Source organism: Photinus pyralis, unplaced genomic scaffold (assembly GCF_008802855.1).
Source record: "Photinus pyralis isolate 1611_PpyrPB1 unplaced genomic scaffold, Ppyr1.3 Ppyr1.4_LG4, whole genome shotgun sequence".
In the NCBI taxonomy this organism is placed as follows: domain Eukaryota; kingdom Metazoa; phylum Arthropoda; class Insecta; order Coleoptera; family Lampyridae; genus Photinus; species Photinus pyralis.
In genome coordinates, this window is record NW_022170511.1 from 49,242,803 (window position 1) to 49,314,891 (window position 72,089).

The following is a 72,089-nucleotide window of genomic DNA, read 5'->3' on the forward strand; positions in this document are numbered from 1 at the left end:
AACCGACAGTACTGGCTTGATGCTGCGTGGCAATGATTTAAATTTTAATCGCCCTTCTACCGGGGGTTTTAAAACTAATGGTCAACTTTAATAACATCCAACCAAGTTGATTTTTCGAAATGAAACATGCTTTATTTTTTTGCCCTTTCAAATGTCCACAAAAATCCTACATCAATGAATTATTAAGTTCCCTGTACCTATCCTGATGATAGTGAAGTAGAGAAAGAGAAAGTCATGCCTGCCAGCGAGATGCCGTGGTTGGGAGGGGCGGTCAAATATGTCAAATTTTAATCAAACTGCCGATTTTCCGACTATATTTACCTCTGGCCTCTTTATTTTGTATATGACGCAAAAAAATGGATGAGACTTTTTTGTACAACTGATCAAGGCACATCTTTTTTTATATTTAACATTTTTCGCTATGAGGCTTACTTTCTGAGAAAATTTAGAAAAATTATAAAATGAATAGTTTACTGTTCAATCTGTTAAAAATTTCATTTTGCCTATAGGCAAAATAACGTTTTTTGGCAGATAACCTGCACGTTAAGTTCGACGTTTCTGATACATAATACATGGCTGAATGTTGAAATACGCTTGCACAGACACCGAAATTTGTCCGACAAGTTGCTTACCTTTTTGCCACCCTACTAACAAAACCTCTACGAGATTTGAGTGGTGAGATCCCAAGCACTCGTTTGGACGAACTGATGAACGGGTTACGGGCGGAATACAACAACCCCGCAACCCAAGGTTAATACTCTCTCTACTAACCTTGCCCGCAACCCGTCTAATTTTTGTATGAGGACTGAGGAGACATACTTTATACTGTATTAATTATAAGGTGCTATGGCGCTATGTTTGAAGATAAGCACGCACACAGGAAAAATATAAAACGACACCAAAGTAGGAATATGTGAATAAAAATAAACCGAGAAATAAACCAAACGATTCCAAGCTTGAATTTTTGACATTAACGGTAATGACAGTTCGACAGTTTAGTTGACCTTGGCCACACAAACTACCAAACTTACAAAATCGTCACGCGTTTTATTTTTTAGCGTAGGTACCTAATACTGACTTGTGTTTTAACCAATCACAGTGAAGATCAAATTCTCCCTATGCTTTCTACTATACTGTATTCATTTTAAGAAGGTAGCGGTAAAAAGCATAGGGAAGCTTTGACCTTCACTGTGATTGGTTAAAACACGAGTCAGTATTACAATGAAACATAAAACGACTGGTGAATTTTGCAAGTTGGTAGTTTATGTTGCCAACTAAACTGCCGAAGTGTCATTAGTTGTTATTGTGAAAAATTTATTTCTGTTCGCAGTGCTGAATATTTCTATTTTACAATAATTTGGTGCCGTTTTATATTTTTCCTGTGTGTGTTTATCTTCAAACACAGCGCCATCTACTACCTTCTTATAATGAATGCAGTATAGGTACCTTTTTAAAATGAATAGAGTATAAGTACAATTTTGAAACGGGCTTGTGTCTCCTAGATAATTCTTAAACACGTTCAAAACATTTTTACTCTCAATGCACTTAAGTAACTGAGTAATGTTAAAATAAAGCCAGTTTTTTTTGGGAAAACTGTGCCCTTCTATACGACTGTATTCTCCAATCTGAAAGACTGGCCATTAGATAAATGATTAAATAATAGTCTGATGGAGTAAATTACTGCCTTTCATTTATTAGGATCATCCCAAAACAGCGAAATCGGAAATCCTAACTCAGTTTAATATTCACGTCTCGTACTGTAATAATTACGGATCTCGAAACACACAAGCGAGTCGGGTGCACTTCATGCATATTCATTAAGCAGTAATTAATCATTAAAACTGGTTGAACTAACACCCTCTAGCTAGGATGTATCTCCCTCTCTACGACTCTTTGCTACGACTAAACGACACATTGTACAAGTTCCACTTGTCATTCAATGCACATTGTAATGTATACCTACAAACATTTTTTTTAATAACGTACTCCAGCTTTTCACGTGCTCACTTGCTTTATTCTTTCTATTTGTATTTTGTATAAAAATATATGTAACAAATTTACAAAGTTTTCACTCAAAGCGTACATCAAAGAATTTGTTTATTTTAATTTGTGACTCCTTTAGTTAGGCAACACAAGTAACATCAAAGGATAGAAGTGAAACAGAAACTCAGGGGAATAAATATGCCTCTGAATAATAGCGAGAGCGTATCATACATACAGGGTGGTGCCTACCGCGACACAGCAAGGGAGTTCAATGGTAATTTCTTTATAGTCAGTTACTAGCTCCCCTAATTATTTTAGAGTCTAAATACGTTTTTTTAGGGAAAAGAACACTGCATAAATGTTCATACTATTACCATTGTATACAGGGTGGTGCCTCGCGCGACGTAGCATATGGATTTCAATAATTTCTTTTTAGTCAATACTAGCTCCCCAAATTATTTTAGAGCAAATAGGTTTTTTTTAGAAAAAAAAATACTGAATCCGTTCATACTATTACTTATAATTTTACGTTTTTCAAGACCGTAGAAATCGGGCTTCATTTTATAATAAACTAGCTGACCCGACGGACGTTGTCCTCTTTCCTAGCTATGCATACCTAATCAATTTGAACTGGAATAAATAATAACAATTATTTCAAGAAATTCGCTGTGCCTAGCGCAGGTACTACCCGCCCCACCTGCGCATGCGCGGTTCTGCCCACTTATGTCTAAGAATACGTGTACCAGATCCAATCGGTTCAACCGTTTAGCCGGAAAAGAGATTTTGACAAACTTGGCCCAAAATCTCTCCATCTCTCCCCAAAATAATAAAAAATAAACGCACTCAGTTCTACGTTACTTTTGGTGATTCAGAGCTAGCAACGTACCTTTTTTTTGCTGCGCCAAATGCTGTAATTTGAAAACAATTGTTTTATCTGGATATGAGTAAAAATTGTATAGAATCTGGCCCATTTCCGGAAACCAAGGGAATGTAGTGGCTCTGGTGGCGGTACCAATGGCGTCAATTTCCCTTGGCCACTGGCGCAATATAATTCGGGGGCTTCAGTTTTAAACTTAAAAGCCTTGCAATGTGGACACACAAAGTTCATTGGGCTAATAGCAACGATTTACTGTAAACTGTAATCGATTTACGTTGTAATTAAATGCAGCTCGATAGGGATTAAAGGGTACATTTCTGCGTTGTTCATATCGATTTCGTTAACTTCGTTTCGCGCTTCGCTTTGCTCGTCAGTTTGACTTACTCGTACCTATATACCGGGTGGTGCACGCGGTAAGGAGGAACATAGGGATTTAACATGGGAAATTAGTTTTATGCAATATCCTACCCTCCTGTACATTTTACAGAAAAAACTGTAGAGTTTAAAGTTGTTCAGAATTAAAAGGTGCATATAACACTGTTTTTACATGTTTTATATTAAGCTTTTGGTATACCGGCAAATTTAAAAATAAATTTCAACATTTCTGTTATTAGTATAGCAATTCATAAAACAACAAAAGTCAAGGCTATTGCTACTAATAACAGAAATGTTGACATTTATTTTTAAATTCCTACTTACCGTGCACCACCCGATATGTTTGACTTGTAGGATTACGAATTCTGCGACCTAAGTTGGTACCTACCATGTTGGTACGTCTAATTAGTAGCATCTTGAGAAAACTAAAATTCAACTGAAAATAGAAATTAACTCCCTAGTGTTTCTGTATAGCTATGTATACCACGTGTTTAGTCTATCAACACTTACCAAAAATGAATATTGGGTAGGTATATCAAACTTTTAATATAAAGGCGTGATTGCGGTGAAATTACATCGACATTTCTAAAAAAACTCACTGAAATCTGGATAAACTTTCCGATCGAATTGACAGCACACAAATTAATTTTTTGACGGATATATGCCGATCGATGTAGAGTGCTCGTTGCAAAGAAAGTCGTCTAGAAATGACTTCCGTGAGGGTTTTGGTGTCACAAGCTGAAATTCACATAAAATGAAAGGTCATCATATACTGAATCTAAATGTCAAGGCCGTCCAAAATCGGTCCATGCATTAGGGCACAAAACGCGAAAAACGAGTTATTTCGAGAAATTCGCTATGCCTAGAGCAGGTACATACCACCCGCCCCACCTGCGCATGCGCGATTCTGCCCTTTTATGTCTGTTTATGTCGGGGCTTCAGTTTTAAACTTAAAAGCCTTATCAGCACTTCGTCACATTCTTTTGAACGAGTAAAGTGTCCCATTCTCAAGTTAGTTATTAATTAACTTTTTTTTTCACAGTATTGTCTTTTTGTGTGTGTGTGCCCTCTCTTTGTCACCCGTCCATCGAAATTGTAAACATTTAAACTGAAGTTGTGTTATGGGTTAAGTGGAAGAACACCTGGTGGCGATGTTGCCCCTAGGTGAACTTCGCCCTTTAGATTATTAGTGTTTGTTACACTAAGGTAAAAGTAAATAGGAGAGAATTAAATTGTTATGAACGTTCAGATTTGTAAAATCGGTTCCTAATGAATAATGATATGTACGGTCATTGACAAAAGTAATGATTGCCTAATATGTAACTATGCAGTATAATCAACTAAATTACCTATCACTTCGGACTCCGTCTATTTCTTCAAGGAGGAGATGCATTAATAATGTTGGTTCGCATTTCCAAGTTGCACAATATATTTAAATATTGGTTGCGTATGCTGCAGGATTTATTTATTCGGCGATCATTACTTTTATTAATGAGTCCATACCCAGGAGGCCCATATAAGCCGCAATCTGAGCTCGTAACTATCACTTTCACGTGTTTTTTTAAATAATATTACAAATATTATATTGTCTCAAGCCTAACACAGTAACACATTGATAAAAGAATCCAAAATACGCGAACGCCATTGATGCACCACATAGGTGTTAGTCACTAAATATGAGCACACGTGGTGTACCGTTGCGAGTACCCAAACAATCAAGGAAAACGCGCCATTGTAAAAGCATTTGCATCCTCCGATGTCAGTATTTATAATTAGTAATTACTTCACTTGTTTACCATCGCACTGATCGTTTAAAATTTAAATGAGCACTTATTTCCACAGAGCAGGAAATGGCACAGAATGTTGATAAGGAAGAGCAGAATTTGCAAAACGGACGGACGGACAAAACGCAAACAATAGTACATTTTTTTTAATTATTAAAAAATGCGCTAAAAATATGTGGAGAGGGACGGAGATTTATGCTTGTCCACATCGCAAAAAGGTCTGGAACCGGGTTTCAAAGCTTGCGGCGTTTCCCCGTCGCGAACACCATCGATGAACGTCTGCACCGCCAGTTGCTCTATAAAGCTTTTTGGAACCGTAGGATACCTACGCCAACCTTGTCAACTGAGCTACATTGGCTTCGAGTTCTTGCAAAGTTTCGCCCAATTTAAAAACACACTCCCACGTCTGACACCAGTGTAAATTTAATTACGTGCTTTATTTATTTACAATTAATAAACAATAAATTTATAACAATCTTAAAATATTATTTATCAGTCACATACACACAATTTGTAAAAGCGTGAATTATTTATTACTTCGGCATCGAAATTAGAACTAAAATGAAACGTAATTCATTTGCTTATATATTTCTCGGAAAGATCACCATCACATCCGCTTTCGTTCCTTATCTCCGATGACTAGTCGTTCATGGCGCCTCGTTCTCTATCGAGATTTCTGGAATATTTACAACAATATGAAGTAACTAAAGAAGGGACCAAAGTGTTGAAATAACAGGTTAAACCAAGAAATATTAAAGAACGTTAACAAAGGTTGCAGTATGACTTTTGTTTATAGTATAGAGAAGATTGACGAATCGATGATATTTCTAAATGCCATTATGTACGACTGCTTGATATAATGCGGTGATTACAGTCGCAATTAGTGGCCATAATTTGCAATATTATGGCCTAGTCCTAGTACATAATGATAAAGTAAATCGGCCGCGTGTCAATGTGACAGTCGTACTTAGGTGTCAATCCAAGGTAAAATCAAGTATTTTAGAAATACTTGACAAATGCTTGACAACTGTTGTCAAAGATATATAGATTTTATCGTTTATAGAATTTCATGAAATTTTCATTTTTAAGGGTTGTTGCAGTCGTACATAAAGCTTTGTATGGACGCGATGTCCATAAATAGGCTTTATGTCCGATTGTATATAATAATCAATACTTTATATCTTTTTGCGGCCATAAAGTGGCTCTTTATGGACGGCGGCCATAAACAAATGTCACGTGGTCGGTTGTCAAAATAATTTATTTAAACATAACAAAATAAATATAAATGCGAAACATCTGAAGAAACACCTACTTCGGGGAGTGCTTATTCGAGAAGAAATTGTTAATATTAATCACGCAATCCACATTGTTCTTTATAATGAGTTGTCCACTCATTTGATGTCTTTCTTCGATTTCTTTATGATGAGATGAAGGACCCGCTCCGCCTAGGATTTTCGTCGCAACGTTGACTTTTGTCATTTCCGACTCTTCGACGTAGCCTTCCTCGACACTAGCCGAGCCCCATCTTCCATAGCGCATGATGTCAGTCATACTTCCACCTGCATTTGCCAGAAGACTTGCAGAAGTTCTTCGAAAAGAATGGCTCGTGTAGGAAGAAGCATTTGTTAAATTCAAGAATTTGGCCACCACACTCGGAACACCACCAACTTTGTGAAACCCTACAGGTAGAACCGTGCACTTTCCTTTCTGATAATTGATAAAAAATCTGTTGTGTGACGTTAACTAGCATGGAGTATTTACTCCATAAGCTTGATGCTTTATACGACGCGAGATCAGTAGTAAAGTAAGCCAGAATTATATCTTCAACGGTTTTTTTTACATTTCTCTTTACGCACCATTTCTTGTATGCATTGTAAGCTTCTTCATATACCGTTCTCGATTTGCAGGGAAAAGAGTTTCCTTCGCTGCGGATGCAATTTGCGATATTTCTTCCATTTTTGCACAACTACAAAAATTTTCACAAACGGCCAAATTTTTAAACAAACTGTTGTTACCCTAGCAACAAGAACAGCAACCTTTGATTCCATCACCATTTTCAACGTTTCATATATTTCAGAAAATACTAGATACTAAGTTTCGAAATATATTTGACATCTCTTGTCAATGATATATGGATTTTACATCGATTATTAAATTTTCTTCTCTCTTGTTGCAATCGTACATAAACCTTGTACAGTGTGTCCCAGATCGCGTGGGATTGCATGGGTAACTTTGTTATTATTAAAGATAGAGAATTGGTTAATAATAATAATAATAATAATAATGCTTTATTGCCCAAACAGAATAAATCCAATAACAGGACAAAATTAAATTAAATTCAAGTAGAGAGTGATAACTTAATAATATAATTTACACAAAAAAAATACTTAAATAATTTAAATCAAAATGAACACATATAGAGTAAGTAGATATCATAACCTGTGATTTACAATATAAAAAATATACGACCTTTAATTTGTAATTAACTGAATAATAGATTTAAGTTTCATACAAAAAATATCACTTGTATTCGAAATTAAATTGTAGTCTTTACACATGGTGTATATCGGAGATTTCTCTAAAATATTGGTTTTCGCCAACGGTATGTAAAATGTAAAAACATGCCTTGACGACAGTCTAGGTACGGAAAAACTTAAACACTGTAACAGCTCACTGCAGTCCGTTTCGTTTTGTATTAATTTATACAAAAAAGTGATGCCTATACGCTTTCTCCGAATTGCAAGTGGTAATAAGTCGAACCTTTGTAACATAATTTCTTGGGGATATCCTTGATCTGGGTAACGCCCATTACACCGAAACATTAAATATTTTACAAAACGCCTTTGTACTTGTTCAATTTCATCTATATATTTTTGATAGCCGCTATTCCATATTACAGACCCGTATTCCAGTTTAGACCTCACTAAGGACGTATATAGTGCCTTTATTGTTGACAATTTAATGAAATCCGTACTAGATCTACTAATGAATCCCAGCGTTTTTAAGGATCTCTTCACCATATCATGTATGTGATGCGTGAAAGTTAACATACTATCAAATAAAATGCCTAAATCCTTTATCATTACGTGTCTAATTAGTGCAGTGTCTCCAATAGTGTATTCCTGCATTATTGGTTTTACTTTTCGGGAAAAAGAAATATACCTGCATTTAGAAACGTTCAAGTGTAATTTATTTTCTCTACACCAAACATGAATTTTATCTAAGTCACTCTGAAGTATAGCACCATCAGATTCATTTGTTATTTTTCTAAAAATTTTCAGATCATCAGCAAATAGTAATTTTCTGGAACTTATTATTTTCGGCAAATCGTTGATAAATATCAAAAATAGAAAGGGACCTAAGTTTGACCCTTGTGGCACACCAGAGGTCGGAATAATGTATTTTGATGTGTGTCCTGCATAAACTACGAATTGTCGTCGATCCGTTAAGTAAGATTCGATGAGAACTGCCACAGTATGAGAAAATCCATATTCCATTAATTTATTGAGAATAATATAATGATCTATTTGATCAAACGCTTTTTGAAAATCCTTATATATTACGTCGACTTGTCCTTGTTCGTCCATAATTTCCGAACAATATTGGGTAAAGCAGGCAAGATTAGTGATGCCGAACAAAACCATGCTGATGTTCAAATATTTGCAATTTAAATTGCTTAAACAATTTTTCATACAACACAATTTCAAAAACTTTCGAGAAATTACAAAGAATACATATTTAATTGATTAATTAATTAATATTGGTCTATAATTTTCAATTTCTGACGGCGATCCAGATTTTAAAACAGGACAAACCCTTGCCGTTTTCCATATTGTTGGAAAAATGCCTTGCTTTAGGGATAAGTTAAATAAAATTATCAAAGGATATGAAAATATATCGGAACATTCCTTGACTAAATAGGCGGGAATTTGGTCCGTTCCTGATGTAGGTTTGTTCTTCAACTTTCGGATAGCTGCTTCTATGTCTTCTACTGTTATTGAATCAATATTAATACAATAATTGTAGCATAGAGGAATATAATGATGTGTTGAAGGAACTGAGTTCTTGTAAACAAGAGAAAAATGCGTTGCGAAAGCATCGACTATCGTTTGAGAGGTCTCATAAGTTTGATTATTTAACGTTACCCTTCCGGGAATACGTGACATATCCTTTTTATTACGCAAATATGTCCAAAAGTATTTTGGGTCTGAAGATAAAGCGTCTTCGGTTGAAGCCATATGCTCTCTATGCAAAACTTCTAATTGAGTTTTAATTGTTGACCTTACACGTTTAAATTCTTCATAATAACGAATATTACCAGTTTGTTTAAATTGTTTATGTAACTTGAGTTTAATTTTGATATTTCTAATAAGATCTACGGTAAACCACGAAGGAAATTTCTTCTTTTTATGATTATATACAGGTACATGCTGATCGAATACTGATTTCAGTAGTTCATATAACTTCAGACAAGCGGTATCTACATCAGAGATTGTTGTTAAAATATTCCAATTTATATTAAGAATATCGTTATATAGATTGTTAAAATTTGCTTTTTTAAAGTTATATATTTTAGTTTTGTGTTCCACTTTAAAGTTGCTTACGCGTGGGGTGTTTAGTTTTACACTAAAGTCAATAGCGGGATGATGTGGATCTTCATTTATAAGAATATTAGTACTACAAACTTTGAAAATAATGTTGCTCAAAACTAAATCCAATATCCTACCATTCAAATTAACTACTTCACTTAATTGCGTGCAATTTATATATTGCAATAATTGTAAGAGGTGATTGCACTTTATGTCCAAATAGCAATTTTCACTTACAAAATTAGGAAGATTAAAGTCGCCTAAAACAATAAGCTTATTACCACAGAGTTGATTTAAAAAAGAAAGAGATTCCAAAAAATTGTAATATTCCATGCTGGATAAATGAGGAGGTATGTACAAATTAATAACATAGACAAAGATGTTCCTATACGAAACTTTACAACCAACTATTTCTATACGTTGAAATGCATCCGTCAAAAACGATAGATCTAAGCGAACAGAGTCCACACAATAGTCGTTGTTAACTGCAATTAGCACACCACCGCCTCTTGAAACGTTTAGCACGTTATAGTTTCTGTCACACCGAAAGACAGTAAAGTTACCGGGAAACAACTCACTGCTATTTATGTTTTCGTTCAACCAAGTCTCACTCAACATACAACTTCATACGGGCACGTAGTAGCTTCCCAAAAAAGTTTATGAATTTTAGTATTAAGACCGCGAACATTTTGATAATAAAAGTTCAGGTCAACCGAAACATTTAGTTTTTTGAGTTCTTGATACTTACAATTTTCGGCACTCCTATAAGACGTATTTGATGGTAAGGTCCTTTTCTCCATTTTGCTGCCTTTCCAAAAGTGTAGCTCTCAAATCATTAAGGTACTTACGTTGGGCCGGGGTCTGATCTGAAGAAATACGAATGTCCCTATTTCGAGCGAGAATCTTTGGTTTATTTTTTAATAAGTTTTTTGCATCAAGTTCAGTTTGAAAAATTATTTTGATTGGTCGATTTTTAGGTTGGTTTGGCTTTCCTAAACGGAAAACATTTATAGCAGAAAAATCCACAATGGACAATGGACAATGTTTTGCAGTTTTGGATGCTTATTTAAAATGTCTTTATGGAAATTCAAAATGTCGCATAGGTTCGACGTAAATTCAAAAAAACTAAAATTGGTCATTTCCTTGAATGTCTTATATCATCGAAAGTATAAGAGATAAAAAAAAGTTATATAAAAGTGACTGTCTTTGATACGCTTAATTTAGAATTGATGTCAAAAAAAAATTCAAGATGGCCACTTTTGAGGAACATTTACCAACTTCCTAAAGTTAAATGGGCGCCATATTGGATTTTTAGATTACTTGATAGATTTTTTAATTCTCTTTTCAACGAGCCATCATAACATAAGATTGAAAATAAGATACCAGTTATATCAACGGTTTTTGTATTTTAATCAAGTAGGCTGTGATGAATTAAAGAAAACAAAACAAAATCTATTCGAGCCAACAAAACAATGGAAATAATTACATCATATGTTTAAAAAATCAGGGGCGCACTCATGAGAGGGGGGTTTGGGCATTACAACTCCCTCTAAAATTTTATATAAGTAGGACTTTATAACATCACTTATTGATTATCTTATTATCCATACTTACATACCTACAAATGGTGGTATAACTACAAACTATCCCCTCGAAAAAATGTCATGCCATTATCTAGTTAAAAACACATTTCAAGACACTTTGCTTTATTTTACCATTGATGCATTGTCCCAGGTCACATTTTGTAGGTCAGTAGGTGGTTTATCCGCAAGAATATCAAAACTAACAGTTTTACCAGTCCGAGTATATGGACAGAAGAATCTTTTTCTAACTGTGGAGTGTTCAAATCGACATAATGAACACTATACTCGTCACAGGAAAACCTACATGATGTAGTTTCACGCCGAAATCAAGTAATATTTTTTTAAATTAATGTATTTTATGGCATAATGGGAAGTCATGTAATTGGACCGGTTAGCTTCGTTGGATCTTTAACTGCTCACCATGATTTACAAATTCTCCAATAAACTTCCTTAAAGGAGTTTTCCCGACAACGTATGTTTCGAAGAAAGGGTTGGTATATGCTACCTACCAACAAGCTGGCTGCTCAGGTCACAATTCACGAATTATGTACAGTACATTAAATTATAAAAGTAAGTACTTAATTAAAAAATAAAAGTAAAGTGGAAGTAGCTACCACTACAATAATAATAATAATAATCAATGGCAACACGTTGCCTAAACTAAACTGTCTTGAAGTGTGTTTCACTAATAATGGCCAGTATTTTAAACATCTGGTGTAATTATTTTCATTGTTTTGTTGCCTCGAATAGATTTTGTTTTGTTTTTTTTTATTCGTCACAGACTACTTGATTAAAATACAAGAACCGTTAATATAATTGGTATCTTATTTTCAATCTTATGTTATGATAGCTCGTTGAAAAGAGAATTAAAAAATCTATCAAGTAATCTAAAAATCCAATATGGCGCCCATTTAACTTTAGGAAGTTGGTAAATGTTCCTCAAAAGTGGCCATCTTAAATTTTTTTTTGACTTCAATTCTAAATTAAGCGTATCAAAGACAGTCACTTTTATATAAAACTTTTTTTTATATCTCTTATACTTTCGATCATATAAGACATTCAAGGAAATGACCAATTTTAGTTTTTTTGAATTTACGTCGTACCTATGCGACATTTTGAATTTCCATAAGGGAATTTTAAATAAGCATCCAACACTGCAAAACATTGCCCATTTAACCAATTCTCTATCTTTAATAATAACAAAGTTACCCATGCAATCCCACGCGATCTGGGACACACTGTATACCGCGTACATAAACCGTCTTTATGGACTCGCCATCTTTATTTAAATGACTCGTCCATAAAGACCCAGTTTATTGTACTTGATATATAAATAGCTATTGTGGGGCTCGCCTTGTTTATTTGTCGCTCGGCTAAAAAAACGGCTCGTCGATAAAGACCTAGTTTATGTACTTGATATAAGTATAAATAGCTATTATAAACCATTTTCGAAACTTATCGGCAACAACTTCCAAGCCAGATATTAATGCATTGCAAATCCATCAGAGGAAGCATGGATAGTGGAAAAAACGAATATTACTATATTTGAAGAAATAGGTTTGTTTTATGATAGAGGAAGTAAAAATTTGGCGCGGATTGGGCAGGTTAGAGGAGGATCTGAAAAAGTGTTAGTATGGTGGAATGGTACTTTTTGGAGGAAATCCAGTAACATGGCATTCGTAACAGCAATCTTGTGTGACTTTATCAACGGCAGAAGTTGAGTATCTAAAATAGCTCCGGCAACTTTAGCGCTGGAGGCGGTTTATTTAAGAGGCGTAAGATTTGAATTTAAACATGAGTGTCGTGAAAAGGTACGGTGTTTTGTGTAGACAATAAAAGTGCAATTTGTATGGTGAATTCTTTTGAAAACTCGAAACGAAGCAAACACATTGACATTACATGATATACATTATTACTAAGGTTCTGGAGAAAGAGAAATTGTTAAATGTAGAGTAAATGCCAAAATGATGTAAACAATTTTTAGCGATTTTGCATTATGTACTACGAGTAATGTTGCAATCGAGAAGGGATGTTGGAATATTAATTTATAAGATTGTAGTTAAGTTAGTATGTTGTTATTTATTGTAATGTCAGTAGTGCTAATGACAAACAAAAGATTTTCGATTATGTTGCTTATTAATGTTTAACTGAATATTTATGATATTCATCTTATTAATTGTAAATGACAAATTTACTTAACTGTCCATTAAAAACGAATAACGGTTGGATGGAATGAGAAATTCGTTCAAGAAAATTGGATCACCCTATATAATGTCGTAAACTCTTCGTGCTTCAACACAACCACATCCCACGGCAGATCGCGAGTTTTCCCGAACGATGACCAATAATGACAAACGGCTGCGCATTTAATCAGCTGACTTGACCGTCAAATGTTAGTACAAACGTCAATAAGTTACAAGTAATTGCAATCTATAATTAGTTCTTGTATGTATCTTTGTTAGTGACAATTTTTTTATCATGAAGACGCTTTTTTTGTTAGCGAGTATTGCGCTTTTAGGTAAGTTTACAAAAGTATTTTTTATTGTATTAAATGTTTCATATTTTGAAGACTGTTTCATCCCTTAACTACATGTAGTCGTAATTTTGCTTGCTGTACAGCTATACTATTTGTGCTCAATTGCAAATGGTTCCTCCTCTCATAATACTGCATTTTTTAATAATACAGAAGGGAATCACATTCAATTTGGGTGTAATAGATAAGAATTTGCACAAGTTCAGGACAGAAGGTTATCTGCTATGCTAAAGATAAACATGTCTTTTGTTTACAGTTATTTTTAATCGCATTTATTTTTCAGTTACACTTTCCCAATCCACAACCACAACCGAAGAGCCCATTGTGAACACACAAAGGATTAATCTCTTGGGATCAAAAGAATGTACTTATGGACCTGCCTTTTGGTGCAAAAGTCTTATGTGAGCAATATTTTACCATTCATAAATAACAGAGTGGGTGTATTTATTTATCCACCTATTTATCCAAATTGAGAAGCCAATTCATCATTCTGATTGCTATAAAGCAAACACACTAAAGTAGTGAGTCAGACTGCTGATTATACTATATTCTAGCTGGAAGCATTTATCTTCATATGAGTAATTGTGTAGTGACAAATCTCTTTTCTTATTTACTATTGAATATATTTGCATTACAATCTGTAGATACTTATCGGAATGCATGGGTCTTTGGTTTTATCAGCTTTTATGGCTTAATTACAGAGACGTAACAAGTCACGTGCGGGCCCTGGTGCAACACCAAACTTACGGGCCGCACGGCATCATTAAAAAAGTCAACTCTAACATATAATACTTACTAGGGATCGACCGATACTGATATTAATATCGGACGCATGGTCGATATGGATGTATCAGCCGGCAATGGCTGATACATTCATATAATTATCAGATGGCGACAAGAGGGGTTAATCGGGAAAACCTGCAATTATCTCTAAGTAGTTTGATTCGCGGATTAATTAATTTGATTGGTAGTATAATTATTTAATTAATCAATCCACGAATTAAATTAATCGATCCATGAATTAAATTAATTGGATCGGTAATTATGAAATTAAACTACGAATCAAATTGATTAATCCGCGAATCAAACTAATTAGAGGAAATTCAAGAAATCAAATTGGTAATAAAATTAATCAAACCGCGGATTAAGCTATTAAGTACGTAGTAATCAATTTAATTGATGACGTCATCAATTAAATCAATGAAGCTCAAAATCATACCAATTCTTAATTAATTTATCAAATCAAAGTCCAAATTCCGAGAAATTCCCGGAATAAACAAATTATCCCCCGAAAACACCTCCATATCACGTGGGCCACTCCACAAATCAATTTAATTGACATTGATTGGCCCCGCGAATCAAATCCAAGATGGCCGCCAAGGTGAAGATCTTCTACCGACGTGCCGCCGCCGTCGTGAAATAATAAACATGGAAAATAATTGACGGTGTGTTCCAATTGCTCACAGCTTAAACGAAATTGAAATCTTTAAAATACATCTTTTCGGCTTTGGACATTGCAAAAATTCCTTGTCGATCGATCCCTATATAGTAGACAGAAAATGCCCATTACCATTAAGTATTACTAAAAACAATAGCCTAATGCAAGCTATGTTGCATTCTTTTACACCTACGCCAGACTTTTCATTAAATATTTATTAATATTATAACAATAAACCTTCTGAAAAATTTTATTTGTGATCAGTGTAATTACGACGCTCACGACAAGCATACCTTAAAGCGGTATATCTTAAATCGTGCCATGTTCAAGGATGTTATGTACAGTTTGTGCCACAAATAGTAAGCAAAATTTACATAATCATTTATTAAAACACGACACATCGAAAAATACCTATTGTTTATTTTTGTGGTAGTGTAATTATGCCACGAATAGGCTGTTTTAAAGCCTAATCGACATAAGGGAATGTTTATTGCTAGGACAAAAATTGCATATTGTAACATAAATTTAATCACCTGACTTATTTATTTAAATAATAATAACAATATATTTATAGCAATCTTGAAATGAATTAATTTATAACAGTTAATTATTATTTATCACCAATATTTGACTTCCGCAACGCTGATAGAACTGACTCGAAACAATTCCATGTGATAATATACCAAACAATATCTTTCTGGAATGTTCTCAAGTGCTCCCGAACGCTTCTGGATATTCTAGAAAAAACACGTCATATTTCCCAGAAAGAATACGTCACGTCCACCTTAGTTTCTTATTGTGGATGACGAATCTTTCATGGCACCTCGATGTCTTCGGGATTTCTAGAATATTCGCTACAATATAAAGGATGTAAGCAGGGCCGTACTGGACCACTACTTCACCAGACCCACTAATGTAAGGGAAAAAATAAATTTTTTCTGCAACTGTCAAAAAAACCTGTCATTTTCTGACAAATTTTCGAAGCGCGAAGTACTAAATTTTCAAACGGTTAATTAATAAGTAAGGTTGCGCGAGCGCGAAACCGTCAACAGTGAAAAAAAGTATTTCGCGCATGTGACAAAGTTGAACCTGAACAGCAAATTTAATTCACAATCGGTTAAGTTGTAGAAAAAATATTGTATATAACGCTAGCGCGAAGTTATTTCGCGCATTTGACTGATATTTTAACTCGGCTTCGCCTCGTCAAAATACGTTCAGTCTCAATGCGCGAAATTGAACTTCGCGCTCTTGTTATATAAATAACTATTTTTATTCATAATTAAAACCGAGCTTAAAACTCAAAACACAGACGGCGCAGCGTGTGGCTCTTGTGATACACACGTTCCGGCTGAGCGGCCCTTCCGGGAATCTACCGCGCTGCTTCCCAGTTGTGACACGGCCAGCTTGTTGTGGCTTAAGGCCGCGGCCCCCGACCTGGAACTAGCACGAGCCCTGGATGTAAAAATGACGTTGGCAGCATTTAATTAGATGTTGGTGCAATTAACGATCACTGTGTTTTAAATACAACAAATTTAGGTGCTGAATTTATGCCATGGGATTCAAATTTTATTTGGAAGAATTTTATTATTCGAAGAACCTTATGCGCATTTTTAACAAATTTTTTATTTTGTATGCTCGTTCGTATGTATTTCGTTTGAGAGATGAGATTAGGCTTTACCTAATATGTCAAATTCATACCAAATTTCACAGTTTTCAATATGCTATCCACTTCGGGTTTTTTCTCCATATAATAGCTTATGTGCTCTAGTATGAAAAAATTAATTTAAATGAACGAAGTGGGAGTCAACTTCTGGTACAATCTGATGTCATATAAAATAGACTCATTTTAAGAAATTTATTCCCAGGTGTAATCAGCCGAACTCATCGTGGGTCATCTTATTCCTTTCTACTCATTAATTTAAACCGATGTTTATCTACATTCTATCAATAGTAACATTTGAAATGCATCTTGATTCTACAGTCAAATAAAATCCTTTCACCTTCTTAATATATGCACTTTGGTCCCTTGATATTATACATGGTGTTCCAATATAGTTTGCCTCAAAAAAGGGTAGGTGGCAAAGGGGTCATAACAAGCATTTTGTACAAATTAGCTGAAAGTGTCAAATGCTGCGCCTGGGAGTTTTTTGTTTTTCAGCTTTTTACATACTTAATTTTTATCACTCCTGTATATATACTATTGTTTTCCAATTGCCAGGTAAAATAAGGTCGTATTGGTCTGATTATCAAAAAAAAAAATGTAATATGTACTAGTAATTAGCAGTCTGTTATACTGCACCAGTGTGCGTTGCTCACATATTTTAAATAAGGATTAAAATTTTACCAATGCACTTATATTATAAATAAATTTTAGAAATTCTGCCCAATGCCGGGCAACAAAACATTGCATTCAAACAGTATGGATCCATCAGAAATTACCTCCAGACCATAGCAGTATATGTGAAACATGCTTGAAGATGGTGAAAGAAGCACGAGATCAGTTGTTAAGCAACGAAACGCAAGTAAGTCATTTTCTATGTTTAATCTTTCGATTGTTGTCACACGCTGATCTTGAAATGTGGAAAAAGAAAAATAATAACGTAATTAAAATTAATTAAATTTAAATAAAATGTAGGATAGAATTAAATAATTAAAGACCATCAAAATTATTTTGGTGAACGCATAAAAATTTGATTTTGATTTCAGGAAGAAATTAAGGAAGTGTTTGAAGGTTCGTGCAAATTGATCCCAATATCTATAGTTGCAAAAGAATGCTGCCGGATAGCTGATGAGTTTGCACCAGAACTAATAGACACCTTAGCGTCGCAAATGAATCCCCAAATTGTTTGCTCAGTGGCTGGTCTTTGTAACAGTGAACGAGTTCATGATTTAATTGCTGAAGATAGCAAAGTACATGCCATGGTTTCCAAACGTCAAAAGCCACTCAACACATGCGAAGGATGCTATAAAGTTATTGAGATAGTAGAGAAGAACTTCAGACAAGCGTCACGAGATCAAATTCTACAAACCGCTCTGCAGGTAATTGTAAAACAAAGCTTAAGCCATTTATCACATTAGTATACACGTTGTTAGAAATGTTTCTGATTTCATGTAAAGCTCTAAGACCATATTTTAAAGCAGCATCGGATATCGGAAGCGGAGTTTTTAAATTTGGTTTATGGGAAGCAGAATAGGAGGCAGAAGAGAGATGCCTAATAAAATAAAATTACACATTATTCATCAGTTATATATTATTATTATCGAAAAAAAATAATACAGATAGGTATTAAATAAAAATCGAATTTATAATCTTAAACAGAGTAGTAAATTAAATCAAAAGAAGCACAATATATTTAATGCTCAAAACAACAAGTGAAAGAGAAATCAACAGGAGGCAAGTTCCCCGAGCGACAGGTGTAAACTTGTTTGTATGCGAACACACTAACTGTGGCCGCGCGCCGTTGTGCGTCAACTTCAGATACAACTTTCAATGAAAATTTATCGGAATCGAATTTCCGTAACATCTCTAATGTTAACCGTTGATTTAGACATACTAAGAGAATGTGACAAACGTTCAACTAATATACCACATATTAAACATGTGTGGGAAATCTTGGGGAAAATGGCAGCATTTTGAGTAGTGTTGCCAGAGTTCAAGGAAATTATTTGCTTGCTTAAGAGATCCGGCAGAAAATCAAAAAATTCAATTTCAGAATGACCATATATTTTCTTAGTTAAAGGACAGTATAAGTGCTTGTTCACAATGGACATAAGCGTTACAAAAACATAACAGATACATAAACCATAATATTGACATAAGACATAATTTTACGCAGGTGGAGAAAGTGTTCACAGTGACCGTAAGATTATAATTATCTGCGTAGGCGCAAATCCGAAATTTAAACTCTGCAAAACGTCAAGAACATAGCAATATTATTTGTGGTGTATATGTGTGTGTCACCGAGATGGAAATTTCAACAGTTTTATTGCTTTTACTGTTAAGAAGACAGAGAGACAAAGTTGTTACAAAACAAAAACGGCGTTGGTGGGTCAGACCTATAAATCAAGACCGAGAGAAAAGGGGAGAAGTTAAGAATTTAAGCGTGTCTAGAAATGAAGCTGCATGATGAAGAATGGTTTTTTTCATACACCAGGATTATTCGATCACCTATTAACTTTATATCTTTTGTCCCCTTTATTAAACAATTAGGATTTTAATCGCACCAAACTAATTAGTAATTCGACGTCTATATATTTTCAATGTCGTGTTGGATATAATCAAAGAACAACACACGAAGGACTAAACCACACCAAATTATGAAATAATGCGCCAAAAACTATGTACCAATTTAAAAATAACCAGATTATGTTGGCAGAAGAGATGCCATCGACGTTAGACGTAGTAACTCAAATGTCAAACCAACAGCGCAGTGCTGCATCTTTGTACCCAACAGAAATACACCTAATTCCACTAGATTTTTCATAAAACCTACGTAAAGTTGCAACCGACCCAACTTTATGTACCCTTTCGATAGGACATAAAGCATACGCAAACATTTACAAAAAAATAAAAATTATGTAATCATTGTGAACACATACGTTGGTTTGCTACTATTCAACATTATGAATTATGTATCTGTTATGTTTTTGTTACGCTTATGTCCATTGTGAACAAGCACTAATAGTTTTTGTATAATATAAATAATCTGCCGTTTTCAAAATAAGTATATGGGGTGATGTACAAACGTTACCGGACCTAACCTCATTTTTTTAAATTTTAATTTAAAAAGATAACATACTAAATTAATTCTTTTTTCAAAAATATAACATCGGGGATAATGAAATAAAAGACCAGCAGGTTGGGTGAAATTCAACACTTTATTTTCTCTTTATCGCAATCGATTTCGGCCAATAAAGAGAAAATAAAGTGTTGAATTTCACCCAACCTGCTGGTCTTTTATTGCAAATAATGAAATTCAAATTAGAAGAGTTTATCAACAAAAATCGGGGATAATATTCAAAAGACTCAAAACCCTCTTGAATGTTTTTGAATCAATACTGATTTTTTTTATTTTTTTTAGTGTTATCTTTTAAGAATAAAATGTACAGGGTCTTCCATTTAAACAATCCAATAAGTTTTTCACCTGACTCCATATACTTATTTTGAAAACAGCAGATTCAACCAATGAGCATATATTTTTAACAACTACGACCCTGCCCACCCCATGATTTTTTTTCTTATTGGAATAACCGGTTCAATTAAGACCAAAGTTGAGTTTGGGTGCAGAAAAGGTGATATATATCTCATTGTATGTATATTTGTTACAGATTTGTGGCAAACTGGGCAGCTTATCAGACGCTTGCAGTAATTTAATCTTAAATCATTTCAACGAACTGTACAACCACATAAACGCAAATTTGAATCCGGAACAATTTTGCTTAATGTCGGGTGAATGTAAGGCCAGGTTCCACACTCACGCCAATGTTGAAATCACACCATTAGCAAATACAGGAGTTATCCATGTCAGGTAACACAATCGGTCAGTTGCCATTTGTAAATCGACCTAAGTGTTGTTTTTTTTCCAGTGGTGATGAACTTCCATGTGAACTATGTAAACAACTGGTTCATCATTTACAAGACGTTTTGGTCGCCAATACGACGGAAAACGAATTTCGTATGGTATTGAAAGGAATCTGTAAGCAAACGCATTCCTTTAAAGATGAATGTCTTAGTCTCGTTGATCAATATTTCACCGAAATTTATAACTTCATAGCTAATGAATTAGATGCTGGGCTGGTGTGCTCCGTTGTTCGAATTTGTCCGGGTCCTGGCTTACAACTTAGTGATGTAAGCAATTCTAGCGTGGAATCTTGAGATATCTTGGATTTATGTATTTTTAGGCTGCACCTATTTTTCCTCTGCTTCCTACAGACACCAAAAATCCATTGGAAGATACACTAGAATTGCTACCTCCTGAGATATTGCAATTGCCAATTGAACGTGTAGTGCCTCAAACTCTCACATCGATGGGCAATACACAGCTTTGCGAATTCTGTACATACTTTTTAAAGTTTGTTCAACAAGCTATTACGGATCCAATCACCCAAGTAAATTATTATAGTAAATTGAATTAATGCTTTATGTTAATATTTGTGTAGGAAAAACTAGAACACATTGTTGATGGTGCTTGTGAACGATTGCCTTCCACAATAAGAGATGAATGCAAAGGTTTCGTTGAAACATATGGACCAGCTTTTATAGCCATTTTAGCTCAAGATATTGATCCAAGCACTGTATGTCCTAAACTAAGCCTTTGTCCATCCATAGACATCTACAAGGTTCACAATGTTGAAGTATTTACGCATTCGACTAAATCTGCAAAACCTAAATGTGCATTATGTTTGCTGGCAATTACCAGTTTGGAAGAAGTGATAAAGAATAAAAGAACAGAGGTCAGTATTTGTATATAAGAAGTAATTTATGAATTACCTTATTACATATTTATTAGATTTTGAAATTTGGTAAAGAAATCATGAAGGGCAGTTCAGTTCTGAAAGTTGTACTAATTTAATAAATGAATAAATAAGATGCAGTGTTTCTTTGATTATTCTGTGACTCATTTTAGGAAGCCATAAGAAAGGGATTAAAGTCATTGTGCTCTCACCTTCATGGAGTTGTTGCTGATGAATGTAATGATTTTGTCGAGACCTACACAGATGAGGTAGTGGAGTTACTACTTAAAGACCTCTCGGCCCAAGATATTTGCATATATTTCAAACTTTGTCAAGATCAAGTTACAACGGAAGCTCCCAAACGGGAAATTGGAAGAGATATTGGTAAGTAAATATTTTGTACACAGACGTGGTCGATTTTTGCGTATAAAGTGGTAGTATTTGTTTATGATAGTAAGGATTGACTGACATCGCCTATGACAGTGTTGTTGAATTAAACAAAAAATGTAAATATGTTTTCTTATTACAAAAACAAAACCAACATTCAAAGTGGGAAAAAGAAAAAAGCCTCGCCATGGTTTATTTTTTGAGTTTGTCAAGATTTCTTAACAATTTTTGGTAGAGGCGCACCATTGTTCCCACTAACTTCAGCACGGTCATCCTTATTGCCAGAAGTGGTCAAAACTTCCGCTAGGTTCATTCTGTTGAGTTTAAGTAGTTAATTAGTTATACATGTAGGTTCTTTGTGATAAAGATTTATAAAAGAATTATGTTTAATATCTGGGATCCAATAGTATGGACATCTACAGATGAAGGCTATCAGTGAACTAGTGTTTTTGCACAAAAAATATCTCCATAAGTAAGAAAGTTGACATTCCGCAGTCTGCGCATGCGCACATTTCATTTTTTTATTGTAGCCGATATGTGTTTACTATGACTAAAACTTGAAAAATTGAAAATTTCCATAAGTAAAAAATTAATTATTAAATTAATTGTCAAGAATCTATAATTCAAATGAAACAGCTCTATTAAATTCTGACTTATACTGGAAATGGAATTCGACCAGATTTCCCGATCAAACTTTAAATAATGTTAAATATTTGCTTGCCATTCCCATAACTTTAGCCGCAACTTACAGTACTTGTGCTCATTCTTCAACCCAGGAAGACATACTCTTATTGTTCTGTTTATGTGTGTTCTTCTCAGGATAGTGTTTATTCATTCTTGGATATGAAATAGTGCATGTTTTTTTGTAGATTTATGACTTTTGATATATCATAACTGCATATTTGGAAGGATTGAAACTTATTTAGGTGTGGGTTTGTTTCAATTGAGTGGACAGTTGAATAGGATGAATCTGCATTTAAAAAATAAACAATCCGCTTTCTAAGTTCTGTTGTAAATATTTGATTCGGAAGCAATTTATGTTTGCATACTTTGACTTATCTTCATCAGCAACATTTTTTCTTTCAATACTTCATTTAATTTTTTGATATGGGACTTTACCATATGATCTTTTATTATTTATTATTTTAAAATATGTAATATAGTAATAAGGTCTTTGTTGTTAGACTTCTCCAAATGCAATTCTGGGTTGGACCATAAAAAAAGGTCACAATTTCATGAAATTTGTAAAGTTGTATGCATTTTTTAAGTGGAATTGTCCAAGCGTATTTTTTTAATTGTAAAAAAAAACTGAGTTTTAAGAAGATATGTTCATATTCAAAGATCATCAGATATCAAATTTGATCCATCCCTACCTATTTAGGTTTCACCATTTAGTTGCAGTCATATTTTTACAAAATGAATACTTAAGTAAGATAATCGGGTGTTCTATGACCGGCATTCTCTCCTGGCGAGCATAATAGACCATTTCGGAACAATGGCTTAGAATCGCATTCAAATTAATTTTTTGTCATTGTCATTTTATGTTAACATTTCCTTTTTTTCTATGAGTGTTTAATGTAAGTAATTCTAAGCTTTTGTTTCCAAATCCATCTAATGCTGATGTTAAACACATTATTCTTCTTTCAGAAACAAATCAGATAATTGATTACACAGCCAATGGAAAAGTGATAGCTAACGTAGAAAGAAACGTAGATGCTGATGTATGTCTAATATGTGAATTTTTAATGTCGGAAGTACAAAATAAACTCAAAGATAACGCTACGGAAGTAAGTTTTACCCTCAAAAAATGGAACATATGGAGTACCTACAGTAATGTTTTAGGAAGAAGTTAAAGAACTACTAAACAAAGTTTGTAATTCATTTTCGTCCAAGTACATTAAAACACACTGTCTTGATTTTGTAAGACAATACGAAGACGTAGTGATTCAACTTTTAATAAACAGCTTATCACCCGCCGATGTATGCAAAGCTCTCCATTTATGTAAAGATCAAGAACAAATTCCACAAGTCACAGATCTTATGATTGATTATGAGAGACATAAACCTTTAAATGTACCAAGTGTGAAATCTCCCCAATGTACTCTATGTAAAGTGGTTATGTTACAAATTGAAAAGATGTTAAATGGATCTGTTGACGAGGTAATTCGGAATCTCTTACTTAAATTATTACTGATTTTTTTTTCAGGCTAAAATATTAAAAACTCTGGAAGAGGTTTGCAAGTTAGTCCCACACGAAGAACAAAAATGTGATCAATTTATAGAAAAGTATGGTAAACAAATCCTAACATTTCTAGAATACGCTATGGCACCAGCGGAATTTTGTTCGATCGTTGGTCTGTGCTCAACAAATGTGCTGCAACGTAGGGTTCATTTGCAAATGTAACAATCATTCTGTTATTATATTTGTAGTGCAAGTACGTAAATGTGCAGTGTGCGAAGTTGTTGTTGACATAGTACATAAAATTTTGGAGAATCCTAACATTGATCATAGTATAAGTCATGTTTTTGAAAAAGCATGCAAAGCAGTTCCTACGAAAAACCAAGACATTGTAAGTACTTAATTATTTGCTAAACCTACAGTAAAAAGAAATTTTTCCAGTGTCGTGGTTTAGTTGCTGTATTTGGCGATAGGATTATTAATTTGTTGGCGTCTTTAATGGAACCGGTTGAAGTATGTCAAAAAATAAGGTTTTGTGGTTCACACAGTATTCGTCCGCATGAACAAACACTCTTAGGCAGAACAAAATGTACACGTGGTCCCGGTTATTGGTGCCAGTCTGAGGCCACTGCGACAGAATGTGGGGTATGTATTTCTTCATTTCATCATCAGATACCACTTGAAATTTACTCAATTTGTGTATTATGGCTTTCAGTAAAGCTAATATTTGCCAATTTCTTTATTGCAGGCTATGGAGCATTGCAAAAAGAACATATGGAGCCAAATTACTCCATAAGTGATAATTGGATATTTTTGTATAAGTAAGTAATACCATCGAATATTTACCAAAGTGTTGAATTGTAAAAATAGTTAAGCCATATTTGTAAGTTATGTGATTAAAAATATCATTTCTCTAAGCTGTGTCGCTTCATGACATTTAAGTAGATCTTTTTATCTATCACTGATTTTCTATGTAGCTACTTTAATTTGTTTCTATGTTAGTAGGGGAGCTAACACGAAATCCACTGAACGAGAATGATCAAAATTTTAACCGATGGAGTTCCATTTTGCCCTATCAGAGTATGCTAAAATCGATCGTCTGCCGCCTCAGGTCATACGACTTAAGGCGCTGCGGGTACTTCTTGTGGTACCAATTCTGAAAGGTTGTTTTTCGAGAAAATAAGTTATACACCAAATGAAAACGTTGATAATAGCTCTTAAAAAAATATTTAAAAAAATCGCGCACATTTGATAACTCCGTAAAAAAACAATTCTTAGTCGGTTTTTCACGAACTTTCTACGGATATAACTAGGTTACCGTTGGAAGAATGAAGCTGATTTTTTTTACAGACTAATGATAGGTACAGCCAATGACTATGAGAGTGTTTCTTTTTTAAATTTTTTCTCTAATTATAAGATATCTTATAATGTTAAGATAATAAGATAATCTTGTAATTAGAGAACAAATTTAAAAACGAAACACCGTTAATTCATTAGTAGTACCTATCATCAGTCTGTAAAAAAAATCAGCATCATTCGTCCAACCGTAACCTAGTTATATCCGTAGAAAGTTCGTGAAAAACCGACTAAGAATTGTTTTTTTACGGAGTTATCAAATGTGCGCGATTTTTTTAAATATTTTTTTAGAGCTATTACCAACCTGTTCATTTGGTGTATAACTTATCTTCTCGAAAAACAACTTTTCAGAATTGGTAGCACAAGAAGTACCCGCAGCGCCTTAAGTCGTATGACCTGAGGCGGCAGACGATCGATTTTAGCATACTCTGATAGGGCAAAATGGAACACCATCGGTTAAAATTTTGATCATTCTCGTTCAGTGGATTTCGTGTTAGCTCCCCTACTATGTACCTAATACTCTATTTGTTAATCTACTAGCTGTTAATTTATACTTAAGGTGAAAATAAATAATTATAAATTATAATTATTAGTCATTTCTTACAATGAAGCCTGTCGTTTTTTTTAATCCCGATCAAATTCTAACAATTAAGTATTTTTGAGAAAAAACCTGTAAATAATATCCTTTGGAATGAAATTCTTGCTAACACAATTTAAAACTTATCTCACAAGATGAAACAAGAATTAGACAAATGTGTTTATGAAAGCAAAGGCACAGATATAAACATCTCGCCAGGAAAGATTGCCGGCCACAGGACACTTGATCCCGATCTACAATCTATGTTTTTCTAAAGATGTGAACGACTTCCGGGACAGTATCGTGTCAATGTTAAACGAAAAGACTTTTCGGCTTAAGAAAAACATAGATTGTCGATCGACACAAGGTGTGCTGTGACCGGCAATCTTTCCTGGCGAAAGTAATATAACTCTCGCCAGGAAAGATTGCCGGTCACAGCACACCTTGTGTCAATTTACAATCTTAAGTTTTTTTTAAGATGCGAGCGACTTCCGGAATAGGATCGTGCCAATGTTGAACAAAAAGACTTTTCGTAAACGATACGGTTCCTCTTCCTGTAGGACGAGGTACATATCGATAAGTTCAGATAAGGACTCTTTACTGCAGTTTCTTATAAATCTCCCATGGTAGACGGCGTGGAGAACAATCTGCGCCACTGTAGAAAACGCCGCGAACATATACTTTCCTGGCCACAGACCATCGCACTGCGCGTTGTGATCAACGTGCGGAAGATGATTTCAGAAAATTTTGGAGTACACACGTGCGTGTCTTAAGACAAGTCTCTCCATCTGTGTCTGGCTTAAGGAATTAATCAAGCATAAAGTTGCTTCATTTTTATAAACTGTTCAGTGTTCATCCTTCAATTCCTCAAATGGATTTTTACACAGTCTGAATACGGTGGACATGTTCATTATTTTCTAAATTTATGTAAATAAGTGTAGATAGATAGGCATCCATTCTGATATAATCAAGTTATCAAGGTACCTATACAAAACGTGGAACCTATTCTAAAATTTTAGGTTACAATGCATAAATTCGAGTGGCTTATTGCGCTCGTTGTAAAAACGAATGATATTTACGAATTCGAAATATTCTCGAACGGTCAAGAACATCATTTAACCAAAGTTCATCGTTTTGGTTGACAATACGAATGACATTGATAAGTACCTACGTAGAGTCAAGAATAGGGCCGGTGACATATAGTCCAGTCAAATTATCATAATATACCTTGCATCAGATATGTCATTTATATTTTTCATTTTAAATTAGGCTGAGTATGGATGTCAAAAATCCTTAGACCTGTGCGAGCAACGCAGCACTCGAAAATACGCCATTTTTTCTATTATTTTTAGGTTTTGGTTAGTTTTAGTTCTGAAGGACAGATTTTAAAGCGATTACTGTGGTATACTTTTTTAAACTAGACAAAATTTGTGACAATTCAAGCCCTTAACCGGCTCTGTAAGTCTAATAGTTTTGAAGATACAGCGTTTCAAAAATTTGTAAATTCTTCAGTTTTAATCAAATTATCCTTTTTTTCGCATAAAAAAGAGCTAGAATGTTGATATGCTCTGGATCCCCAGCTTCTGCCATGATAAGAAAGTTGTCATCTTCTTCTTCTTCATCAAGATCTACTACCTGTTGCATGGCTTGCGAAATCTGTGAATTTTTTCCTTTTGCCTGATCTTGCTCGACCATTCAAAAGGGACACCGAATATAGAAGATCTGTGACAGTAGCAGAAAGCTTACTCACAACACTATGGTTTGAATTATCACTGAATAAGGCATCATATAAACATAGATATTTTTCCACTAAAAGACAAAAATCAATATTTAATTTGCTTTCATTATCCGCAATTTTTGGCACTTCTTCAACAACAAGTTTATTACGACTCACGACTTACAACAATTCATCATGCATATTTGGTAAGTTTAGTTTCTGCGAAAAAAAAACGAAAATTGTGATAAAACTTGTAATAGTATTTTATTTGTTACTCAGTTGTAAACGGTGATTAACAAGACAAAATGCAAACGGGTAAACGTCATGTTTAAACGCTACTGACTTGTAAAACTGACAGCAGACTTGTAAAACTGACAGCAGACTTGTAAAAATTTTACAAGTTAGTAATCTAGTAATTTCATTGGCCAGAATTAATGCGAAGTCTCTGTTACATGGATCACATGATATTTTAGACATTTCTTCAAGGTCAATTTAAGAACTAATTATTTACGTTTACTATTGTTTACAAATGAGTAACAAAAAAAATATTGTACATTATACGCCAGGTAATAGTTTTTATTGGCTCTAGGAGATGACAGGCTCGCCAGTCAACTTCTCCTATCGCCAGTAAAAACTCACTTACCTGGCTAATAATGTAAAATTTTTTTTCTATTTCGGTGTCACAATGATGATTTTGTACAACAATTGTACAAAGACAGTGATTATAGTCGTTTTTTTTTGGTAACTCATCTCCATCTCTTAAGTTGGCAGTTAATAGTTAGTACAAGTAGGTACAATACTTCCATGTTTGAACTTCTAAATGCCAGTCTTACTACGCTGCCAACCTAAAACTTAACGGCATAAAAAGTGTTAGTTCTAATGTTCCCTATAGTTTCTGATAATGATGATTTTTTAATTAAATTAAAGCACCGAAATAGAAAAAATAGTATGAAAAACGCGTGTTACAATGCTTTATTGTAATACTTCTATCTTGCGGACGCTCGTGGCTACGCTTCGCGTCGCAACTCGTGCCACAAAATAATCGTATTACAATAGGTCGCATTGTAACACTTGTCTTTCAATATACTATTTTCTATTTCGGTGTTACAATGATGATTTTGTACAACTGTTTTCGGCCGAAAACAGTTGCACAAAGACAGTGATTATAGTCGTTTTTTTTGGTAACTCATCTCTTAAGTTGGCAGTTACTAGTTAGTACAAGTAGGTACTTCGTTGGGTACTTCCATGTTTGAACTTCAAAATGTCAGTCTTACTACGCTGCCAACCTAAAACTTAACGGCATAAAAAGTGTTCCCAACATAAAACATGTTAGTTCTAATGTTCCCTATAGTTTTTGATAATGATTTTTTTTAATTAAATTAAAGCACCGAAATAGAAAAAATAGTATGAAAAACGCGTGTTACAATGCTTTATTGTAATACTCCTATCTTGCGGACACTCGTGGCTACGCTTCGCGTCGCCACTCGTGCCACAAGATAGTCGTATTACAATAGGTCGCATTGTAACACTTATCTTTCAATATACTATTACATGTCTGCTGTCAGTTTTACAAGTCAGTAGCGTTTAAACATGACGTTTACCCGTTTGCGTTTTGTCTTGTTAATCAACGTTTAACCTACAACTGAGTAACAAATAAAACTAATTTACCAAATTTACAAATAGTTGCAGCGCCGTATCTCGGAAACTCTAAGACTTGCGGAGATCGTTAAAGGCTTAAATTGTCATAAATTTTGTCTAGTTCAAAAACGTATACGACAATAATTGCATTAAAATGGGTCCTTCAGGAGTAAAACTTAGAAAAACCAAAAAATGGTAAGAACTAAGAAAAATGACATATTTTTAAGTGCTGTGTCGCTCGCACAGGTCTTTGGATGTCGAAAACTTGGATTTTTCACAACCATATTCATCCTACCAATTTAAAAGAAAAAAATTTGATGCACGGAATGCCCATTTTTTGGTCTAATTTGACTGTTCTAATAAAGCAGGCATGAAAATAAAGGCTTCATGACGATTTTGGGTAAACTAAAATTTCCTGACAGAAAGTAGGCATGAAAATATAGGTTTCAGGACGATTTTGGGTAAAGATATTCTTCATTTTCCCACAATTTCCACATATTATGTTGAAAGAATATCTGTAACGTACAAAGGGGGCTTCGATAACAAAGAATTTAATTGTAAGTGTGCTACTGTAATTATGAATTACTTCCAAGCCCTTGTTTATGCTGGGAACGAAATAATATAGACACAAAATATAAACGTGTTTATTATCAAAAATACAAAGTAAATGAATTTCTATTAAACTTGGTTGACGTAGGCACGACGGCTAGTGTTGTTTCTTGCAATTGCAATGACAGAGATTGCTCTTTTCTACGGTTTTGTCGAATTTGTCGATTTTGTTACAACGAAATCTTCATGATGTGCGGTGCTGACGTTCTGCTTCTTAATAACGATGTTGCGCGGCGACATCTTGATTTGTTGTGGATCGATCGAGATCTATATGCGAGCGACTAGGCTAATCGGGCATTGATGAACGGCGAATTCTCAACGTTGTTGAGTCGATGGCTTCTCGGCGAAGAATCGGACGAAGACGAATTCTGCGCTACGTACGAGTACACAAATTGCGGCTCATGCGCGCACACGTAACAAATAGGAATATATACAGGCAAGGCAAAACGGTTATGTACAGGGTATTTTCATTAAAGGAAAAACGAAAGGATATCTAGTTTGGGGACGCAACAATATCATTGATCCTCTCATTCAATCTGTAAACATTAAAATATTATGATGATTGATGATTATATAAAATAAAAGGGTTGAAGTTGCTGTTATTAAACCTCTCGCCAGGAAAGATTACCGGTCACAACACCTGATCCCGGCCTACAATCTATGTTTTTCTTAAGAAGCGAGCGATTTCCGAGCGATAGTATCGGGTCATTGTTAAACGAAAAAAACTTTGCGTTCAACATTGGCACGATCCTATTCCGGAAGTCGCTCGCATTTTAAGGAAAACATAGATTGTAGATCGATATAAGATGTGCTGTGACCGGCAATCTTTCCTGGCGAGAGTAATATCCATGCTGCAGGTTGCGGTCACGTTAAAAGATGAAAGACAAAAAAACTGTTGTGCTGTGATTACTTTTATTAGGCAGAAAAATGTGGGTCGTGAGCAAAAAGGAGTATGTGTTGTGTAGTCATGTGTACTGGTATGCCCGATCCAGCGATATGGAAGTTCGTCATTTAGCAGCTTCTTCCGGGGAAGGGGGGGGGGGATGTTTATGTACCCACACAGCCAAGAATACTTCCCGAACGTAGAAGTATAAGACGTATCAGTGCTGCTTGCTTTGGTAACAAAATAGACATGGAAATGTTACAAAATGTGTGGTCTAAAGGCGTAAAGCGGGCAAAATGAATGCAATTGTTGGCAAAGATTTGCAAACTCGATATTTGTTTGGTGGAAACAAAAACGATGTGAGCAATTCAATGCATTTCCAAATATAAAATGAAAATTATGGACCAGACGCCATTTTTTATACATCTTTGATATCAAAGATATAAGTAACAGATACTGTTACGTGCCAAAGCCACGATAGTCCAAAGCACATAGTACTCCGCATTGTATTGTACTTAGGTACCTGTGTTGGAAGCATGCACTGAGAAGCTTTCAGCTTTCATAAAATAACTTAGGTCTGGCAGTCATGGGCTCTTTAGACTATAAACCGTACAGCAATTTCCCAAAGCGCGAATAGCAAACAAGCGGATTCGTTACGTATCTACGGGAAAGCGAAACAATATCCCCCCCTCCTTATAATTAATCAAAGAGAGAGTAACAAAAAACTTAACTTGCAATTAAACGGAGCGGTAGAAATTACTGTACAGGAATTAAGAAGCAAAAGCTTATATAGATACAGTGTGCCAAACTTAATGTAAAAGCAAAAAAATTCCACCATTAATGTTGCTGAAAGGAAAATTATATACAAGTTGAAGAATTTTTTAAGATTGGTTCCATCTATTTCCAAAACTTACAGTTTTATTACAGTTGATATAAATAAATCCATTTTTAAAATAAATTATACATACAGATAGCAAAGTTAATAAAATATACGAAAATTTATAAAACTTGATTTGGTAAGCATGCTTTTATTAAAAAAGCGTCGATAACAATATTAAAGCATTTTATTAAGTTGGTAATATTGCTATTGCTTCAGGGTATTGTGGTTGGAAGGGATTATTTTTCAACAACCAATTTGCTAAATAACATATGGGATCTGCAGGTTTAACACGAACCGTTTCACTCAATCCTTTTAATAACGTGGGATTCACATACAAGTTACAATAGTCAGTTACATTTCCTTCCTCGCATATTAACGGCTCAATAACACCTAAAACCAATAGGAACGGTTTATAAATTGTTCATATTACCACTGAAAAGTTACTAGGTATATTGTCGCAACACAGCTAATAATTTTGATATGAGTAGGCGAATGTCAATGAAGCAAATGTAAGAAAAATAATAAAAAGTCATTCGAAATAAAGTTGTAAGGTTTTTCAATAATTCGTTGGTTGTTATATTACTATCAGGTTTCCTCGTGTTTACTAACACTTATTCAACGTGTGCAAGTATTGGCAACGCAATATTTTCCCGACCAGAATCGAAACGGTGAATTTGATCTTCGGCGGGATACAACATTTTTTGGCGACCGTGACTGGACATTGCGTGTAAATACAGTTGCAAAAGAATAAGTGTACGTACGAAAAGTAAACAGAGGTAAAAATGGTTGACAACCTGAAATCAAAAAGGAAAAATCAGAGAGTTCTCCGCGCGTCCTTTATGAAGATCGCAAATGAGTTAGACGGACATTTAATACAAGTTCCTTTGGTGAGTAGCAATGTTGAACTATTTTGGAAGTGCTTACAGACCAAGTGGGACAGTTTAAATGCCTGTGATAATGGGATCTATGACATAATGCTTGAAGAAGACGTGGAGGAGGACGCGTTGTTGATAGAAATGGATGAACGAGAGGTCTACTTCAAACGGTTTACAGAGCTTAAGTTACGAATCGAGAAGTGTCTGTTGAAGCCTGCAGTAAGACCAGTTATGGATGAACGAGAGGTCTACTTGAAACGGTTTACAGAACTTAAGTTAAGAATGAAGAGGTGTCTGTTGAAGCCTGCAGTAGGACCAGTTATTAGAGATGGCAGCGAGGGTAATGTAAATATTGACCTTACACCAGGTAAGGACAAATTTAAACTACCTCGAATGCAATTTAAACAATATGATGGAAACATAAGAGAGTGGGTAGGGTTTTGGTCTCAGTTTAAAAAAATACACAGCGATAGTGGGATAGGAAACTGCGACAAAATCCAGTACTTGATACAAGCTACAGTTCCAGGCAGTCGTGCGCGTCAGATAGTAGAGAGTTTACCAAGTCTTGGCGAAAACTACGATAAAATTATTGAGTGTATGAAAAGTAGTTTTGGGCGAGATTTGCAAATAGAGTTCTACGTGCACGAGTTGCTAAGACTAGTTCTAAAATGTAATGATTCGCGTCAAAAAATGGATTTGACTAAATTATATGATCAGATAGAGACACAGTTAAGAGCGCTTGCCACTCTGGGCATCAGTTCTGATAAATACGCTGCTGTTTTGTTTCCACTGATGGAGTCGTGCCTGCCACAAGAGTTGTTAAGAATTTGGCATAGGTCGACATATAATTCATGTCGTAATGTTGAAGCTGAGTTAGATGATAATCAGAGTGTACAAAAAAGTGACCGTAATAGTGAGTCACCATTGGAGATAAGACTTAAGAACCTGTTACGTTGTTTGCGATCAGAGGTTGAAAACGAGCAGAGAATTGTTCTAGCGAGCGACGGTTTCGGGTTATCGAAATACGAAAAATCGAAATCCTTCAGTGATGAAAAACACAGCTCTAAAGCGAGTATAGCGGGTATAATGATTGCCGCTGGTTTAGTAAACAACACCAGTACGGTAAAATGCATATTTTGTTCGGTTTCAAACGACAGCAAACAATTCTGTTTTAAAGAAAAAGGTATGTTACTTGGTTGTGAATATCCACAACAAACAATAGAAAAACTTGCCAGTACATTCTATGTTAACAACTGCGTAGCCAGTGGGTCAAGTAGAAATGATGTAAATAAGTTCATCAAAGAATCTGTACAGGCCATGGCAGAAGCGCCATGCGATTTAAGGGGCTGGGAGTTTTCGGGAAATTTAAGTGGCACTGAAAATAATATTTTAATGCTTGGCTTAAAATGGTTTCAAGAGAAAGACGTGTGGTGTTTAAATGACACTTGGAGCACAATTGAAATAGATATCGTTGTGACAAAGAGAAAACTATTAAGTATGGCACAAAACGTTTTTGGTCCCATAGGCTTCATTTGTCTTGCAACTTTACAACCAAAATTATGGTTACAAGAGGTTTGGGCTAAAAACATTACATGGGACACTGAAGTAGACCAAGAGACGGCTGTAGCATTCCAAAATTGGGTCAAAGACTTAACAAACTTGTCAAAATGGTGGGAGGGACCTCGGTGGTTATATGTATGTGAAGAAAAATGGCCCTACACTATTAATGTTCAGGTAAATGTGAAAGAAGTAAAAGAGGCGGAAAAAGAGTGTTTTTCTGGCAATACTCAGATTAAAAGTTTGAAGCCCAGAGACAATGAATTTGCCTTAATTAGAATTGAATTGAAAGTAGCAAATAGACCAAATGAGACAAACGACTACAGATATCTTACTTTGCCCAGTAAGTACCCAGTTCAGAATTTGATTTTGGAGAAACGTAAGGAGTTTTGTCGTTTAGGAGTCCAAGGTTTGTTTGGTGTGCTGCGGGAATGGTATTGGATATTAGTGGGTAGAAAAAAGGTGAAAATTAAAAAATCACGTTGTGAGCTGCTTAGACCAGTCCATCGAAGACTATATCCACAGGAGTGTGATACAAATGTTCCAGAAGAAAAGCTTGAAGCAGAGTTTGATAACGAAGCTGTTACTGTTCAGGAGATGACAAAAGAAAAGTCGAAAGTAGCTAGTTCAAGATTTCTTAAAGATAAGCAGACAGAGTCAGTTTCAAATGATTATAAGGACTGTAATAATTGTAGGATTACACGTAGTGGCCGTATTATTAAAATGCCACAAAGAGTTTGTTAAATATGTAGGTAGGTTTCAAATTGTGAGAAAAACTTTCTGAAAAAAAAAGTGTTTCTCAGGTGGGAGAATGTCGCAACACAGCTAATAATTTTGATATGAGTAGGCGAATGTCAATGAAGCAAATGTAAGAAAAATAATAAAAAGTCATTCGAAATAAAGTTGTAAGGTTTTTCAATAATTCGTTGGTTGTTATATTACTATCAGGTTTCCTCGTGTTTACTAACACTTATTCAACGTGTGCAAGTATTGGCAACGCAATATTTTCCCGACCAGAATCGAAACGGTGAATTTGATCTTCGGCGGGATACAACATATATGCTATATCATAGTGTAAGAATAGAAATATGTAGGTACTACAAGCTGAGTTTATCTTAAAATCTACGACAACCAGTCACGCATTAACATGGATTTTAAGGAAGTTTTGCTTAAATTTGTGAAAATGGCCATCATAGAATTAAAATTACAAAGAAAATATGTTGATAAGATTCCAAACTCGTGCGGTTTCTCTATGCCTACAAACTGCTTCTAAGGAAAAGAGACGTCAAGTTTAGGCCTTTGATTATAATCAAAGGTTTAAAAGGTCTCGCCACATTGAACGCGGTCTGTCGCGCGGGCAACCGTTGGCGCTTGTCCACTCGCGATCCGTCGCGCGGACAGATTTGGATCGCCTCGCCAACTGTTTCTGGCGGTCTGTCGCGGGCGGTCTCCAATCAGAAACGAGATATCAGAGTGGTACACTCAGGCAGTGAAAGTGTTTAGTCTGTCTGCAAGCTACAGTCGCCGGGCTGTCTTCGTTGTTGATTAATCTTGTTCACCCAGCAGCGCCTTCGCGATTCACTATCAAGGGTAGCTGCGATCAAGAATAATTCCTCGTCAGAGGAAGAATTTTGATATTCATTAATGCTATAATGAACGAGACTATACTACTAATTAAATTTTGTTACGAATCGCGGCGTGGACCGCATCCTGTGTGACATACCAGGGTATCGATTCCCGAAGTTAGTCGATATGCTCCGTGATGTGCATGTGATGTGACCGGCTGCCATGACGTCATGATCGTATACGATAGGGATAAGTTCAAGTTTAGCTGCATTCCCGAATCGTGGACAAACTTTATGCGCTAACCAATCACAGACAAGAATTGAACTGTCATTTGTCAGTTTTGTATTTTGTTCTGTTTTTACATTAAGGATACTGTTATTATTAATAACCAGAAAATCCTCTAACAATTCCATGTTTTATTTCACAGAAAATATGTGAATGTATAGGTTAGGGCACCGAATAACCCCTAGCAAAACAGCTGCAAGATCCGCCCTATAGCTGCTACTGCGCATGACTTTCACGCAACGAGTGGTCTAGACCAGTCGTTGCGTTCGATCAACTTTTCGCTCGATGTGGTAGGTTCGAGAATGCAGTGACATTCACGTTCACATCAAGGTCAGTCGATGTGAACAAAGCACATCTTCGGAAATCGACGCCCTGACCGCGCGGCTGATCGCAAGCGATTGCCCGCGGCGGGCAGACCGCGTTCAGTGTGGCGACCCCTTTAGGCTCTGTCTATCGCACTTGCGCTAATGGAACCTGAAATGTTTTCTGATTAATATCACGATGACACGATCGCATTCATTTAATTCAACAAGATAGTCATATGTCATGGCGGAGTGTTTTACGGAAAATTACTTGGTCTATTTGCTTGTACAAAAATCTTTTTTTTTTGTTTAGTCTAATTTTTGCAGAATACTGTGCCGATTGCTCAAAACGAATCTGAAAGCGGGAACGAATGAATCGTTAAAAAGCACGTCTGGACCGCTGATGCCGGAGCACTTACTTGCCATTTAGGGAAATAAATGCTTATTATTCTTACATAGATTTTTTTGTAGAAAATTAATCGTTTTATTGGTAATGTGTTTTCTATAAGTTTTTTTTATATCTCTTTCCATTTTTTTACGCTGCCAATGAAATGCGCGCGGTCATGATTTCCTCAAGAAAACGTGTAATCCTACATTAGCTGAGCTAATTTTTTTTTTTTAATTTTATATTTCTATTTGCAATCAGTATAATTTACATTACTATAAGCAAATATGTTGCAATGTGTATGCGTCGTGTCCACCGCAACGCAACGCATACACATTGCAACATATTTGCTTATAGTAATGTAAATTATACTGATTGCAAATAGAAATATAAAATAAAATAAAAAATTAGCTCAAATGTGATAGACTTGAGCCTAAACTGCACGTCCCTCAAAGTCATTCACTTACTATATTTGCACGACTGCACTGCGTATAGAGATTCGGCAGCATAACTTTCTAAATCTGAATATTTAAAACTTGATTCAAGCATCCTTTATTAACGAGCTCTTAGCGAGTTTATAATTGTGTTGTGTCCGTCCGTCCGTCCGTTAGCACGATAACTCATAAACGAATGGACCGATTACGATGAAATTTTGCAGGTGGATTCTTTATTAAACTTGTAGATGGGATTTCGTGAATTGGCAATGCAGCCCAGAAAATAAAGTAGGCCCTTTTGACATCTCCGTTAGTTATGAACCGAATTGCATGAAATTCAATATGCGCATAGCTTTAGCCATATAAAACAGAATTCCAAAAGTTGAACCTAATCGATCAGCATTCACAGTGCCCTTTGCGCATCTCGACCATTTATAGACCGAATTGCAAACTTTCTTATTTATGAAGGTATTTAATGAAATTTGATACATAGCCACCTGGAATAAAAGCAAATTTAACAATAGTTTCAAAATTTGGTTTTGCGCATGCGCAGTGCCAACTTTCTTATTTATGGAGGGATTTAAATAAAATTTGATACATAGCCACTTGGAATAAAAGTAAATTTAACGCCAGTTTCAAAATTTGGTTTTGCGCATGCGCAGCTTATTTATGGAGGCATTCAAATGAAATTTCATACATCTACACTTTAAATAAAAGCAAAACTAACATCAGGTTTAAAATTTCGTTTTGCACATGCTATAGCCATACCCAGGAGCTCGTTTGCTATATTTGTTTAATTTATTTATAACGTGTATATAATAAAGCTTTTTATTAAGTTGGTAATGTTGCTTTTTCTTCATGAAATTGCGGTTGGAAAGGAGTTAAAGTAAAAGTCTATTAAATTTGACTGTTTAAAAAAAAGGTTTCTGACGAATTATTCATACTGACATATAGTGATATACAATTGCAAATGCAGAGAAAACCGAGAAATGAAATGGGTCCTCATTTTATAGCGTATGGGTGAAGCATGACAACAGCTCTAACAGTAATGGACCCAAATAAGTAATAACGATTTGCACTTGCAAATTTAAACATAACCAGGGCAGAGAGTAATTATTTAGCACAACATAACCATTGAATAAGCAGTTTGAAACTTATAGGTTGCTGCAACAATGGTTAATGCAAACAATGCAAATGGATTTTTACTTGGTCTCTTAATATGATATCCATTTTGCATTATGCATACGTATAGTAGGTAAATATCAGTAAATCAGTAAATATTCTTACTGTCGGGATTAAAATATCTATTTTCTTTAAGTGCAGCGGGCAAATTTTCCGACGCATGTAAAGAATCCGGAATGTTTCTCTGCAATCCGAATCGCTTCCTCATGCTAATAGGATAAAACCATTCTGAACTAATAGCGTTGTTATTCCCTATCATATTTTTCCATTTGTCGATAACATCAAGACCACCTAAGCAAAGAGATAATATTGGCCCAACGCTCATTTTTATAACCATATGTGGAAAGCTTGGGCTTCCATAATGTTGTGAGTAAATTTCGGATACCTGTTCAGGAGTTAGATGAATACGTCTTTTCTGAAAGAACAATTATTATGCAATCATCTTTAGTTTGTTATTGAACTGCTCACGTGTATGATTTTTATACCAGCATATTCAATTGCTCTCAGAATGACATCTTGGTAGTGTATTGCCTCGGGTTTAACTATGGCCAAAGTTCTCTGAAGTTCGGATGGTACAAACGATGTGCTTGCAGTATACGATGCAATGGTGTGGAGTCCATATTCATGCAACTGCTGCATAAATGTGGGAGATGCATAGTCATATGCACCATAATATTCTTCTTGCGTTGCTGTTTTGTCCGATATAACCGACATCGATGCGGGTGATAAATAATGCACAACTTCATCAACAATGGAGTCATCCTAAAATATATGCGGAACAAATCAAAATGCACAACTATGTTACAAGAGAATGTACGGCATCGACATTTTGGCAAAGTTGTACATCTGAGCTCAATATTATATTTTTTTCAAATCTAGGATTTTCTTCTTCTGTGACTTTCCCAGATGTAAGGGAACTTAGTATATCCCTGTCAGAGATTTTGAGTTGTTTCGAGCTCATTGTGAATGATTGATGGATCAAAACCTATTAGACAAATGTCACATGACTGTAATATTTATAGTATAACTTTAGATCAGATCTCCTTGTAAACGGTTGACATGGAAATGATGGATAAGAAATAGCTGACATTAAAATATCATACAAAAACCGAGTAGTTTAATTTGTTAACAAGAAGCAACAAGCATCCAACAACATCACAATGACAGATCAAGACTTTGTAGATGTCCCCCGTGTCCGCCGCACTTGATTTACCATAGGCCAACTTTTTTAAAAATAAAGATTTGTGGTGAAAATGAGTTCTTATGATACATCAATGATTTCCAAACTGGGGGCACGCAAGGCACTGTTAAGGGGGGCTACTTATATTAGGTATTTTTATGTAAAACTAGCTGCCGGACCCGGCTTCGCACGGGTTGTTTATAATTTTCGTATTCGTAATTACATGTTGAAATGGATGTGTATGATGTTGGTTACAAAAAAAATAATACCTTAAAATTTGGATTATATTATATTTGCACCAAAAAATTATGTCATTTGGAATACACATCAGTTTATAACTGTTGAATATTCTGCAAGAAATGCTTCGATAGAGGGTTTTGCCCTGAAAGGAGTAATGAATTCAGTGGTTCAGGTGGCGTTGTAAGTTGCGGTAATCTGACCTTTCTACTGGCATAATATAATCCTGCTGGTTCTAGTCGAAACCTCAAAAGCGAGAGGAATTCTGTAGAGTATTGGACTCGATCATCAACTTTTTGAAGACACTCGGGTTTACATTAGAACCTAGAACTACCGTTTTCTTCTTCCCAAAAAATACTGTCTCATTGCCCCTATTTGAGCACCGTTGGAAGATTCTTAATACAACGTTTTGTTTCGGAGAAATTATCACAAACTATACTTTCTTATATGGCCCGTGGAAAAAGTACACACTGTATCTAGTAGCACTTTTTATTACGACTATGTACGTCACACAAATGAAAACAAAAGTTGGAAATTGTTGGTTTCAACAGGATGGTGCATCTACATCTTAATCGTGCAAGTATACGTATCTAATATTTTTTCTATTTTCCAAGAATTAATCCGATAGGTATGCTCGCAAGTTGTGCGCGGGCGCTGTCTTGTAGCTAGAGTTCAAAAATAAGTGGCAATGAGAAAGCGTCTTTTGTGTTTCTTGTTGTATATGTTCAAATAACACCAGCAAAAAATAAACATAAAATCGGCAAGTTTCGGTTTTTCTGTCATATCTTCCGAAGTAATCGGAATTTTTTTGTTTTCTCTAAAGAACAATAATAATAGTTTAATTGCGCATCTTTTCTCTAATTTGACCATCATCGTATCATCTATGGTTTCGATCTCCATGATAAACATCCTTATCTTGGACACTCTTTCCAAGCGAGAGAAAGCCCGTACCAATAAGTACCTCGTCGTACCTACTGTAGTTTATAGTAAATCTTAAATTACTTCTTAAACCTTTGGTAAATTTAATCCCTTTATGGCTTAATTGTATGTTGGGTCGTCCTCAGAGGCACAGGTTGGAATGAATTTTGTAGTCACGGCAAACCTTGCCCTTTTTATAAATAGAGTTTGTGGACATGTTTTTAAAGCAGCTGCAGATATAGGGTAGGTAGGTACGAATTTCTATTTTATATCTTGACGATTATTTTCCTAAATTAATTAGGCTATTCTTTGTTTTCATTTTTAAGGAAATGTTTCCTATTTGCTTCCCTTAGAGCGTCACATGTTTCGATAACGCAAGCACAACAAAAAAAGAACTATCTAATTTGATGCGCGTAAATAAATTGCGGCGATTCATTTTTATATATATATATATATATACAGGGTGTCCCTAAAAGGTCTGTACAACGCGCTACCAGGGGTTCTTGGTATTAAAATAGGACGATTTAACCCAACTTACCTCTATCCAAAAGTGCTTCGGTAAGGCGCTATCTACCGCCAAAGATTAAAAAAAAATCGTTATTTTTATTTTATCGGAAAATGGTTTTGCCGATTAAAATGAAATTCGGGATCTGAATGTCTAATGTAAAAAGGGTCTTTGTGATATCATCGTTTTGATTGTAGTTGCTATGTAGGTGGTAAAATACTGACCATCCACATCTGAAGAGGTCTAAAACTTTTTAACTACTATTTTGACGGTTCTGAATGTTTAGACACTGATAGACAGTTTACTTGCGAGCATTTTTTGTCTCTTGATGAATATCGCTATCTGTGATGGTTTACGAAAAAAAATAAATTTAGGCATGATGAATGGCATGCACCATACATGCGATTGTTCCTAAAAAAATCAGAAGATGGCTGTGAAATCTTAGAGTGTCGTAACGTTTGTTTGTTGTTTCTTAAACTTTAACAATTTACGTTTTTTTTGCGACCATTTCCACGACAGTATCCAAACACTAATAGCATATCAGTTAACTCTGCGTTACTGTATTGAAAGGCCATATTACAATTTTAACAATGAAATTTTAAGTCTTCAAGCAAAATGTAAATTGTTAAAGTTGAAGAAACAGCAAACAAACGTTACGCCACTCTGTTTCACAGCCATCTTCTGATTTTTTTAGGAACAATCGCATGTATGGTGCATGCCATTCATCATGCTTAAATTTTTTTTTTCGTAAACCATCACAGTTAGCGATATTCATCAAGAGACAAAAAATGCTTGCAAGTAAACTGTCTATCAGTGTCTAAAAATTCAGAACCGTCAAAATAGTAGTTAAAAAGTTTTAGACCTCTTCAGATGTGGATGGTCAGTATTTTACCACCTACATAGCAACTACAATCAAAACGATGATATCACAAAGACCCTTTTTACATTAGACATTCAGATCCCGAATTTCATTTTAATCGGCAAAACCATTTTCCGATAAAATAAAAATAACGATTTTTTTAAAAAATCTTTGGCGGTAGATAGCGCCTTACCGAAGCACTTTTGGATAGAGGTAAGTTGGGTTAAATCGTCCTATTTTGATACCAAGAACCCCTGGTAGCGCGTTGTACAGACCTTTTAGGGACACCCTGTATATATATATATATATATATATATCCCGCTACCATTATTGCGTCCGTACGTATTTGTACTTTATTGCGTCTCCTAGAACGGATAGGAATTCTTACACTATTGCCGCGAATGTTGGTTTGGAATCGTATGTCGTGGCTAGAATCGTACTCAGATTTAAAAAATTCCCAGTATTTCGATATATAGTCATTCGTCCTGCAATCGGATGAACAGTTTAGGGACGTTCGTCTAACCCCCAAAGTTTAGTCGCAATCGGATAAACGGTTTAGGCACCTGGCAGAAGCATCATAAGAGACAGGACGAATACAATTTTATTTACTTACACAAAAACCTTGAAATATGTCCAATCATTACCCAAAGTTTCGTCGCAATCGGATGAACGGTTTAGGCAAGCATAAGGGACATTCATACGTACAGACAGACGGATTTTTTTTTATTATATAGAAACCTTCCCGGACATACGTCCAACTATTATCCAAAGTTTCATCGCAATCGAATGAACGGTTTAGGCAGGCATAAGGGACATACAAACATACAAACATTCATTTTTATTTATATAGAAGATTGTATTTGATCAATTCTTACATACCTAAATGAGAAGGTACCTACCTACAATTCGGTAAATTCGCCTTTTTATGCCGATGAAAGGACCGATGTTGCACAATGTTGCCAAATGATAGTGTATATGCAATTTATGATGGTGCTATAATAGAGGAGATTTCGAATGAACTAAAAACGACCTCAATGGCCGTTGATGATGGCTGCAATATCCGACTTGATGGAAACACACAATATTGTATAAAAACCGTCAGTAAAGTTGAGAAAAATTGCGCATGCACAAAACAACTTTTTAGCACGTGCATAACTTTTACATACGACTTGCATACGCATGCCTTTAGTGGTGCCAAGTTAAACTTTAAGAAATTGTGGGGGGGGGGGGGCACATGTTCTACCTTCTTTTCTACCTTCTTTCTGTCCTCCTATCATCAAAGTACGGGGTGGAGGACGAGGGGGGTGGAACTAGTTTTATCCATCATGGTACTCTCATGAAAGTCCTCAACGAAAGGAATTAATTTCTACCAACCATAGCCCTCCTTCTCGACCTCTTATCGTGATCGGGTATATTCCCTTATACCTCAAGCACGGATTGTCGGAAGAGGATACTCACAAAGGGCGATTGAGACGTCTGCAAGAAATATATCCACTGGTGATGTGGTGATGGAAATGCATCATCCTTCTTTTCTTCGAGAAATCTTGTCAAAGACCAGTCACATAAAGTCTAGGTACCTATAGGTACAAGCTTTGGTAGCTCTTTTCTCGCTGATCTATAATACCTACTCCGCTGAGGTAGGTACCAATTCAACATAAACTACACTGCCTTCATCTATTCCTTAGCCGTCAGTTTAGAAAACGTTGTTTTTGAATATCAGATATTATCAGATAATGTACCCGCATTACTCCCACTAACAATGATTGTTGGTAATTTCTTTATGAAGGATTCGCTAATGTATAACTTTTTCCATTATAGTCGCGGTCGGATAACTCTAACAATAAGCGCGTAATCAGTAGGTGCCTAGTTCAGATTCACATTTAATGTTTATTCCTTGTTCAACATGAAAGTGAATCGTTTGTCCGTTATATGTTTTAGGTAGTGCCGTTTTTTGTGCGGTGTGTGTGAGTTTTAGTGTAGCTTAATGGATATCTATTTTGGAAAGCGTTTCTTTACATGATCAATGGTATCCTTAAACGTAAAAGGAAGCAGGTAAGATTTCTGTCGAAACGAAATTGAATCTAAAAGGAATTGAGAAATATAATCAATTCCTGTTATATGCAATAGGGATTAACAACAGTTTGCTCAACGGCGACCTACTAACACGCAAATTCAATTTCTTTCTTTTCATTCATGAATACAACACGCGGTTCTTTTTTTGACACCTGTGCGTCTGTAATTATTTCGGGTACTTACCGCAAAACGATTTCACAATTCATTCAATATAACAGAACTAAAATTGTACCTACCGGGGGCAGTAATGATATTGTTTGATTGTTTCTATTTTATCTAAGTTATTTAGCGTTTAATGTGATTTTAATGCAAGAAACTGTGCAGGATTGCATTATCATTGTGTGTGTTTTTATAAACTATGAATATTTATGTAACCATATTTGCAACATCTAATGTTTTGTATAGCTGCTGCTATTGTATAACACCATAAATTTTTAAGTCTAGGACACATAACAATGACATCATTATTTCAGTATTAGTACGCAGGTAATTATTATTGGCATTTATATATGTACTTATACGAAATACTTGTACCGCGCGGCAGCTTCGGGTCGTGCGTATACAATACGCTTTCATGTCGGTTCATTACAGTATAAAAAAGGGGCAATAACAATTCTTCCAAATGAAAGTTAGTCATTTGTTGTTTGTACCCGGAATTATAAAGAAATCATCTGATAGCAGAAAGCTGTTCCTTACTTCATGTTTCCTTTTGTAAATTGGTAGGTGGTTCAATGTTGTCTACAAAATGTAAGATTTGCGTATGCAGGCTGTATAAATCTCCAAATATAAGAGTTATACCGTTGAGTGAAGAAATCCAGATAGAGGCGCAACGCCTATACTAGAAATCGTCGCGAACGTAGGATCTGAGATTTATACAGCGCTTATGGAATCTCAGATCCCGACGGCAAGTTTCTAGTCGGCGTTCCAGTGTGTTGGATAGAGAAGGAAAATGCTTAGTAAGAGATAAAAGGGACACGATTTGTCTTATGGAGGTTGCGCCTCTACCTAATTCCTTCACTCAACGGTTATACCTTTCATTTAAATTTCAACGATCTAGGGAAAAAGGAGTTCAATAGAAATCTCGTATAATTTTTCTCGTAAATTTCCTTTACATCGCATTTAATTGCCGTTTGCACCATTGCAATCGTTAAGTGGCTTAACGATTATGGCAACAATGGTAGCTTAAGGCTCCTCTGTAGTCAATCCGCCATATTGGAAAAATAGCTAAACTTTCTTATGAAATGCTGCTTTTGTAGTTGCAGTCTAACAAATTCTCGATAGTGGATATTCTTTGCAATGATGAAAAGAACGGCGGTACTTAAAAAAAGTTGAAATATCGGTCTTAGTTTTTTAGGAAGATCGATGAATAGAAAAATTGTTTTTCGTAAATAACAGCCGTTGTAATGGGAGTAGAAAAACCTACAGCACCAATTTGGAAATCCGACAGTATTTCCTAGGGCGGTACTTAACGATATTATTTCCACCTATTATGATAATGCATATATTCTAAAAAATATGTATCGCGATCTTTAGAAAAAAATCAAAACGCTAACGTACGAATAGGCAACTCATGTTGCACTATAACTCCTGAGGCGACAACTCATTACTTGAACGGGAAAACAAAAGAAACTACCTGGCATTATCCTGCACATTGTTACGCCGTTCCTAATGATATGGATTAGATAAATTACAATATAATTAGCTAATGTTCATGAATGCTGTTGACTTGTGAATCATAATGTCACATATTCCCAAGACGAAAAGAAATGCATATTTATTGTAGGTAGGTACATTGGAAATAATTTTTGATTTCTAAAACCTTTTTCATTCTATCAGGATGCTTCAAGAAATTTGTTTAGGAAGGTATCAAATTGTATCTCAATTTTTAGCTAAACCACAAGGCGGAATATAACTGTACCAGTAATTAGAAGCATTTTTTCCGCAAATTTGTTCTTGTGTAGAAATGTGGCACCGTTTTGATTTTTTGGACTAACGCATGACCACCACACAAGCGGGTAGCACAGTATCACAATTCGCGAACACTACTACTGAGTCGAGATATATTTTTTCAATATGATCAGATATCAGGAATATCCGCTTATCAAAAAAATAAAGGAACGACAAATTTCGATTTTTACAAATAAATTGGCGAGAAAGTTGCGCCCAATAGTTTTCACATTCTGAGCCTACCATTTCAAAGAAATTCGATTGCACATGTTCATTTTAACTGTTACAAAAAATGTTCCAACTCCCCTTTTTAGCTAAATTTCTAAGCGGGATACGATAACTAATAGGCGACACTGACAAATTTATTTAAAAAAAGTGTCATTGTTTTGTTCATGTCAAGTCAAGGTAGTGACTAGTGAGACATCACGAAAATGAATATTTGTATTATAACATGGGTGAAATTTTGGGTTTTCCCGGTAATTACGGAATCAACAAATTTTACAACTGAATTCTCAATTTAGGACAAAAAAGCGAAGTCATCTTGCTGCACATAAGATGTTCGGAAAAAATCTACATGGGTTGTACATAAATATAAATAAGTATAACGCTAAATGTACAATTATTATTTTTTGAAAAGATAAGAATTTATTTAAAAATCGGTATATGTTATACTTTTTATCTTTGTAACAGAATTTTAAATGTTAGCTACCATTTTTATAAAAAAAATACATTTTTTGTTGTTCACCCTTATTGTATAAGAAAATAAAGAGATTTATTTTAGGTGTTCGAAGTACCGGTTTATTAGGTTCTACCATACCTAAGTCCTAAGTGAATTAATTCATGCACATGTCTATCTATAATAACTATAAAAATCTATAAATCAGTAAAATTGATTAGAAAAACTCACAGGAAATAAAGGGGTAATTAAAAATGTTAACAAACAATGCTAATCTAGTCCACTAATGACCTAAGAACCAGGTAATTTACAGAAGGTGTCATTATAGAAAAATGCAGTAAATGCATTGAATACGTAATTTACTCAATAGTAAAAGAAATAGGCATCTCCATTCAAATATTGTACAGCTTTTGGCTATACTTGTTTACATAATATTAGTCCTTGACCATTATACATGGTCTATTGTGTTTAACAATAAATGAAGAGAATATGCAAAACTGGAAAGGATAGAGATACATCGTTGGTCTCGCCATTGAATAATAAAAGATTTATTATTCAATGGTCTCACTCAAGGAGTAGGTACATCGTCTAGAGATGTGTATTGTTGGTGGTCTAACCCATTGCAATAACATTGAAATACAAATTGACTACAGAGGAGCCTTAAGACCATGGCTTAACTTAAGCCATGGTGGGCTTTTTAACAGTAGGTACGTCCACCATGGCCACAGGGCCTAATTACTTCCGCGACCACAACGGATACCGAGATTACAACCGCCAACGTCCGTCTATTATCACTATACGCTCACAACATATAAGTGAGGGAGATATTGCATATTGCATGAATAACGATTAGGGTAAAAAATGACCCCCTACTTTTTTTACGGAAATACACGTTTTGAAGCAGGAACCGAATCAAACAAAATCTCGATTATACCGGTCTGTCAGTCCGGTCGTCTGTACTCTCATTTCCGGCTAAACGGCTGAACCGATTGGACCCAAATTTGGTACACATATCCATAGGCATAAAAGGAATATTTTAACGTAGATGCGCGACGAAGTTGCACGACGTGCATGTGAGAGTTGTTGCACGCGCGTTCTTTACGCACGTGTCTCTACGTCTGTGTCCGTCTTAATAGTTAATACCATAGACCATTTTGTTAATTGGTCTATGATAATAGTAATACCAATCAGCAGGCAGGGATAGTTTTTCAATTTTTGTTTTATTACAAGCATTTGCATGATGTATGAACAATTAATCGAATTAGTTCGAAGTTATAAAGGAGTCCTTTATATAGATAGTGAAAAATTCTCATGCGGTTTTGCGCTTTTTCAAAATGCCGTGAAATCCATATCTCCTGCATTTCTGGTTTTCTTGCTCTTCCTTACCCAAACATATGTCAGTTAAAAATGTGTCAATTACAATCGACGTTTTTGATAACACTGACTAAAATGATCATCAGTTGAGTGTAAAATGTGAATACTTCCCCAAAATTAATGACTATGAGTGGATCGTGAGCGTACTGTGTTCTGACCGCATAATATGAATCGGCCTCTATTCGCCAATGACGTCACATCACATCACTTTTGATGATAACTGCCACTATGATCACAACAGCCTACTATAATTAGTATTGACGGTCAAAAGACCCATCATTTGCTTCTGAATTTTAATCACAATGGCTGCAATTAGTTCCATCATTTTAATCATAGTAAATATTATAACAGAAATTCTCTAAACAGTATGTTACAAGCATCAGTTGTTTAATTTATGTATGTTACTACATTAATTTCATATGCCCTATTTTACGAGTGGAAGCTAGACTGTGGTAATGAGGTTCACTGGATCAAATCGGGTTTCGTGCATGGGTATTTGTTTTGTGTAGTGGGTTGGGTTGGCTTCGATAATCCCCCCACCACTTAAAAATAAACATAATAAAATTAATTATTATATATTATATACCTAATTATATTTATTTATTTAATTTGCAAAATATGTTTACAGTAATAACCAAAAAAACTAAAAATCATATGAAGCAACTTATGTCAAAAACAAAAAAACAAAATTAGCAAAAGTAGATGCATAGGCAATAAAACAAATTATAATTTAGAATCTGTTGCCTATACTTCGAAAGTTTTCACAGTGGAACGGGGTGGTCCAAAAGTCAATTTCAAAAATATTAACAAATAACACAGGTATGAATTTTTTACATATAGGAAATTTTTGGGCCCCTACTTGTACAGTGGCGGATTGTTCATAAGGCACAGTATGCCTATATAACCACTTAGGTAATATTATTATACTTAGTAATAAAGGCATGCATAATGTTAGCTGTTACCTTGCACATGAGACTGATGAATGTGATGAAAGTTTAGGAGAAGGATACGTTAAATTAACGACACATTTATGCATGCACGTAGATTGTTTTTATAGTAATACCAACAACCAACAACAACAACTTGGTAATACTAACTAATTAATTTGAAGTCTAGCAAACATCTTCCGTTGGTTTACATGCGTGTGGAGAATCAGAGTTGAAAATGTCATCAAGTGTACCTAATCAAGTAATCAAACAAAACGACATCATCAAACCCACGAAACATCGGACTAGTTGGATGTTTTGCGTTTTGCTGACGGTAACGTTCAATGTAATGCAGGTCCACTTTGCCGTTGGATTTAAAGTTGACGTCCTGTCCATAAACAAAACGTTCAGTATAATACCCTCAGTACAAAAAAAAATCTTTCTTAATTATCTCCAAATTAGTAAAATACATCTCACGCTAAGTTGTTAAATATCTTATTCAGTTTTTCAATCGCCAAACACATTTTCCATGCTTACAAGCGAACCATTCCTTGAGAGCGTCATACGGGGGAATTGAGAGAAGCTTAAAAGGAAACATGGCGGAGCTTGAGAATAACTTTGACAACAAACTAAATTTTGTCGTTTATTTTTTATTAAAGCGGTCCAATTTGGGTCACCAAGCGCCTCATCGGAGTTTCAACGTTTAAAGAATGCAAACAATGTTGTTGGCAATTATTCATGCGGTTCAAGATCCAACTATAAATATTGATATTTTTATTAATTTCCGGTAGACAGTGGGCAAAATCAAAATCCTCAAATTCCAAACAGTCTGTAACAAATTTTGACCAACACTTACAATTAACTTTGGGCGAGAATCAAATAAAATTAATTGTACTTTGAACATGAAACTTCTCTGTTTGTCGTTAATAAAGGGTCCGAATTAACACCCAACTTGTGTGAAATTACACACATAAATTTTATTTAACAAACACACAAGATACTTAACGTGCAGGTTATCTATAAAAATGTCATTTTGCGTATATGAATTAACGCAAAATCACGCAAAATAAGGTTTTTTGGCAGATCACCTACACGTTCAGATTGACATTTCTGATATATCACAGGGCTGAATAGCTTCATAGAAACAAACACTAGCCAATAGACGAAACCTCGATTTGGCACGTACACCTTATTTCTAAAAAATTTTCCTTATCTAATTCAAACAATCTTAACCTAATAATGCAATTTTTGTTAAAGATTAAAATAGCTCCGTTAACTCAAACAATACCTTTATCTCCCTCAAATAAACGAAAAACTCAATAAATCACATCGACATTTGAAATAATGAACACCTTGATAAGCAAATAAAGTTAGAGGTACAACATTTCTTAATCTAGAATTCCAAGAAATGTCTTATCATTTATACAGAAAATAATTACTAATACAACTTTGAGTGTACGCTCGATTTGGAAAATTCTTTTGTGTTAAAATGTACCTAATTAGATCTACGACATTAGTCAGAAAAAAAATTTTGATGCCATCAATTAAAGAATTAGCCATCCGAATCCATTTCAAATGGCTTAATCCAAACATGCAACGTCCTGACTGACATTGTTTACACAGCAATATGTATGGAATATATTAATTATCTCCTACGTGTATATGAAAATACAAGTGAGAGATTAGGTATGACTGTTATGAAGTTAAGCCAAAATATTAGAAAGGAAATAAAATAATAATTCGATAAAAGTAATCATAAGAAAAACCGCAGTGATTTAAGAAAGAGGAAAGAGAGAAAACTATTAATAACAAGAATATAACTATACAACTACTTTCAAATTCCACGTTTCTGTGCTATAACGCGTTCGCACCTCTAGATGCAGTATGAGGTCTTATAGACTAAATGCATCTCTTACGTCATTCTCCGATAACGCTCTGAAATTCCAACAGATAAATATACACTAATGAAACAGAAAATATACACTAATGAAACAGAAAATATACACTAATGATCAGTTGTAGAATACCATCAAAATTAAGCCTCGCTTAAGGCCAAGTTGAACTCAAAATCTATGGCAACGATTATTAGGACAATATCGTTGCTATGGCATTTATGTTATGCTTATTTTTAAGCGATACTTAATTTTGAGGGTGCAATTTGCCATAAGCTTTGCCCGAGGCTTTGCCATAGGTCTTTTGGTCAGAAGGTTTTCTGTGAGCAAATCGCCTAGGTGCAAATTATGCGGATGCGAATTATTCGACTGCGATTTGCCCCACAACCTTTTGGACGCAATCATCGAATGCTATCGTTATTGTTCAAACAATTTCTTGAATGAACACAATAGTCAATTAAATCACTTTATTTTATATCACGTATCGAGAATTGGAGATGGTTACATCTACGCTTATAGATTCTTACCAATATGACCGCGGGATGATTTGGTCTTATGGTTGTCATTTTCTCATTTAATTTGTGTTTCAAACTTCCTGCACGTTGTTCTCCCCAACATTACGGCTACTACGATACTATACCAATATACGCTCTACTACACTGTACATACACTATACAGTGTGGTCCAATTTCGTTGGGATTAAATGGGTTTTTTATTAGCTCAGAAAAACGAAAATGATTTAGGTACCTACTCGTTGCCTCTTTTTTCATGCTTTTTCCATTACCGTTGCCAGCAATAAGCTGCCGTCTTTTGTTTTTTCCGTATACAGAGCAAAACTGAAAAATGGCCGATTCCTTCAATTTGCTGTAACTCCCTTATTTTTGTAGCTAGAACAAAATCGCTGTTACATGATTCAATTCAGGCACTTTTTAACGTAGAAATTAATGCCGTCAGTCGTTTGTTTCTAGCCCTTTTAGTTACTACGCTGTAACTCAAAGTTGATTTTTTTTTAATTATAGTTGGCCATGGTTCTAAAAAATTGATCGTTTTACGAGCTCTCGAAAATGTATGATAGGTATGTAATTTAAATAATTAGTTCTCTACAATAAATTTTGTTTATTAATACATCTTGCTTAAAGACAGACAACAACAAAATGTAGTCGCCTATGAAACACTTGAAAGATAAGCTTGACCAACATTTAAAGAAAACAGTAAACAAAACAGTGAACAAGCTGATATTGAATCTACAAATATTTCAAAGTGCCCTCAATCGTGAGAAATGCACATATATATTGTTGATGCATTCAGGTTTGTATAGTGATTGAACTGCTTCAAACGCTCTTTCTCCAGTTTCCCGTACTTCCTGCTGGCTATTTTATTGGTCCCTGCGTCTCCATCCAATTAGTTGATACGAGATCATTTAAATAATTTTGAACAATAAACGTATTATGGGCACTGGGGTACCGTCTTTCTGAAAAATAACCGTCCGTGTCTCTTTTAAAATACTGGCATTGGGAGCCCTAGTCAGATAAGTAGATGCATAAGTTTACAACACTCCTAACTCTAGTGACTAGTTTCATTCAGTATCATACCATATAACCTCCCATTGAAACTGTGTTTATTATTCCTAATTGTATTGGGGAATAATAGATAATATAATTGAAAAATTCCAACACAAATAATAACTCCTTAACTAATTGAACGGAAATGACGTTTTATGTCCTTTGTATTGTCAAAATTGCAGCAATTAGGTACACAAAATTAGCGAGTGGAACAGCCTAGATAACATTAACGCACCTTTAGTACCTAAGTATTTTACGCATTTTGCATAAATGTTATGTACAAAAATTGTTTAATATTTTCCGAACAAATTATTAGCAAATTTCAGCAACTTCCTTTATTCACCTACAACTTCCATAGCGGTACAGGTTTATCAGGCTACAGAAGCAGATTGCAAATTATCTTAACATTAATCAGGATGATTAAAGAAAATTTCACTTTTGTAAGTTAAGAAGTGCGCGTGCTAAGAATAGCGTTGCGGTGAAGGCAACCAGAGCAGAAATCCTTAATAGGTTTAGAAATACTGGGAATTTTTTACTTGCTTTTATATTATTTGTAATTGGATTTAATGTAACCACAAAAGTTTGTACGAAATTTTCTCGCAAACTTTAAAATCAACTCGTTGGCCAAGCAACAAATTCTTTCAAATTGTGAATGTAAAACCAGGTCGTTATAATAAATCTTTCCGGTAACATAATAACGCAATTACTTATTTTAATTGTTCTCGTCATACATACCCATATTCGGTTCTATACCAAAAATGAAATCGACCAAATTGTCAATGTTTACTTTATGCGTATACGTAATGGATATTAAGTAATTTGCTTCTCTTCCTCTTTTGATAAAAGGAAAGTTCGTTGATGAGAATTTTCTAATAATTATTATTGCTAAATAGAGCATAATGTATTAGTGAAACGTATTGCAGGCAGATCACAAATCTTGGATGTACTGTAAATCATGTCAGCTTTGGAAAATTGGCAACTATGTGTAGTGGTGTATGTATAATACTAAACAGTTTATGTGACGCAAATCCGCTGTTGCTATGAAATCGGTACCTAAATAGATATAAATGTAATTGCTCTTTTACCTACTCCATGAACTAAATCAACGTGTTTTGTCTTCCATTTCAGGGACTAAAGTGTTGCTTTTTCTCTCGGGACTAAAATGCAATGAGGCACGAAACAAACAATTTAATGATTAACGGTTACCTTTATATGCATATTTTGGTTCTTGCACCATATTTTATAGTCGTTTTCCATGCATCTTTTTGGCCGATATTACACTATCAAAGATTTGAAAAAATATATTTTATAAAAAATTGACAAATATTTTATCAAATGTATAATCGTCTGTTGTTACTTCCTATAAAATATATTTTATAAAACTAATATTTTATAAAAGAAGTAATATTACACTGTGAAATATTTTATAAAATATGTTTTTTATTATACCTGAATCACAATCTCCGTTTTAAACACTCAAATGCGTGCGAAAAAGGGCCTTTAAAACACACGTGCTTTAAAGTTGCTAAGTAACGATACTTCAAGCATGACTTTTGAAACTGTCATCTGGATGAAATAAAAAATCCTCTTAGGTCGCTTTCTGTAAATGCAGAACATTTCTTTGGCTTTTGTACCTATCCTTTGGGTGAAGCTTTCACAAACGCGCGTAATTTAGGGTATGCTTCCAAATCTGTTCCACTTTTTAATCGCAGCATTGCTTTAAAGTTTTGAATGAATGCACCAAAATATAGAAGATTTTAAATACCTTTGACATTTCCTTCATATATGCCAGCATTATGGATGCATTTAAGACTGTATTCGTAAGTAACTTCCTATTCATCCATGGAAACAACTTTTCATATTCTTTATAATAGGCTTTACTGGAGTTGGATTTTACACCTACCAACGTTTGTTTAGATTTTACAACAATCGATTTAATGGACGGTGTATTATCTTTTTCAACGGAAATCGTTTAATTCACAAAGACGATGATTTTTATAAGCAAACGTCAAGTGACATTTCCATGGCAATCGTGAAATTGCGAACACCCAGCCCACTTAATTAGACATGTATTCGAGTATAACGTCAATATGACTTCATTGTATTTCCTATTTTTAAATTATACTGCAGGTATAATAAAAAATACTATAAGATACACGTGTATAATTGGTCTTTAAAGCACTTGCAACGTTAAAGGCACTCCGCTTTGCGTCGTGCCCTTAAACTCGTTGCGCGTGCTTTAAAGACTTGACTATACACTTGTATCTTAATATACTATTATAAAAGATCTTTGTCAAATATCTTTTATAGTCTAATATCGGCCTTTTTTGAATTTAGAAGACAGTAATTTCCAATCTCAACTCCGTTTCGGGCAAAAAACTGCACCCTCGGAATTAAAAGACACACTTTAGAGATTTGTTCCTAATATATTGTACTATTTATACCATGTATCGTTGAAGAAAATCGAGATTTTTATTCAATGCATGTATATAGGGTGTAGAAACGCACGATTGTGACGAAAAATTCTGCGTCAATTCATGTCGTCATTTATTATTTTTCAATTAAGGAAACCGGCTTTGTAATTTTCTAGTAGGTAAAATAATTAAAGGAGAATCAATATAATAAAACTATCATGGTGCGTATAAAACAAATTTCCACCCTGTATAGCAATTTCCGTATATTTAAGTCTATGGAAGTTATACATTGTCATAATAATTAGAAATCATTATTCAGTGATCAAAAACGAAGCCGAAGCTGCCTCCCAGATACGATATGCGATTTACATGTTTAATGTTTTATGACCGATGAAACCATTTTGAAAGCAAGGAAATTGCGTGCGTATACATACATTAAGCATCACTTATTGCCAATTACTCTGCTCTTCTGCAATCACTTCAAGAAGATTAAGGACTAATTGTGTTTTAGTGTTTGCATAGTTGTTTACTAAAAAAAATGTATTTGTTTTCCTTTTCTTGACCGTCATGGTTCCAAATGATTGATTTGATTGAGGAACATACGATGCAAGAATTCGTACTGATTTAAATCTAATTACGTTACGTAAAATTTTTACTACAAAGTGCACAGTTACACAGCGGAACTGAATTATTTCCACCGATATGTTTACATAGTCTAATGAACATCAATTTCCGTTTTTTCACAGTCCTTGAGGAAAATAAATGGGCTGTTCTTAATTCACAACATCAACAATTTCAGTGGGCGAGAACTCAAATATTGCTATAGGTATAAATACTGTCATTTTCTAAGAAATCCATGTTATTACCTAGGTATTATCGTTGTATATACAATACATATACAATGATAGGTATTATTCTACTAGCGCAGGCGTCGGCAATCTGTGGCTCGCGAGCCGCATGCGGCTCTTTTGATATAAAGTTGCGGCTCTCCGTATTTATCTAAAGAAATTACTTCATTTGTTCGAAATTCGCCTTTTTAATTAATCTTATTTGTTTACCAAATCAAAAGTACACTTGCAGCAAATAATTATCTAATTTGTGACACCTGTTTACCTTTACTTTCTTGTATTCTTTTGTTTTTTTTATTATAGCAGCTTACTCCCATGTATAAACACGTAATTAATTAATGAGTAGGTACTTTTGTGAAAAATATTGAATAACATAAAAACTGCGGGGTTTAAGCACAGGGCACCCCTTATAAACATTGAAGAGAACGCAAAAGGCAATCGAATAGCGAAATAAAACAGTAGTAGTTCCATTTGAAAAAGAATAGTTATAGCAGTTTGAACAAATGGCATTGAAACAAGTAAAAATATGCAGGATGTTCTATTTAAAAAGATCAGTTATTTATTGACATCGTAAAAATGGGACACCCTGTATACATGCAAAAATAATTTCTGTAGATCCGCAACCACCAATATTTTTTACCAGGTATCAGCTATGTAGGAAAAACCGACGCATTGTTGCAGGACCCTGTATATAGCCAAATACTATAATATTAAATCAAAATTTTTTTGTGGCTCTTTCAAAACTGGGAAATTTTATAAGTTGTAATTTTTGGCTCTTCTGTTTCAATAGATTGCCGACCCCTGTACTAGCGCACTAATACAATGCACTTCTTGCATCAAGTCAGGTCTATAAGATTGGCAAGACAAGTAGGAGCATAAAAATTTCATTCCCAATGTTTGAACTCCAATAGGTAGTTAATCCATAAACCAATCTTTGGCAGTTAGTTTAGTGAAGTGTATCTGTGTATAGACTCCCCATCTTGAGTAAAAGCACAGTGACTCCAGTTCATGTCTATCTTATATTAAACCGTTTGGGAATATTAAGCATGGAATAATTATATTAGATTAAGGACATGTATGTACCTATTTAAATACTTATTGTTCCAACACCGGGGGTTCGAAAAGATTCCTGTCACTATTTTCAACCGAATTGTATAGTTAGCGTAAAAATGTAAGATCTTTTTTGATTGCTTGCTACCTTTTTTTACCTAAATATTTTGATCCTTTATTGTAATGTATAGTTGGTATCGGCGTATTTTCATCAAAATAGTGTCATTGTAATACGATTAATTGCTGCTTGGGGCGCTGGGGCAGCCTGTGTAACAATTGTTTAAAGCAATAGCGTCAGTAACTCAGCATGGAGGCGTTGAAGGAGGAAAAGCGAGGTGTTGTGCGTTTTCTGCCGATCGAGATTAATCGCAAAATGCTGTATATGGTAACAACAATTTTGGTTACACTACACTCCATTTCTACGTTTTTGGATTTCCTGAAGAAGCACGATGCTTATGGTTTTAAACAGAATTAGTGTCTCTATCGCTGGAGTCGCACTTACAGTCCTTTTATTTTACCTACACGATTAATTTTATACTTTATTTTTTACTTACGTTATAACAATTGCAATGCATCGTTATCGGCGAAACACTCTTACACAGGGACCACTGACTGCTAGGGCGCTGATTTTGATGTTAAAGAATAAGTGTCAAATTATTATAATATATTATACGTAACGAATTAAATTGGATACAATAATAACAACATAAGTAGATTATTGTAATTATTTATAGAAATGCTATTATAATGTAATTGAGTGAAAGTCACTCTTTTTTATTCCCAAATTAAAAGAGGAATTTTTTATGATATCTGCAAGAAATTTTCTTAAATGTATATTATATGGGCTACGTATACTTTTCAAACAAGTATAAGTTGTACCGTTGAGTGAAGGATTAGTACACAACTCGTGCCAGTAGATATGTCTCGTCCATACGTCCTACTTGCGCGTTATAAGTGCCCTCTTCCGACACTTCGTTTTGGAAATATTCGCTCTTAATGTTTTGACATCGCCAATTGATATAATTCTTCCAAACGTTCCAATCTCCGCAATTATCCTTTTGCATTAGTAAGAAAAAGGAAGAAAGAAGTTTTAATCTACAAGCACAATCGACGACCAGGCGGTTTTTAGTTTTTTGAATGGATTTTATTTTTTATTATAACGGCCCACTAAGGTGAAGGTAATAGATTTCCCTCTCAGCATTAGGTACTGGTACCTAACTAATAATATAGTGTGGTTAAGATGGGGGAAGTCCTAGTCCAGTAGGCATTAAGGTGGTAAGCCAAATATAAAGACCGTTATTGGCGATATTTAATAAATTTAATATATTTCGTTTGACGTTGCAACCTTCATCAGAAATTAAAAATGTTAATGTGATTATTCGATACTACGAATTACAAGAACTTACAGATTTATTATGTTGGTTGTGATCACCAGTTTCGAACCTGGTTAGCGTACGAAAAACCAGCAGTGTAGGTACCGTTAGAGGAAAGTAACACTTGTTCACCTGTTTGTACAAGACATATCTTGTATAAAAATAGCCAACCATCTTGGATAATATGTAATGTAATACCTACGCGATCTAAGTTCTCAGCAAAGATAAAGTGATCAAGTTGTACGAATGCATAAAATAATTGCGCCAACCGTACTCTTGTCAATTTAGTGCTGAAAATGTCAATTTGAAGAAGTCCAAATTTTTGTACATAAGTAATTTGGGTTTGTTGATTTAATTACTGAACACAACTTAACGTAGCTATTTTACAATGACATGGACCCCGTAGAAAACCCACCCGCAGAAGATGACGCTCCCAATGTTAATCCAAATACCAATGTACAGTTTAACGCTCCAGAAATAGATACACCTGAAAATGCTGATGGGGAAGTGAGTTTTGACGAGGTAACTGCATACAGCGAACATCCCGGGAGCGATGACTTTACAAGTTTAAGAAGTTTTAGAAAACCTAGAAAAGATGGCGATCTTGGAGAACAATCTAATCCGGATGAAGAAGAAACGGAAAGTGAAGCAACATTGCAGGGAGCGGAACTTGATCAAATCTTAGGAGAACCAGACGTCGAACAAGCATTGCAACAAGCAGAAGTTGGTCAAGTATTACAAGAAACAGAGAGCGAAAAAATATTGCAGGAAACAGACCTTAAACAAACGTTACAGGAACCAAAAGATGAACCAACATTACAAGAAACAGAAGTTGAAAGAACATTGCAGAACGCAGAATTCGAGCAAAGATTACAAGAACCAGACCTGGACAAATCGTTGCAAGAAGCAGATATGTTAAACCGAATCGCTCAGCAACTACGCGCCAGGGCGTCTGCGTTGAAATCAAGAGGAGAGGCAGTTGCTTCAAGTAAACCGTTTAATGAAAAAGTAACAAGTGTTATACAAACAACTCTGTCTGTTATGCAATTAGAAGTTGCGCCCTTAATAGAAATGACTATGCGTAGTGGTAACGTCAGTACTGATACCCACATTGAAGACGTGGCCAATGGGGTAGATTTAGAAAAACCACCACCTGGTGATGACGCAAATGTTAAACGATCTGCTAACGTATGTTGTGAATGCCACCCTACAAATGCCGGTGCAGCTGTTCCTGCAGTTATGAGTCGTGATGCTACACCAAGTGAGGCTAATAGTTTTTTCTGTCAAACGGAAGATACATCATGTTTGGCCAAAGATAGTACTCATCCTACTGATAAAGGAAAACCTTCTCGAATACCAATGCCCTCCGGACGCGGATGCGTATCCGAAAGAAAGAGAAAAGAGTTTTTTATTCCAGTAACGTGCTGCAGCGACAAATCGGCTGGGGTCCAAACGGTATTATCATTAGGTAAACGATTACAGTCTGAGTCATTAAATTCATTAAGCGAGACGGAAAGTTGTAGAGTCGAAACTCCGAACGAGACATCCAGGTTGCGTCCATCAAGATCTTATAACATTAAGGTGCGTTCTATTATGAAGAGTAGGTATGGTAAAAATAATTATGGCGATTTTCAGTTATCTGGAAAAGATTCCGCTAAAGTAATTAAACTTAAAATTCGTCCATTTCAAGAAAGGGGAGCGGATGAAAGCAGGTGCGGACACGACACAGGTACTTAGTGAATATTTTTTGTACAGACATCGCGGTTAATTAATTTTCTTGCGTAGATAAGATTCCTGTGAAGTTGAACCAATCTTCTAAATCTGCAATATTGATTACGATTACTACGTCCCAGCCAAGAGTTGAAGCAAGAAGTAGCCACTCGTGCCCCCACGTAAACTCATGCAAGCGATTACAACCACTCTCTTCGAAATCTACATCTTGCAAAGAAATACCTATTTGTCCAGCCGCACTAAAAATGGATAAGGGAACAGCTGTAAGTAACGTGTCTCGAAGTGTTCTTAACGAAGCATCATCCGACGCCAATCTCACTGGCGCGGCACTTAATACGGTAACAACTTCTGAGGTAGGTAACGTAACTGAGACCGACTCTCCTAGTTTTTCTCCGGCAAAATGCACTTGCACAAACAATCAATTTGATACATACAAAACAGATCCTATTATGATAGCAATGGAAACATGTGAAACAGAATTAAAACCTCTACGCCGTGCATTTAATGAACTTCAACAAAAGGTGCGTGATCTTAAGGTTCCCGAAATGAAGGGTTGTTTTTGCGAAACAGTGCTCCAAACTGAAGGAAAACCCGTGCAACCTCGTTGCGCCCATTTCACTCCTGCGAGAATTCTTCATCACCGATCCCTGCCCTACGGTAAACTACCACTCCCCATAATACCAACTCGGGCACCAATCGAATTGTCTACTCTTCACACAAGCGCTGTCGCAAGTTCTCCTGTAATAAATTCATCACGACGACGTCAACACCACAGTTGTTGCTGCAAGCGAAAGAACCGTCATGTTGAAAGAAAAGATAAAGAAACCCAACATAAAGTGCGAATAGATCAAGAGAGTGCACCTTTTTGTAAACGCAAATACGTTGCGAACCATATGTACGATTCCTCTCCATTTTCTGCATTTAGAGCATATCCGTTGTTTTATAACACTGAAATGGAAGGAAATCAAAACTGCATCGAAGATATACTTAAAAACAAATGTATAAATGAAGACCACGAAGTGAATGAAAGTGAGAGTTGTGACAGTTTTGTGGGCCGCCAACGAAACGGTTGTTGCAGAAAACTTAGCTCGCGAACGCTTAGTAAGGACAAAAAAGAAAACTCTGTTAAATCCGCTTCTTCAACGACTAGATTACGATTCCACAAAAAATATTTTGATTTACAAAACTTGCCAAAAGGGCAGGCTATTAGGGCAGATCCTGATGATTTTCTCATTTCTAAAGATTAGTAAAACTAAGTAGGTAAAACATAGGTTAGGCATTTTTGCAAAATTAGGTATAACTACCAATGTAACAACAATAAACAGATTTCCAAATGCGAGTATATACTCGTATACCTACTTTTATTCATTCTGGTCCGCATAGAAGGCCTAGGTGTTCACACTGATATCTCATGTAGTACCGTTATATGACCATTACGATTGTTTAAATACTTTACAATGCCATTACATAAATAAATAGGTATTGCGAATCTTTAAATACAGCTGAAAGATTAGGGGTGAGGTTAGAGATTTTTCACTTAACGAATAGGTACACTATTATAATTAAAACTAGTTTTTGTAGTGCGTTTTAACTGCGTTTGCAAATATTGGAATGGGTGACTTGATACTTGATAGACAATGATATGTCCTTATAGTAGGAGAGCTTGCAGACATTGGGTAGCTAATTGAGACACGCTGAAAACTTGTCCAATACTTCTTGAGTAATAGGCACCATTGAATAAAGAATCTGAATTATTATTCAATGGTAATGCCTAAAAGCACAGAATTGCAGACCTGTCTGAGGAATAGCGGGGCTAAATCCTTTTTATGCGTTAACAATATTCTACCGGAAGTACAATCGGGATTTCGAACCGGCTATATAGCTGTACTTCATTATTGCAACTAGTTTCTGATCAAATTTGCAGTGCCGTAGACAACAATAAACTGTTTCTCATGTTTGATTACAGCAAAGCTTTCGACACTATAAATTATGACACTCTACTTGCAATTTTACAATACATTGGATTCCGTGAGTCTGCTGTTAACTTAATGTCTAAATTACATCTCCAATAATAGGTCTCAAATTGTAAGTTCTCGACACCTTTCTTCAGGAGTTCCGCAGGGGTCCATCTTGGGACCATTATTGTTCATAATTTATACTTTTCATTTACTTACATACTGCATTAAAATACTGTCAATGTCATATGTTTGCCGATGATACTCAACTTACCTACACTTTTGATGAAAAGGACATTGACGACGTGAACAAAAGGATGAATAGGGATTTAGCTGAACTGCTGAAAGTTAGTGTACAGCACTCTTTGCTGATAAACCCTAATAAATCTACACTAATGTGTTTTTCGTAGGAAAAAAGCTCGAGATCGTGTTGTAGGGCGTTTAAAGATTACCATAAGCGATTCTGTTCTTCAGTGCACAAACGTTGGTCTTTATTTTGACACAGATATGAGATTCAAGCGACATGTTACTAACTGCTTGCAAAAGGCCTATGCTAACCTCAGATTAATTTACGTCAGCCGAGACCTATTGAACACGTCAATCAAAATTCGGCTAACAGATTCCCTTGTGTTGTCGCATTTTAATTATTGTGATGTAGTTTATAATCATTCCATAGACAAGTATAATCAGAAACGGATCCAAAAAGTACAAAATTCCCGTCTGCGTCGTTATACGTTATATTTATGGCGTCAGACGCACGGAACACGTTTCACATAAACTTAAAGTACCTAACCAATTGGCTGAATATGAAGGACAGACGCTAGTGGTGCATTCAATTTGCTTTTACCATAATGGGTTAATTATGAAATCTCCACCGTATCGCTACAATAAGATAACATTTCGAACGGATATACCTCGGGATACTTATACCTACATAATTTAAATCGAGGGCTAATAGAAATACCGTTCCATAATACTTCATTTTTTCGAAGGTCGTTTTCGTACGCAATATCAAAAGTGTATAACACCATTCCAAGTCATATCAAATCATTACCACATACCCACTTTAAACGATCACTGGTAGAATATGTTAAGCAAGGATTAGTTGAGGCTTGATTCTGAACACCAAATAGCGCAACATGTCTAAATATTTTTGTATTCTCAAACACATTTGTTTCCATTTCTTTTCGTTTAATTTATTATATATTCTGGATATAATTAAAAAAGTTATAAATAATTATTTTTATGGATCAACAAATTTCAAATTTTTCTTACTAACTTCCAAGTAGGGTTAAGTAGAAGAACAGAGAATTGCTGTCAGCAATTCATCTGAACTTCGCCTTAGGATTCAACCATGTTTAGCACGATAGCAGTCACTTTAGTTTGTTGTTGTTATTTATTATTTACGTTATTTGGTTGAATAAAGACAATATTATTATTATTATTATTAAATTAACCCTTGTATTTTTAAATTTTTTGCAAAAAATGTTCTTGGGGCATTTCTTTAAAAATATATAAGGGTTCATTCGGCCCCGCTATTCCTCAGTCAGGTCTGCAATTCTGTCTACTAGCTCTCGGACTATTATTTTGTTATAGCGTAGGCGGTACAAATTTTTTCGCTGCATTTTGTGACAAAAGCATGAAACTCGGTACACGTGTTCATTGGGTCCAAATAAAACTTTTGACCCGCAGCACCCACCGAAATTTTCGTGTGGGTTCAAAATTTGAACACTTTTGTTCAAAACGGTGTTCAAGATTTTAAACCTGTAAAAATTGACGAATTTCGGCATTCTAGGGGTCGTTTTTGAATGATTTAGGGTCGCTGGTGCCAATGGCGGCATTAAAAAAGTTGCATATCATATCTGACCCTTAGGCCCCAAATTTGGAGTATTTTCAAAATAATGGTTAAATTTTGAATTTGATAGTTTTAACCCTGCGTGATGTTTCGGATGTCGATTCCAGCTAATTTGGACGTGCACTACTAGCTAGAAATATTATATTGAAGTTAAAACAGTTTCTGGTGTGTAAATAGGCCGTTAATCGTTCAATAATTTATTCAAAATTTGGAAATTCCATACTTGAAGGATTTTGCCGTTCTTGGTGTCGTTTCCATATAATTTGTGGTTGCTGATGCTGATTTTGTATTCAGAAAACAGATGCGACTCATAGTTGCCCCGGATTGCAACAACTATTGAATGACAAAGAAAGACGAAAGAAACGGGCATTTCATTAAGATTCGGAAGTGGACATGTTCTCTGATGGGATATGCCCAGAGACTTGTTATAACTAGACCGCGCGTAACGTAGATTTTACTATAAACGCCTGTTGTCAAGATAGGATAGGCAACCAACTGTTCATCGCGGGGCAGACGTACGTTCTGCAGCTTGCTTTAGCCATGTTTATTCTAAATTTTAGTAGCAAAAAAAGATAACATATAGCTGTTAACTGTTTTAATCGAATTTATTGGTATTTTATTTGAACTAAATTGGTATATAACTGCCTTACTCTAGTCCTAATTTGATTTATATGTGTATTTTGGTGGTGAACACGTATGGGAAAATATACTCTTAAAACTAAAGATGCAAGTAGTAAGATATGATTATTTAGCGGATTTTGATTCAATATATGCCTATCAAAAACCCAAATGGGCTGTAACTGTTATTTATTTTTCTTAGACTGCTGATAACCATTTTGTTTACAACGCGGTGTGGTGTGGATTGAATGAAAAACCTGAACACATTTTCAGCAATTTGGCAAATTTTTAATGCATCGCTTGATACGTGCAACAATCCTCCACGATTTTTTTCTAGTTAAAAGCTTTGAATGACTCTCTGATGCGAATATCGCATCTGCACATATGGAACATTTAACAGACTTAGCTATTTTTCTTGTAACAAAACCTGAAATATACTTAATACCAGTAAGTACTTAGTTACGTCTATACCTAATAGGCAAATAGGTATTGCCGTTGTCTTGCTGGTAAAGGATGTCGAATAATAGTTCTACGTTATTTTAAGTGAATGGGAAAGTCGAAAACGCTCTTTATTGCATTATTGTTTAACACCTTCGTAGGTACCTTTCTAAAATCGGCTTCATTCCCCGCAAATGCACTATGGTGGGAGTAAATTTTTCTCTTCGAATGGCTCTGATCCATTGGCCCTTTAAACTTTTATCCGTTGAAAATCAGCATATTATTTAAAAATTTATCGACAGAGTACATGTTGATAGGCACAAGTTAACCTAAGTTTATTGGTTTATTCTCAACAGAAATTTATCTGTTCACTAATTCGAGCTAATCACGAGAATGATTAATGAACGGAACATCTAAAATAACAGCTTATTTCATTATATGCATATCATCTCAGCGATTTTTGCCCCGCGGTGCATTGTGTGTTGCATACTGTGTCGACAACACCTTAGATACGTTAAGCGCAGTCTAGTTATAGCAAGTCTCTGGATATGCCGCCTATGCTTCCATTATTGCCCTCTCGGCATCGTTTGTTGGGAAATCTGTACTTCCAGGCAGCCTTATTGAGCTCACTCCACGACAAGTAACATCACGCAGCGAGCAAGTTCCGTCCGACTTGTGCCCCTTGAAGCAAGAGTGTCGCCAGCTGATGGCCCAGAGATAAGCAAGTTGACATATGAAGGATAAAAAAATCATTAACTGTAGGTATAGTGCAGAGCATATAAACTTTTACTGTTTTACTGTCTTACCTCTACAACCACAATAATTGTAATAAGGAATTATCGGTCAAGAAAACTAAGACACTTTGGTTGCTTTGCATTTTGCTACTTTTTTTAATCTCTAGACGGGGGCAGCTTCCCTTCCCTGCCCCCTCTGGCGACGCCCTTTCTTTGAAGTGAGGATATCGCAACGATACCGTGAAACGCCATCGATCGCGACGCAGTGCCTAGGTGTTTCCAGAAGTCGCCGAGGCAGCCCCCAAAGTCCATCAGACGGCGGGCGATACGATTAGGCCGCTAGTCACAGGCGTTTTAGGCCCTGCGCGCATATTAAGAGACCGTTACCACCATGACCTGACCAGCTAGAAGCTGGTTCTGGCCGCCAGTTTTCGAGTGCCTCTTCAGGTACATCAATAGCACTGGTAGAAGACTGAACTTTTAGTAAAAGTTGATCCAATTTAGCGCAGATTTCCTACAGCGACGCGCAGGGCCTAAAACGCCTGTGACTCGCGACCTAATCGTATCGCCCGCCGTCTGATGTACTTTGGGGGCTGCCTCGGCGACTTCAGGGCACCCAGCAGCACGGCGTCGCGATCCTGGTCGCGATCGATCGCGTTTCACGGTATCGTTGCAATATCCTCATTCCCAGGGGCACGAGTCGGACGGAACTAGATCGCTGCAAGATGTTACTTGTCGTGGAGTGAGCTCAAGACTGATTGGAAGTACAGATTTTCCAACAAACGATGACGGGAGGGCAATAATGGAAGCATAGGCGGCATATCCCGTCAGAGGACATGTCCACTTCCGAATCTTAAATGAAATGCCCGTCTCTTTCGTCTTTCTTTGTCATTCAATAGTTGTTGCAATCCGGGACAACAAAGGTATGGCTGCACCGAACATTCTCTCTTAATAGGTAAAATAGTATGAAAAGGGCCTAACTATGAGTCGCATCTGTTTTCTGAATACAAAATCAGCATCAGCAACCACAAATTATATTATGGAAACGCCACCAAAAACGGAAAAATCCTTCCAGTATAGAATTTCCAAATTTTGAACAAATTATTGAACGATTAACGGCCTATTTACACACCAGAAACTGATTTAACGTCAATATAACATTTCTAGCATGTAGTGCACGTCCAAATTAGCTGCAATCGACATCCGAAACATCACGCAGGGTTAAAACTATCAAATTCAAAATTTAACCATTATTTTGAAAATACTCCAAATTTAGGGCCTAAGGGTCAGATATAGAACTTTTTTAATGCCGCCATTGGCACCAGCGACCCTAAATAATTCAAAAACGACCCCTAGAATGCCGAAATTCGTCAATTTTTACAGGTTAAAAATCTTGAACACCCTTTTGAACAAAAGTGTTCAAATTTTGAACCCACACGAAAATTTCGGTCGGTGCTGCGGGTCAAAAGTTTTATTTGGACCTAATAAACATGTGTACCGAGTTTCATGCTTTTGTCACAAAGTGCAGCGTTTACCTCGATATTCAGTTGTACCGCCTACGCTATTAGTGGAAGCAAGATCTGTTTTGTGGGATAAAAGGTTGGACTCATTTAAATATAGGAATCTTACCCAGGGGTGCATGGAGAGAAGTTCTGAAAAACGATTTCGAGCGATTATTTGGCCGGTAAAAATCCGTTATGTCTGCAAGCACCTGCTGCTATCGATAAAATATCGGCCGATTTTCTACCGAATTTTCAGAAGAGTTCAATTTTCAGAAAAGTTTTAAGTCGTGCTATCATATCACCTATAATATAATTGTACTACTTACTAGAATTGTACTACTTACTAGAATTGTACTATTTACTAGTGATATTACACCTGAAAATAAACTAATTCGTATATCATCAGATGAGAAAAAAATCTTCTTTTGATTGGTGTCATTACAAACCCTCTAACTCTAAGTTAACATGGGGAGCAACGATCTACAAAAAAACGTTTTTCCCATGTTAATTGCCTATGTTCGGTTTAAAATATTTACCGGTATATTTACAAACGTAACGTAAATGCTGAGAGACACCTACACAGATTTTGCTTTTACTTTCAAATGTAATTTAATCTAAAGGAATGTGCACTAGATCTATAATAGATCATTTTTTTGTTTTTCTGCTCGGGAAAATAAAACCACAGATGTGAGATGAGTATATTCACATCTGTGATAAAAGCATTGAGCAAAGATCATTTCACTCAGCGATACAACTTTTCCTTGTATTTATTAAACGCATTGGCAGATGTCGCCGCATTGTTTGTAAAAATGAAATTTAGTGATTTGGTTCCTGTAATGGTGGCCGCACTAATTCATTCGTACGCCACCGCAACGCCACTGCACTATTATCATCAAAGCAGCTGTTGCACATGATTTTTGTGCAACTCCCAAAGAGGACTGCTTTTACTTTGTTTAGTTATGAATCATTCCGCGCGTGTACAGTGAATTTCGATAATGATATCTCAAATAATGCAAACGTTCATAAACAAATACTTAGCAGTGTATGTGTTTAATCAGTTAAAAAGATGTAATTAAAAAAATAAGGTTAACTGTATTCTCGTTAGTGTTGGTTGTCGATTTTAATGTAATCATCCTGACCTCGTTGCTATTGCTATAGGTAGTGAATTATTATTTTTACCTAAACCAACTACATCAGGATAGAATGATTCCCGTGGAAAACTTTTAATTAGCAGTGCAGAGGACTGACCCTCACTTGGGTCAATGCGGAAGTCTCGGGATGAGCAGAGGTTATTATAATTCTGGAGCACCATTTCTATACTCGGTAAGTAAGTAGTTTAGTTTATAAATCCATCCGCTTTGATAATGCGGAGCTGAACTGAAACCTTTATTATGCATCTAGTGCAATTGCAATGGATTGTAACAAGACATGTTGAAAAAGGCTGGCCTTTTAAATTGATTGTTACCTACTATAGTTATTGTGCTTTTAGATTGAAATTTAATCTAAATCGAGTGATTATTCATCCGGCTCTAATGCGGATTGCTAAGGGAATTGCCAAGTGATTAAAAACCTCTCACGTATGTTCTAAAAAGATATGCGGTTGGAATATAAAACTCCCCAAATGTTTGTATCAATTTCACTTATTATACCTATTTGTATTAATTGGATTGATTTAAACTCGGATTTAAGTTGACAATCCAATTACGTAGGTATACCTACCTGTATCTCGGGACTCAAACCCTTTGGGCATGTTTTTCAAGGTAAAAGGAGGAAAGAGGACTTCTCCGGTGAATATTAGACGAGTAATTCAAATTCGATTCCTGTATCGCTGTGACTGTATGAATAATCCCGAATAATCCTAAAGATGTGAATAGGTATTGACATATTTCCAAGAAGGAATGCAGAAATTTAACAAATTCAAAATGAAATGCAAACCAAAGTAAATACTTAGATACTAAATTATGTTAAAAATACGTACCCCTATAGCAGATTCTCTAGACAAGCCTCTGATGCAAGGTTAAATTCGAGGTTAAATTGTTTACCATTGGTTACCAGGTTTAACGTTAAAGCGAGGTGTCTAATATTGGATCTCCTACGACCTAGCTAGGAGTAATCCTTAATTCAATGTTTTAATAATAATAATAATAATATTTAATTGCCCAACAGAACAAAAATTATTCCAATTATAGGACAATATTATGTAATACTACAGACGGCACATCAAAATAACATGAATAAATGTTTTGTCATAACAGGCAACTTATCCTAATAAAATAGCTCGTAAAATAGGTTGCGTAATCTAGATGATCGTAACATGTCGATGTCAAGTTGAAATGCACAAATGACGCCGATGCCTATCGCCCCCATTACTTCCAATGTATTTCTGACTATCTTGATAGAAAACAATCTCGGCGTCTCGATTATTTTGCCTCTCAATGTGCACCGGGCTGTCCGGGGCGAAGCAAAACAGAACTCTGATCATTTTTTTTGGTCAAAAATGGATGAAATTCGCTTCTTAAGCATTGCCGAGAGCATTGCGATAATGCATTTGGATCTTTATCCAAAACAATCGAGGAAAAATGTATACAGGTAGAAAATAAATTGTGGAGGACTAAATTTCCCACAAACAAAACTGGGAATTCCCGCATATTATGGTGGCTAAGAGCTCGACTAAGAGTATCGATTTGGGGGGGGGGGGGGGGGGCAGACAGTTTTTTTTATACCTTTTCTCGATTTAACACACCATCTCGCTTTGTCCCGTTTTTCCGATTTCCAATGTTATGAGTCTGAATGTTGTGTCCATTATAGGTTCATTGACACTGAGGGAAGGTTGTGACTTTTGAAAAAATTCACAAAAATTTCTAATTAATTCGAATTCGTGTCGGATGGAAGATTTGTTTGTTTTAGACCCCTTAGAATGCCTGAGCTCTGGGACTACAGCTACTCACAACTCCCCCCTTTTTATAGGTACAGGACGAGGTACAGGATATTTATTTATTCATGTTCATGCTCGTGTTCATGTTAGCGTGCAAAGCACTTACAATTGTCATAAAAGGATATCTGAACCGAGGTCTGAACTAGGAAGATATTGCCTAGGTATGACCAAGTCGAGGACCAAGGATTTCCTGTTCCTACCTCAACATTGTTTACTGGAATCGAATTGAGGTTAGGTATATTTACGAGCAATGAGTGAGTGTGTTCGACATTTCCTTGTCGAAGTTCTTAATACCCTCGTCAATACCTCTTATAGTTTGTCAACGGTTTAAACCTAAATATACGAGTAAATATACTTAAAGTAAGTAAAATTCGAGGTAAAATGAATTAATTATTTAGTCCTCAACTAATCTCCCCCGTAGGATCACACCGAGGTGCTCTACCGCTTTTTTATTTCTGCTTTAGGGGTTTCGAGAGGGGTTTATTTAAATCTGCTATATACGATAATGCAGCAATTAATGACTATGTACATCCATAATTATAAACATCAACCTAGCTTGTAGCTCGCACTATTTGAACTTCCTGTATGCATTTATACAGGGTGCCCATTATGTATGGAATATAATATAATCAGTTGTTTTTATTTCAGAAAACAAATGAATAACAAACAAAAATTAATTTTTTTAAATAGCAATGCATAGCACACTTTTATCAGGCCCGAGATCAGGCCCATTCGATAGAAATTGTTTTTCTCTTTTCAATGACGTACCTAACATGTTAGCACCCGTGTAGAAGAAATTAATTTTTATTTCAAGCTTTTTGTGAAAGGTTATGCCCTCGGTTATGCCACTGCCTTGCAGTGAATGGTGAGCACTCGGGTGAGCATTTTGCTCGGCATTTTGAACATTCATTGCGATGAAAACCATTTTCCTGCTAATTTTTTTTTATAAACAAACCTCGAAATAAACGTTTAATGAAAATAATAGAACAGGAACAAATTACATACAGGGTGACAATTTGAAAACTTACCACCCTCCATATCTTAGTAAATAAACGAGATATTTAAAAAAATCAAAATCCGTTTCGGTAATTCGGAGGGGGAATCACAATGACATAGTTGGCGACGCATCCCCTCCAACCCCCTGCGCCCCAGCCACCCCAACTTTTAAATCTTAAATAGTGACCCCCCATGTGTGATATGTCGTTGGAAAGCTCTGAAAAAATGCTTTCCAGTCATACCAAATAGCATTACATTTAGGTTAGTAATTATCGTGCAAATCAAAAAATAAACTAATATGATACATTTGAAATCTGTCGTATTTAAAACGCAACCGGCGAACATTAGACGAACTAAGAGAGAAAATAATTCAAGAATGTCGAAATATTGCAAAACCAACATAGGAAAGGTTCGACAAGAGTTTGAGAATAGATTATAACTGGCGATCAAAAATGAGTTGCTGTAGAGTCGGCTTTGGAAGTTCAAGTTAAATACGATTGTCCATGTTTATTTTTTGATTTGCACGATAATGACTAACCTAGGGTCAATCAGGGTAAGTGTGGCAATGGGGTAAGTGTGGCAAGAGCTAAAAAAAAATTACAAAGGGTCCCAAACACCAAAATGGCTAGTCATAAACAAGAGAGGACATTTCCTTAAGCCAACAACAAATTTATGTAACAAAATTGATATGTTTAATGTCCAACTTTTCCTTAGCAAAATCCCACTGCAGATAAAATGGACTACCAATATCAATGCACTTGATTCAAATTTATATTTAACAAGTGAAACTTAAATTTCTACATTTGTGCTTATGTGTAATGTTTGCCCCATCTGTTGCCTAGCAATATGTGTATTCGGAACTACCTATTTACAGTTTGTGAATCAGTTGTTTAAAATATTAGGCATCACTGGTGTTTTAACAACAACAGGGTAAGTGTGGCAGCACTGGTATGGGAAAGTGTGGCAGTAACAGAATCAGCTGTTAGTTCGGACATTGTGAGGTTAGTTTGAGTGGTGTGTTACTTTATAGTCGTGGATCTAATTTCTTAGTTTTGTTTGTTTAC

At 35.4% G+C, this 72,089-nt stretch overlaps 3 protein-coding genes across 3 annotated transcripts; 2 read left to right on the plus strand and 1 right to left on the minus strand.

Annotated features, from left to right (window-relative positions):
- The first annotated feature begins 13,549 nt into the window (after positions 1-13,549).
- On the plus strand, positions 13,550-25,098 carry LOC116167821 (prosaposin). The gene is made up of 15 exons (XM_031483363.1): positions 13,550-13,709; positions 14,008-14,125; positions 17,537-17,684; positions 17,869-18,201; positions 20,491-20,690; positions 20,749-21,010; positions 21,064-21,270; positions 21,322-21,615; positions 21,789-21,999; positions 23,650-23,789; positions 23,845-24,162; positions 24,209-24,383; positions 24,433-24,572; positions 24,623-24,826; positions 24,930-25,098. The coding sequence occupies exons 1-15, from the start codon at positions 13,670-13,672 to the stop codon at positions 24,975-24,977; spliced, it is 2,838 nt and encodes a 945-aa protein (XP_031339223.1). The 5' UTR covers positions 13,550-13,669; the 3' UTR covers positions 24,978-25,098.
- Positions 25,099-31,992: 6,894 nt separating this feature from the next.
- On the minus strand, positions 31,993-39,444 carry LOC116167604 (nucleoside diphosphate kinase homolog 5-like). Its single transcript, XM_031483000.1, has 4 exons — positions 39,245-39,444; positions 38,896-39,189; positions 38,533-38,842; positions 31,993-32,231 (listed from the first exon to the last, which is right to left on the minus strand). Exons 1-4 carry the CDS (start codon positions 39,386-39,388, stop codon positions 32,029-32,031), a joined length of 951 nt encoding a protein of 316 aa, XP_031338860.1. The 5' UTR covers positions 39,389-39,444; the 3' UTR covers positions 31,993-32,028.
- A 19,074-nt stretch (positions 39,445-58,518) lies between these two features.
- On the plus strand, positions 58,519-61,326 carry LOC116167560. The gene is made up of 3 exons (XM_031482952.1): positions 58,519-59,842; positions 59,897-59,990; positions 60,047-61,326. Exons 1-3 carry the CDS (start codon positions 58,655-58,657, stop codon positions 61,237-61,239), a joined length of 2,475 nt encoding a protein of 824 aa, XP_031338812.1. The 5' UTR covers positions 58,519-58,654; the 3' UTR covers positions 61,240-61,326.
- The last annotated feature ends 10,763 nt before the right edge of the window (positions 61,327-72,089 follow it).

Bases quoted from the DNA above. Each gene is read 5' to 3' on its own strand.
- LOC116167821 (XM_031483363.1), top strand. From the start codon at position 13,670: ATGAAGACGCTTTTTTTGTTAGCGAGTATTGCGCTTTTAG. The intron at 17,685-17,868 runs GTAAGTCATTTT...TTTTGATTTCAG, and splicing joins TGTTAAGCAACGAAACGCAA to GAAGAAATTAAGGAAGTGTT. The intron at 21,271-21,321 runs GTAAATTATTAT...ATATTTGTGTAG, and splicing joins TTACGGATCCAATCACCCAA to GAAAAACTAGAACACATTGT.
- LOC116167604 (XM_031483000.1), bottom strand. From the start codon at position 39,388: ATGAGCTCGAAACAACTCAAAATCTCTGACAGGGATATACTAAGTTCC. The intron at 39,190-39,244 runs GTACATTCTCTT...CATATATTTTAG, and splicing joins TTTGCCAAAATGTCGATGCC to GATGACTCCATTGTTGATGA. The intron at 38,843-38,895 runs GTGAGCAGTTCA...TTGTTCTTTCAG, and splicing joins CTGGTATAAAAATCATACAC to AAAAGACGTATTCATCTAAC.
- LOC116167560 (XM_031482952.1), top strand. From the start codon at position 58,655: ATGGACCCCGTAGAAAACCCACCCGCAGAAGATGACGCTCCCAATGTT. The intron at 59,843-59,896 runs GTGCGTTCTATT...GGCGATTTTCAG, and splicing joins CAAGATCTTATAACATTAAG to TTATCTGGAAAAGATTCCGC. The intron at 59,991-60,046 runs GTACTTAGTGAA...TTTCTTGCGTAG, and splicing joins CAGGTGCGGACACGACACAG to ATAAGATTCCTGTGAAGTTG.